This window comes from Trachypithecus francoisi, unplaced genomic scaffold, assembly GCF_009764315.1.
Source record: "Trachypithecus francoisi isolate TF-2019V2 unplaced genomic scaffold, Tfra_2.0 Lachesis_group8, whole genome shotgun sequence".
Taxonomy (NCBI): Eukaryota; Metazoa; Chordata; class Mammalia; order Primates; family Cercopithecidae; genus Trachypithecus; species Trachypithecus francoisi.
This window is the reverse complement of record NW_022681473.1, coordinates 107482944-107543891: the sequence shown is the minus strand read 5'-3', so window position 1 is coordinate 107543891 and position 60948 is coordinate 107482944. Positions and strand designations below refer to the sequence as shown.

At 52.0% G+C, this 60948-nt stretch overlaps 4 protein-coding genes across 17 annotated transcripts; 1 reads left to right on the top strand and 3 right to left on the bottom strand.

Annotated features, from left to right (window-relative positions):
* The first annotated feature begins 952 nt into the window (after positions 1–952).
* CCDC153 (coiled-coil domain containing 153) lies at positions 953–7520 on the top strand. Its single transcript, XM_033208129.1, has 7 exons — positions 953–1023; positions 1327–1402; positions 1831–1902; positions 2973–3092; positions 3932–4024; positions 6338–6468; positions 6721–7520. Exons 1-7 carry the CDS (start codon positions 970–972, stop codon positions 6847–6849), a joined length of 675 nt encoding a protein of 224 aa, XP_033064020.1. The 5' UTR covers positions 953–969; the 3' UTR covers positions 6850–7520.
* On the bottom strand, positions 6919–11928 carry PDZD3 (PDZ domain containing 3). 6 transcript variants are annotated; one of them, XM_033208122.1, is made up of 11 exons: positions 11545–11928; positions 11221–11251; positions 11008–11081; positions 10482–10693; positions 9708–9897; positions 9470–9606; positions 9026–9230; positions 8619–8815; positions 8303–8530; positions 7965–8165; positions 6919–7696 (listed from the first exon to the last, which is right to left on the bottom strand). In XM_033208122.1, exons 1-11 carry the CDS (start codon positions 11891–11893, stop codon positions 7667–7669), a joined length of 1854 nt encoding a protein of 617 aa, XP_033064013.1. In that variant the 5' UTR covers positions 11894–11928; the 3' UTR covers positions 6919–7666. The 6 variants fall into 6 exon arrangements, with proteins under 6 accessions (XP_033064013.1, XP_033064016.1, XP_033064015.1 ...); XM_033208125.1 differs by having other exon boundaries at positions 9512–9606; XM_033208124.1 differs by having other exon boundaries at positions 11221–11248.
* A 391-nt stretch (positions 11929–12319) lies between these two features.
* On the bottom strand, positions 12320–28607 carry NLRX1 (NLR family member X1). Of its 5 annotated transcripts, none has more exons than XM_033204293.1 (10): positions 28352–28607; positions 26074–26191; positions 24809–24878; positions 24243–24331; positions 23118–23737; positions 21951–22763; positions 16007–16602; positions 15045–15131; positions 13958–14209; positions 12320–13207 (listed from the first exon to the last, which is right to left on the bottom strand). In XM_033204293.1, exons 2-10 carry the CDS (start codon positions 26141–26143, stop codon positions 12886–12888), a joined length of 2919 nt encoding a protein of 972 aa, XP_033060184.1. In that variant the 5' UTR covers positions 26144–26191; positions 28352–28607; the 3' UTR covers positions 12320–12885. The 5 variants fall into 5 exon arrangements, with proteins under 5 accessions (XP_033060184.1, XP_033060185.1, XP_033060186.1 ...); XM_033204294.1 differs by lacking the exon at positions 26074–26191 and adding an exon at positions 25982–26024 and having other exon boundaries at positions 28352–28478; XM_033204295.1 differs by lacking the exon at positions 12320–13207 and having other exon boundaries at positions 14187–14897; positions 26074–26190; positions 28352–28483.
* Positions 28608–36341: 7734 nt separating this feature from the next.
* On the bottom strand, positions 36342–50075 carry ABCG4 (ATP binding cassette subfamily G member 4). 5 transcript variants are annotated; one of them, XM_033205858.1, is made up of 15 exons: positions 49729–50046; positions 48891–49140; positions 44950–45067; positions 44703–44835; positions 44522–44572; positions 44182–44327; positions 42647–42770; positions 42421–42535; positions 42091–42233; positions 40791–40889; positions 40405–40573; positions 40208–40308; positions 38604–38762; positions 38334–38452; positions 36342–38109 (listed from the first exon to the last, which is right to left on the bottom strand). In XM_033205858.1, exons 2-15 carry the CDS (start codon positions 49126–49128, stop codon positions 37884–37886), a joined length of 1941 nt encoding a protein of 646 aa, XP_033061749.1. In that variant the 5' UTR covers positions 49129–49140; positions 49729–50046; the 3' UTR covers positions 36342–37883. The 5 variants fall into 5 exon arrangements, with proteins under 5 accessions (XP_033061749.1, XP_033061750.1, XP_033061747.1 ...); XM_033205859.1 differs by having other exon boundaries at positions 49812–50034; XM_033205856.1 differs by having other exon boundaries at positions 36355–38109; positions 40208–40573; positions 49729–50075.
* Positions 50076–60948: the final 10873 nt, after the last annotated feature.

The window sequence follows — 60948 nt, the reverse complement described above, 5'->3', positions numbered from 1 at the left end:
ACAGGTGTGCACCACCATGCCAGGCTAATTTTTTAATTTTTTATAGAAATGAGGTGTCACTGTGTTGTCCAGGCTGGTCTTGAACTCCTGGCCTCAAGTAATCCTCCTGCCTCAGCTTCTGAAAATGTTGGGATTATAGGCATGAGCCACCGCCCCCACCTTAGATCTTCAGTTTTAAACCTACTAATGTCATTTTGCTGATGGGACCTCGGGATGTCAATTGTCCAACATGGCTACTGTCAGTCCTTTTCCTCTGTATCAGCACAACATATTATCTCAGATGTGTACATCTGAATTTGGAAGTCTCCAAACTGCAGGCCATGTCTACATGGCAATGAATCATAACTAATCGGCCTCCAAAGCCCTTTCTTTTCTTTTCTTTTTTTTTCTTTTTTTTTTTTTTTTTTTGAGACGGAGTCTCGCTCTATCGCCAAGGCTGGAGTGCAGTGGCCGGATCTCAGCTCACTGCAAGCTCCGCCTCCCGGGTTTATGCCATTCTCCTGCCTCAGCCTCCCGAGTAGCTGGGACTGCAGGCGCCCGCCACCTCGCCTGGCTAGTTTTTTGTATTTTTTAGTAGAGACGGGGTTTCACGGTGTTAGCCAGGATGGTCTCGATCTCCTGACCTCGTGATCCACCCGTCTCGGCCTCCCAAAGTGCTGAGATTACAGGCTTGAGCCACCGCGCCCGGCCAGCCCTTTCTTTTCAAACTATACTTAGGATTTTGGGATAAGGAAAGAACTGACCCTTTGAGACCTTGATATTTTAAGCTTTGTGAGCTGATTTAGCCCATTCCACCTTCCTACGAACTCCATGTTTCCCAGTTGCCTGGACAACATACAGCCTCCCGAAACCCAACCTTCCAGCCCTCAGTCCTGCCCTCAAGAGAAATTTGCCACCAAGGATTGGCTCCCAGGACCCAGGCCCCGCCTCAGGCTCCTCGCTAGTTGGGCCTTTTCTCTGCCACTCCCCATGGGTGGGTCACTCCACAGGGAGCCCCAACACTGGCAGGAGAGTATCCTACAGGTAGGAAGAGAGGGTTGAGGATGATGGGAAGAGGGAGGGGAGCAGGTACAGGGATTTAGTTTATCTAAAAGAGAGTTGCGAGGAGTGACTTCTGTACAGTCAGCCTGGTTGAGAGAAAAAACTTCATCCTCCCCATTGACCCCAACCCTGCCTGAAGTTCCAAAGAGACTGTGAACTGACTTTTCTGAAGAGTATGAGAGACAAATTTGGAGTAGAACCAGGAGACTCCCCTGAGACTCCTGATTCAGTCAGGAAAGCATTCCTGTGTCCAGACCTAAACATAAGGTCCCCTCCTTCTCCCAGGACAGCAAGGAGATGCCACCTAAAAACAAAGAAAAAGGGAAGAAATCTGGGGCACAGAAGAAGAAAAATAACTGGGGTGAGTCATGGTGGATGGAGGTGCCCCCTGCTTCTCCATGTTCTGGCATGAAGACCATGCAGTGCTCCTCCAGAGAGAATTCAGCCTTCTGCATGACAAGATGGAACTCTCTTGACCTTCCTCTTTCATGTCCTTGAAGTCAGATGCAGGGAGCTGAGGAAGTGGGGAAATTGTCACTCACGCTCTCCTTTAAGCACCATCTAGCTCTGTGCCTGCCTAATATATTTGTCATGTGTATTTTGCATATCTGTTATGTGCTAGTCGGTAAGGACACAGTGCTGACTTCAGTAGACTCTGCCACCATGGATACCTCATTTAGCGGTCCTCAGGTCTCCTGTGGCAAAAGTGCAGGGTGTGGGTGAGAACGCAAGGAGAGTGAGGAATGCTGAGATCATGAAGAGCTGAGGCTCTGCCACTTGCCAAGGCAGGTGCAGATGTGGAGGCTGAGTCCAGGCACAGGCTGGTGGTGCTGGAGAAGGAGCTGCTCCGAGACCACTTGGGTAAGGAGGGTAGAAGCTGGCATGGGGGTGGGCAACAGGGCAAGTGAAATGGGGCATTTCTGTATCCTGGGAGATTGGAGAGTTGGAGATACAGTGGGGGGCTAAGTTGAACCCTAACCATCCCCTAGTGGAAAAAGACAATGAGAGAGGGGTGGGCAGTGAGAGTTGATAAAGGAAGCTTTTTTTTTTTTTTTAGACAGAATCTTGCTCTATTGCCCAGGCTGGACTGCAGTGGTGTCAGTGGTGTGATCATAGTTCACTGTAATCTCAAACTCCTGGACCCCAACAATCTTCCCACCTCAGCTTCATGAGTAGCTGGTGCATACCACCCTACCTGGCTACTTTATTTATTTATTTTTCTTTTTTTTAATTTTTTAATATTATTTTATTATTTTATTTTATTTTACTATCTTTTTTTTAAGACAGAATCTTGTGCTCTGTTGCCCAGGCTGGAGTGCAGTGGTGCGATCTCAGCTCACTGCAACCTCTGCCTCCCAGGCTCAAGTGATTCCCCTGCCTCGGCCTCCCAAGTAGCTGGGATTACAGGTACATGGCCACCACGCCCGACTAATTTTTGTATTCTTATTAGAGACGGGTTTTCACCATGTTGGCCAAGCTGGTCTTGAACTCTTGACCTCATGATCCTCCCACCTTGGCCTCCCAAAGTGCTGGGATTACAGGCATGAGCCACTGCGCCTGGCCCTATTTATTTTTCTTATAGAGACAAGGTCTCACTCTGTTGCCCAGGCAGGTCTCAAACTCCTGGCCTCAAGCGATTCTCCCACCTAAGCCTCCCAAAATATTGGGATTACAGGCATGAGCCACCATGCCGGGCTATCCGGAAAGCTATTTTGTACAGGCAGAACATGGAGAAAGTCTTTACTTCTTAATAATGAGGAGCCTGTGAGACTCTAGGGATAAAAAACAAAAACAACAAAACCCAGAGAGAGAATAAGAGGCTGGACGCCCCGCCACCAGATTTCTAGAGATGGGCAAAATTCATCAAGTTTATGGGGGCTGATTTAGTGGGCCCCAGCCAGTCCTGACTGTGGCTCTGGGACTGCTCACAGCTCTACGGAGGGATGAAGGCCATCGAGCCAAGGCTTCCGAAGACCAGCTGAAGCAGAGGCTGCAAAGGGTGGAGGCTGAGCTGGAAGGGTCCCGAAGTGAAGGGAAGGCCATATATGCAGGTGTGTGGTCTGTTGAGCAGGTGGGCAGGAGACAGGGGCCTGGAGGAAGACAACCAGCAGGGTCAGATGATGGCAAGGAAGGGAAACGAGGGCTTCCGACTGCCAGGCCTGGTCTTGGTCTTCCCCAAACAGTACAAATCAGGCAGGATCCTGCAGGAATCAAAGGCAGGTAGGTTCCTGGGATCCCAGGCAGGGGCCTTCCAGGATGCCTGGTGCCATGTGCTTGATGCTGTGTAGGATACACATGCAGTCATAGCCATCACCTCAACCATCCCATGGGAGGGGAGAAGGACTAGCGTCCCCATCCAAAGCTGGACTAGGGGAGGTGGGTTGGGCTTCCTTTCCCTTCCTCAGGTTTTCATGGTCTCCAGCTTCTCAGAATCACAAAAAGAACCAAGAAGACCATGGGCTGGGAGTGGTGGCTCACGCCTGTAATCCCAGCACTTTGGGAGGCCGAGGCGGGTGGATCACGAGGTCAGGAGATCGAGACCATCCTGGCTAACACGGTGAAACCCCCGTCTCTACTAAAAATGCAAAAAATTAGCCAGGTGTGGTGGTGGGCGCCTGTAGTCCCAGCTACTCGGGAGACTGAGGCAGGAGAATGGGGTGAACCCGGGAGGCGGAGCTTGCAGTGAGCCGAGATCACACCACTGCACTCCAGCCTGGATGACAGAGCGAGACCCCGTCTCAAAAAAAAAAAAAAGAAGAAGAACAAAGAAGGCCTTTGTGCTCCTGTTCCACTAGATCAAGTAGAGTCTTCCCCACCCACAACTTCATTTCCTTTCTCCATCGCTCCATCTCCGACCTGGGTCACTGGCGGCCCACTGCCCCCACCCCAGAGATGAGTCGCCAGTGCCATGCCCTGCAGGAGGATATGCAATCCCGCAGCAAGCAGCTGGAGGAGGAAGTCAAGGGCCTTCGGGGGCAGCTAGGTAGGTTTCCCCACCCCCCAAGCCCCTTGTCTCCAAGAGTTGCAGCAAGGGCCAGCATAAAGGGGCAGACTTCAAAGTCTCTGCTCCAGAAAGCTGCCACCTGGGCTCTGGGATCACTTTCCCCACTTTCACTGACCTCCACCACCGAGGACTGAAGCAGAGGGTTCAGGATGCCCAGAATCTCTGTTGTAAGTAAAGAAGAGGTGCCAGGCGCAGTGGCTCAGGCCTGTAATCGCAGCACTATGGGAGGCCAAGGTGGGCAGATCACCTGAGGTCAGGAGTTCGAGAACAGCCTGGCCAAATGGCGAAACCCCGTCTCTACTAAAAATATAAAAATTAGCCGGATGTGGTGGTGCACACCTGTAATCCCAGCTACTCGGGAGGCTGAGGCAGGAGAATCGCTTGAATCCGGGAGGCAGAGGTTGCAGTGAGCCGAGATCACACCATTGCACTCCAGCCTGGGCGACAGAGCAAGACTCTGTCTCAAAAAAATAAATAAAAATAAAAAAGAAGAGGTAGGCCTCACACCCCATTTCCTCCTCTCCAAGTCCAGCCCTACCTAACTCCCCACCACCGCCATGTCTCTTGTGAGCAAAACATATTCCCTTTTAGTTTAGCTGATTTCTACAATGAAACTAAGGGAAAATGTTTGACTTATTTACTTCTATATCTTCAAGACCTAGCACCCGGTAGGTCCTAAATAAGCGTTCACCAAATAAATGAATAAACACTCCCAATAAGCAAAAATATTTTTAAAAACTAGGAAGCCTTTGCTTCTCTTCTCTTGCCTCCTACTTACAAAATAATGTTGAAATATCTCAGCATGACACATGAGCTCTTGCACAATTTTGGTCTCAAAGTTTTCATACCTTAAAAATGCCTTCAGCCGGGCTCGGTGGCTCACCCCTGTAATCCCAGCACTTTGGGAGGCCAAGGCGAAAGGATTGCTTGAGGCCAGGAGTTCGAGACCAGCCTGGCCAATATGGTGAAATGCCGTCTCTACTAAAATTACAAAAATTAGCCGGGCATGGTGGCGTGTGCCTGTAATCTCAGATACTTGGGAGGCTGAATCAGAAGAATCACTTGAATCCAGGAGGCGGAGGCTGCAGTGAGCCGAGATCGCACCACTGCACTCCAGCCTGGGTGACAGAGTAAGACTCCAACCAAAAAAAAAAAAAAAAGCCTTTGGTTTAGCTATAGATGGCCAGGAGCTGCTTATCTACCATTCAGACCCTGGGTTCCTTTCCTAATCTTTGCTTTACCTCAAATTCCAAGTCAATCAATAACTCAATTGTTTTTGGTTTTGTTGTTGTTGTTTTTTGGGTTTTTTTTTTTTTTGAGACGCAGTTTAGTTCTAGTTGCTCAGGCTGGAGTGCAATGGCGCAGTCTCGGCTCACAGCAACCTCTGCCTCCCAGGTTCAAGCAATTCTCCTGCCTCAGCCTCCCGAGTAGCTGGGATTACAGGTGTGTGCCACCATGCCTGGCTAATTTTTGTATTTTTAGTAGAGATGGAGTTTCACCATGTTGGCCAGGACTCCTAACCTCAGGTAATCCACCCTCCCCGGCCTCCCATAGTGCTAGGATTACAGGTGTGAGCCACCACACCCGGCCAATGAATCAATGTTTACTGAGTACTTCCTGTATACTAGCTAGGTGCTTTGTCATCCATTAGCGTGTTTAAAGGTCACAGCATACTCCTGAGAGATGTGTCATTCTCTCTTTAAAGATGAAGACACCAGCTAGCCGCGGTGACTCACGCCTGTAATCCCAGCACTTCGGGAGGCCGAGACGGGCGGATCACGAGGTCAAGAGATAGGGACCATCCTGGCCAACATGGTGAAACCCCATCTCTACTAAAAATTAAAAAATTAGCTGGGCGTGGTGGCATGTGCCTGTAGTCCCAGCTACTCAGGAGGCTGAGGCAGGAGAATTGCTTGAACCCAGGAGGCGGCGGTTGCAGTGAGCCGAGATCATGCCACTGCACTCCAGCCTGACGACAGAGTGAGACTCCATCTAAATAAATAAATAAATAAATAAATAAATAAATAAATAAAAAGATGAAGACACTGAGGCTCAGAAAGAGACATGTCTGTGGTCACCTAGGTAGTAATCCGACTTTGGAGCCTTCTGTCTCCAGCCCACCATTCTCTGCTATACCTCAGTGGAGCTTCAGCTTTTACAGGGACTGCAGGAAAGTTGGTGATGCTGGGGGAGTCTGGAATGACATTCAAGGTCTCCTTTCCAGATACCTTTGGAGACTGGTCAAGGATAGAGTGTCACCATCCTGCTGTCTTTCATCCTGCCTGCCCCCAGAGGCATGCCAAAGGGAAGCTGCGGCTGCCCGGGAAGAGGCTGGACAAGCTCTAAGAGAGCGGGACCAGGCCCTGTCTCAGCTTCAGACCCACGTGGCAGACATGGAGGCAAAGTATGAGGAAATCTTACAGGTAAGCACCACCTCCTGGATCCCAGCCATCCCAGTACCCAGGACTCCCCCATGCCCACAAACCCCAGCTAGTATGATGACTGACAACCCAGGGGTAAGGAGAAGAAGTATCTTCAAGGGAGCCCTGCTCTATCCTGCGGGCAGAGAGGGGATACAGCCATGTGTACTGGGTAAGGAAAGCTTACGAACCAACCTGGGGCAGCCCTCACCCTTCCCTCTCTCTTCCTGGGAGCTGAAATATTGATGTCTGCAGGACAGTCTGGACAGGCTCTTGGCCAAGCTGAGAGCCATCAAGTCGCAGTGGGATGGGACGGCATTGAGACTCCATGCCAGGCACAAGGAGCAGCTACGCCAGTTTGGACTAACCCCCCTGGATCTTTGAGGCCACCAGCCTCTAGTCTCTAGTGTTCTCTGAGGCGCCAGCAATAAAGTGTCTTGATGTAGAACTCAGTAGAGCTGTGGGCTCTGGCCTTTTGGCAGAGAGGAGTGGATCTTTTTTATTTTTATTTTTATTTAGTTTTCTTATTTTTTTGTTTTGTTTATTTTTAGGAGTGGCTCTCATGCAGACATCTCAGTTCTGGGTTGACCCATTATCCCTGAGACTCAGTGATAGGAAAGAAATTTGACCAGGTCTCACCTTCTCTCCTGCAGAAGCCGCATCCCACCCCTTAAGCCTGAGGCCCTTTTGGTCCCTTCACACCACTGCCCCTTACCCCCACCAACACAAACACAGGCAGTCAGATTTATGGGGAACAGCCACTTCTATAACAAATGCAACGGTAACCAAGCACCACCCTCTGGCAATGCTAAGGCACCCACAGAGGGCAGGCATAGCTGGTCTCCAAATTTTTGCATTACACTCAAGGGTCCTGGAGTCATATCTAGAAAAGGTCCAGATGGCTTCAGTCCCAGCCAGACCCACAGCCACACGTTCATCCCTGGGATACAGCTCTCCAAACTCCCATATGACATCCTCTGGAGCCTCAGACTCCTTCAGGAACCTGCCTGAGGCCTCCAACCACACCCTCTGCTGGAAGGTGGGCCTGCAGGAAGGGAGGGAGCACCTGGGCCAGCCTGTGATCGGTGGTGCCTGAGTTCCTCCGGTCTGGCTTAGAGAGAGCAATCCTGCCTCCACCACCTCGGGCTGGAGAGTGAAGACACAGTAGCCCCTGAGTGTGTCTGTACCAAGCAGAGGTGCTCTACAGCAGATCCGAGGCCAGAGCCCAGTCCTATGCAGAGAGAGGAGGTAGAAGGTCATTCCAGGTGGCACCCAGAAGAGTTCCTTTTTCTTGCTCACCCCTGCCCTGCAATGCCCAGGAATGGGGCTTATTTCACAGGTCCTTCTGTCCCCACCTACCACAACCTGAAGTCCCAACCTGTATATCCCACACTGCTTCACCTTGTACCTCGCCCACTCTGCCCTTCTTTCTCACTCCTCCCTGCCCATCTGTAACTACTCACAGTCCCATCCGCTTCTTCTTGCTTCTTCTTCCTCACCTCTGCAGCCCCAGTGGGAATCCAGGCTTCCAAGCCCCGCAGAGACCTGGCTGCTAGCTTCAGGCAGAGGGGTGGCTCAGCCTCAGGCAGCTGCTGAAGCCGCTCCAGGTCATTCTGTCCCCCAACAGGATACCCGTTCACTTCCAGAATCACATCTCCCACTTGCAGCCCAGCCCGGGCAGCTGAGCCTCCGGGAGTCACCTGGTGGTGTGGGGGCATGCAGAACAGGGGACACCAGGGGAAAGTTTGCTGGCTTAAGGCTCTGGGAGGGAAGAAGAGGAAGACTGACCAGGCAGCAAAGGATTGAAGGGATCCAAGATGCATGGGGCATCAGTCACCTGGGAGATGAAGAGGCGAGGCCCACTGGCCACACAGCTGAGTCGGAAGCCATAGCCGCCACCAGGCCCAGGGTACAGGAAGCACTGTCGGGAGCCCAGAGGGACAGAAGGCACGCCTGTGTCTTCAAGCGAAGGGACCTCTGTCTCAACCAGTGAGGCTGAGCTGCTGCCCTGGGGAGAGGCGGGAGCCTCTGTGTTCTCCAAGAAGAGGAGTGGGGATAGGCGAACCTGGAAGGTGGCAGGTAGAGCAAAGCTGTTGGACCCAAGCCGTGCTCCACTCCTGCCCCAACCCTAGCCCCTGCCCCTCAGCACGCACCATGCTGAAGAAGCGGTCAGCCTCAGGGTCGACGACAATGAGGGAGACACAGGAGCCCTGCGCCTGGATCCTGGACACTGTCTCCTCATGGCCCAGCCCCTCCACGCTCTCCCCAGCCACAGCCACCAGCCGGTCCCCAGCCTGCATCCCAGCCTTCTTGGCTGGCAGTCCTGGGTCCACCTCCCACAGGAACTGTCCTGGGGCATACACATCCTCACTGCTCCTCTCCAGCTATCCTAGGCCACTGTGTGCACACCAGGGGACTGACCCCGGAGTGAACAGGAAGAGGCGACCCAGGGCCAGAGCTCAGTCAGGGTCACCTCTTCTGCGCACTGAAAGGTGTATATACACTTGTGTGCCCACCCCAAGGCCCACCTTCCCCCACCACCCCCAGGGCTCCCACTCACCAGGGTGACCGTCAGGGCCCTTTTCCTCCCGGAGCAGGAACCCAAAACCCTGGGGCCCTTTCTCTAGGTGCAGACAGCGGGGCTTGGTAGGCAGTGCCCAGCCCTCTGCCAGGGGTGCAGCCAGAGGCAATCCCAGCTGGCGACACTGTTCCTCCACCTCTGGCCCTGCCACCAGCAAGGTCACCTGCTGTCCACTCTGCCAAAGCTGTGGGGACCCAGCAGGGCATCAGCATAATACCTGGGCAGGGAGAGAAGAGGCATGCTCCCCCCACAGCCCCTCCTCCCAGGCACTAAGTGGAGCCTGGCACAAACTGTAGAGGGGCAGGATGGTGATAAAGGTAGGAGACCAGATAAGGAGGTGAGGTGCATAGGGGAGGAGGTGTCTTCCCGAAGTGGGGCCCAGGCCCAGACTGGGGGAGGAGAGTGGGAGACAGGCAGCCACACCTTCCTGGTGAGTTGGTTGTAAGTGAACTTCTCCACACTGACCCCATTCACTTCCAGCAGTCGGGCCCCAGGGGGCACCCCTGACCGCTCAGCTGCTCCTCCAGTACTTAGCACCAACCAAAAAGGACCCTGATTGCCTAGAAAAAAAAAAAAGCAAGTTCCAGTCTGTTGCCTGCCTGCCCTGAACAGGGACTGAAATCTCTCATCCTTGCCGCCCCCTCGCACCCTCTGGGCTCACCATGGGTGACACCGAAGCCAAAACCACCCTCATCTTTCACTATGTGGCACAGCCGGGGCCGGACCCCTGGGCCTAGGGTGGGACAGAGGTGGGCATCTTCTCCCAGCTGAGCTCGGGCCACGTCATGTGCATGCCGTGCCAAGACTGTCAGCAACACCCGAGGACCGCTGGCCCGGATGCGGCGTACCACCTGGACAGAGGGCACATGGGCGTGGGTTTGGTCTAGACCCTCTTGCCAACCCTCAGGACCTCCCTGGAATCCACATTTTTTTGCCATGGGAATAGGCTTTTTTGCTTTTTTTCTTTTCTTTTCTTTTTTTTTTTTGAGATGGAGTTTCACTCTTGTTGCCCAGGCTGGAGTGCAATGGCACCATCTCGGCTCACTGCAACCTCCGCCTCCCAGGTTCAAGTGATTCTCCTGCCTCAGCCTCTCGAGTAGCTGCGAGTACAGGCGCCACCACCACGCTCAGCTAATTGCTGTATTTTTAGTAGAGACAAGGTCTTGCCATGTTGCCCAGGCTGGCCTTGAACTCTTGACCTTGGGTGATCCACCTGCCTTGGCCTCCCAAAGTGCTGGGATTATAGGCATGAGCCACTGCGCCCAGCGGGAATCAGCTTTCTAGATGCCTTCCCCAACCTCTCTGACTTGGGCACTCCTAAATCCTGGGGTGTGGGGGAGTGAGGCTTGTGCCCTGCTGCCATAGTGCCCAGGGGACTGAGCAACCTGCTTCTCTATCTGAGGTGCTAGCATGCTCTCCCGGACCACAGCCTTACCACCGCGTAGTCTTCGTGTTCCACAACATCGTTGTTCACAGCCAGGATCCTGTCTCCTTCCTGAAGACCCTGGCGCTGGGCAGAGGTGCCTGGGTCCACCCTGCACACCACATGCCCAGCCCTGCCCAGCTCCTGCTGCAGGTGGAAGCCAAAACTCTTGCCCTTCTCTTTGCTCAGCAAGCAGAAGCGAGGCCGCTCCAGGCTCCAGGGATCTGGAGGGTGAGGTAGGCAGCAGAAAAGGGGGAGGAGAGGGCACAGCCCAAGTACAGGTTTGCCATGTGCCTGGCAGACCCTGTGTCCTGATACAAACAGTTTCTGCCTGGTTGGGTGTTGGGTGGTGGGGTGAACACCTCGTGGGCAGAGGGACTGGGACAGGAGAAGACGCCTGGCCCCTCCTATCTCTGCTCCCAACCAAGGCTGTTATCAGAGGGAGACCAAGTGAGTGGTTACCAAGGAGATGGGAGGCTGTGTGGAGTTGTGGTGCCTCCAGGGAAAGGGAATGGTTGCCAGTGGGTGAGGGAGTTACCAGAGGGGTCGTGGTCTTCGGCCAGTGAGAGAACAGGATTATCAACGCCCAGCTTTGGGTTAAACTTAAACTTCCTGCAAGGAGGCAGGGGAAGCAGGTACAAGCTGGCAGCTGGACTTGGGTCCCAGGATCTCCTTTAGGTGCTAATGGCAGTGAACCACTTCCCTGCCTCCGATTCTTTCTTCCCCTTGCCCCAACCTTCATGGCACTTACAGAGTTAATGAGGCTGTGTCCTGAAGATCTACTGGGCAAAGAAGTGGGTGAGAGGAGGAGAGTCACATTCTTTTCCCCAGATGTGCCTCTTCCATTGGCATAAACTAAAAGGACTCAGGGAAACCCCCAAACTCAGGGCATGCCCCCTCCATTCTGCTCCAAAAGGGTCTTCTCTTCTCACTGCCATACACACAGGAATACTGTGCGGTCCTCTCCCTTCCCCTCCCCCCAAGTCCTTGGCACATAAATCTGAGTATATCAGTACAGGGTGTGGACCAGGAAGACAGACATATCAACTCACTACTTTTCTCCTGACTTGTTTACCTGCCTCAGGGCTCCAAGCCCCAAAATCAAGTGTGCCCTGGTCCCAAAGCTTCAGCCTCCAAGTCGGCCCCCTGCCTGGCCCAAAGTCCCCTGCAGAGGATTTCTCCTGGCCTCCTACCTGCAGCTTTCTCCATAGCTGGATCAGCAACCCAGTGCTGGGGTAGGGACAAGGTTCATCACAGCCACTGACCCTCCCACCCATCCCCTCCCAGGTCCCGCCTCCTTGAAGACGCTGTGGAAGCAGTGGGGTAATGGTTAACAGGAGTGAGAGTCTTTTTTTTTTTTTTTTTGAGATGGAGATTAGCTCTTGTTGCCCAGGCTGGAGTGCAATGGCACAATCTTGGCTCATCACAACCTCCGCCTCCCAGGTTCAAGCAATTCTCCTGCCTCAGCCTCCCCAGTAGCTGGGATTACAGACATGTGCCACCACACCCTGCTAATTTTGTATTTTTAATAGAGATGGGGTTTCTCCGTATTGGTCAGGCTGGTCTCAAACTCCCAACCTCAGGTGATCTGCCCACCTCAGCCTCCCAAAGGCCGAGTCTTGGGTATGTCTTGGGTATGTCTTCATTAGCAGCGTGAGTTCGGAATAATACAGTCCAGCATGGCCAAACCCCATGCCAGTATCTTGTTCATGGGCCCCTCCAGCCTCCACTGCCTCGGAACCTAGTGCCCAAGAACCACGTGCAATAGATCATGGTTGGTAGTTTAACCAGAAAGACCAAGAAGAATGCCCTTCCTGGAAGCACCAGGCAATAAAGAAGAGGTCACAATCGGTGGAAGGCACACAGCTTTTTAATAGCAGCAAGTCAGGTGCATCTGCCTCGGGGGGCCACCAAGCCATCATACCACTGTGGCAGAGAGGGCATGAGGATGAGGAGAACGCACCAATGCGAGGGCATCCTCAGTGTCCACAGGTGAGCATAAGTCATGACGGGAAGTTTCCAACACATCTGGATGGCAACACCCCTGGCATGGCATGGCAGACATAAGATGTGAGCCCCTTGGTGGCACAATCAGAGGCTCCTTGAGAGGAGGGGGAGGCAAGTTTGGTGGTGGTGCTTCAGGGCACGCTGGCCATCCAAATGCCACATGCTTTGGTCCTTCTCGATGAATGGAGAGGAGGCATGTTCCATCTCCAAGCCCGAAGCATCGATTCACCATCTTTAACTTGGAGATTCCAGACTCGGTCCTGGTCGAGCATGCCCTAGGAGGGCAGCTGGCACAGCTGTGCCCATTCCTGAAGGAATCTTTCTAGGGGGAGCAGTGCAAGCCAGGAGGCCACAGAGGGAAGAGGTTTAGGGCCAGTGGTCACATATTTAGGTGCCTGCCACCAGTGTCTCAGCTTCCAGAGCCTCCCAGCTGCTCTAGGAGGCCCCTCACCTCGCCCTCCACTCGCAGCAGCTGGGCCTTGCGCCAAGGATTAAGGGTGGCACCCCGGCTGTCTTCCAGATCCCGCAGTAGGAGCTCAAGGTGTCGCTGGACCCGGGCCCGGTCCCAGCTGTTGAGGTTCCGCTGGACTTCACTGAGGATCACTGACCAGTATTCCGACACCGCCGTCCCCTCTGTCAGTGACACCACCACCCGGGCACCACCTTCAGCAGCAGCCCCCAAGTCTCGCAAGACCTGGCGGCCCTCTGAGCTCAGCTCATTGAAGTAGAGGCTGGCAGGAGAGAGAAAGTCGATGCCATTCAGTAGAGCTCCAAGAAGGAGGGCCCGAGGGTAGACAGATGGAAAGTCAGGGGGCCTCACATCTCATCTCCTGGCTGCAGAGTGCAATCAGGTAAGTATCTGCAATGAGCCAGAGATGGAGGGTGCTGGCCAGTGGGAGGCAGGGACTAATATTAAAATTCTCTCTTTTTTTTTTTTTTTGAGACGGAGTCTCGCTCTGTCACCCAGATTGGAGTGCAGTGACATGATCTCGGCTTACCACAACCTCCACCTCCCGGGTTCAAGCGATTCTCCTGCCTCAGCCTCCCAAGCAGCTGGGATTACAGGTGTGCACCAACACGCCCAGATAATTTTTGTATGTTTAGTAGAGACAGGGTTTCACCATGTTGACCAGGCTGGTCTTGAACTCCTGACCTCAGGTGATGCGCCCGCCTCGGCCTCCCTAAGTGCTGGGATTACAGACATGAGCCACCGCACCCGATCCTGATACTAGAATTCAATGGGACCAGGGACAGTAGGCCTTTAGGAGAAATGGTGGTAGGGAACTGGGGCAGTTTAAGGGCCAGTCACAGAGTGGGTGGGTTGACTCAGAGCTAGGTTGACAAGGATCAGTCAGAAACCAGGAATAGAGGATAGGCAACAGGCCCAGGCCCAGAAGCACTCCCTAGGATTGGAAGAGCACAGTTGAGAGATGGAAGTAGTCTGAAGGGCTGGGGGCAATGGGACCAGGGACAGGACTCACTGCAGCAGCTCCAGGGAAGGGTGCTCCCGGGCAGCTCTGGCCAGGGCCAGGGCCGCTGTGTCACCAGCACCATTGTAAGCCACGTTCAGCTCCTGCAGCTGCCGGTTGCGATCCAGTTGGGCAGCCAGCAGCTCCAGACCGTTGTCCCCAAGGCCGGTGTGCAGCAGGGACAGGTGTGTCACTGAGGTGTTTCCTGCCAGCCCCTCCATCAGCAGGGCAACACCTGCCGCCATCAGCGGGTTGTTGGACAGCCTACAGCCACGTGCAACCCAAGGTTATGAGGGCCCATTGAGAGGAGGGGGAGGCAAGGTTGCTGGTGGTGCTGGCAGCCTTGATGGAGCAGCGCTGTGCTGGGTGTCAGAACGTGGGCCAAAGAGGGCCCTGCTTGGGGCAAAAGGAGCCTGGACATAGAAATGCAGGCCCAGGAGAAAGGGTAGAGCAATAGGGGGTGTGATGCCTGGCAGAGGAGGGAGAGTAGGGGAGCTGGCCTTTCCTTCCCTCTTCCCCCGACTCCCTTCTTATCTATTCCCTTCCTCTTCACCATTTCTGTTTCCCTTCTTCTGCCTGTTTCACCCCCTCCACAGCCTCTGCTTCTCCCTTCCCTCTGACTCCCGTATCCTTCTCCCTGCTCTTCCTTTTTCTCTCCTCATTTGCCTCCCCTTACACCAACCAGAAACTCGGAAACCAGGTGCTCGGGTTCCCCACATATCAGTCAACACTTCAGGGGTGTCTACTGAGTGCCCAGCATTAGGGTCATCCTCAGGAAGCTGCAGGAAAAATCCTGGAAGGGGATCAGTGGCACTGTTACCAGGCAACTGGCCTAGGTATTATTCCACCCTCTCTCCCTGCCTCCCCCAGGCTGATTTTAGCCACGTGAGAGGTTTCTTAGCACCCATTACAGGTGGCATCTTTTCCTGCTGCCCTGCTGCTTGCAGTGGACCTGGGGGAAGTAGAGGGGACCAGTCAGGGCCTAGACTCACCTCCATTTACTATCCCTTGGGTGGGCCTGTGCCAAGTATGCCAGGAGGCAGGGAGCTCACCCTTGACCTTAGCTGGCCACCAGGATGCCCCACTCCCAGTCACTCACCGCAGTGTGGTAATTTGGCACTGGTCATGTAGCAGCAGGTCTCGGAGGTCCTTGCAGGCCTCAGGGCCCAGGCTGTTGAGCTGCAAGCTGGAGCAGAAGGTGGCCAGAGGGGAGGTGAAAGACCAGGGAGGGAATTCAGCAAGCAGTCTGTCCATCTACCATGACCTTTTTTGATCAGCCTGCCTCTGGGAATCCATACCTGCCTCCCCTTTTTTGAGAGACAGGGTCTCACTCTGTCACCCAGGTTGGAGCACAATGGCATGATCACAACTCACTGCAGCCTCAGACACCTGGGCTCAAGCAATCCTCCCACCTCAGCCTCCTGAGTAGCTAGGACGATAGCCACATGCCACCACACCTAATTTTTTTTTTTTTTTTTTTAGACGGAGTCTCGCTCTGTCGCCCGGGCTGGAGTGCAGCGGCCGGATCTCGGCTCACTGCAAGCTCCGCCTCCCGGGTTCAGGCCATTCTCCTGCCTCAGCCTCCCGAGTAGCTGGGACTACAGGCGCCCGCCTCCTCGCCCGGCTAGTTTTTTGTATTTTTTAGTAGAGACGGGGTTTCACCGTGTTCGCCAGGATGGTCTCGATCTCCTGACCTCGTGATCCGCCCGTCTCGGCCTCCCAAAGTGCTGGGATTACAGGCTTGAGCCACCCTGCCCGGCCTCACCTGACTAATTTTTAAATTCTTTTGTAGAGACAGGGTCTTGCTATGTTGCCCAGGATGGTCTCAAACTACTAGGCTCAAGTGATGTTTCCGCCTTGTCCTCCCAGAGCAGTGGGATTACAGGCAGGAGCCACCATGGCTGGCTCCTCCCTTCTGCTGCTCCTGTCTCCTCCGCCCAAACTAGATTTCTTCATCTGGTCACTCGTCAGTACCTCTGGTTTCCCTGGCTTCCCTGGTTTCTCTTCCCACTGCTTCACCTCCAACCCTCTTCATGCCTGTGCATGAGGATAGGTCCTCACCCCAGTTTCCGGGCACGCAGGAAGACAGGCATGAGTGTGCGCAGCCCAGCAGGGTCTAGCTGGCAGGAGGCCAAATTCACCTCATCCAGGGCATGCCTTCCGCTGCCCAGCACAGATGCCACCACTGTGCACTTGACGGGTGTCATACGCACACTTGCCAAGTTGAGCTGACGAAGGGAGCTGAGCACCTCGGCAGAGAAGCGCTGGTTCTGGAACTCGTAGTGGAAGAAGAGGTGGTCAAGGAGCTCCGATGGGGGCAGCACCTGCCGGCCCAGCTTGCCCAGCTTCTTCTTGATGGCCTGGGCATTCTCCAGGGCATCCATGTTCTTGATGGGGCAGCCAAGCTGAGCTAGCACAGCTCGGTTGTGGGCAGAGAGAAGCCCGCCCATGAACATGGGGAAGAGCTCGAAGACTTCATCCTCAGGAGGCTCATCTGGGTGGCGCCGGGGGCCCTCCACGCCTAGGATACTGGCGCCCATCTGGTCCAGAACATCATCATTGTAATAGTCCTCCTCTCGGAACATCTCCAGCACCATGGCCTGGGCCACCGCCTCCCGGCTTTTACCCACTATGCGCCCAAACACTCGTGGAACCACCTGAAAAAGAAGCAGGGGAGGGTCACTGTGGCCTTCCACGTGCCTGTTCAGCCTTCAAGGCTCAGCTTAAGGTACACCCCCGTGACTGCTCCAGCCCTGTGATCTCCCCATGAACTTAGCATAATTTGTCTGATCATGCTACTCCCCTGCTGCGACACCTTCCACTGCCTATGTGGCAAACTCCAAACATTTAGCCTGGAATATGAAATGTTTTTTAAAACTAGAGATGGGGTCTTGCTGTGTCACCAAAGCTGGTCTTGAACTCCTGGGCTCCCTCGCCTAGGCCCCCAAAGTGCTAGGATTATAGGCATAAGCCACTGCACCCGGCCCAAAACTTTTAATAATTTGGCCCTAATTTGACTTTCCCAGGGTCATATCTCAACACCTGTCTCATGTGCTCCAGACATTAGGAACTTCTTTCTCTTTCCCAAACACCCTGATACATTTTCAAACCCAGGAGGTGGTGAGAAGGAATTAGCATGTATTATACACTTAGTTTGGGACCGGGCTAGGTGTCACAAATACATCACCATCTTCAACGTCATTGTTGTCTCAGCAACTACGATTGATGCAGCTCCTACTGCTTTAAGGTCTTGTGTGATCTGGGCCCTGCCGACTACGATGCCTTCATCACAAGCCTCTTGGCCCCACTCACTATGCTCCTGCCTTTTCGGCTTTTTTCATCTTGACAGTGCCAAGGTCTTCCCTCCTTCAAAGCCTCTACAGGCCTGGTGCAGTGGCTCATGCCTGTAATCCCAGCACTTAGGGAGGTCGAGGCAGGAGGATCACTTGAGCCCGGGAGTTCTAGACCAGCCTGGCCAATGTAGCAAGATGCTGTCTCTATTGAAAAAAAAAATTTTTTTTTTTTTTGAGACAGAGATTCGCTCTGTCACCCAGGCTGGAGTGCAGAGGTGCAATCTCTGCTCACTGCAAGCTCCACCTCCTGGGTTCACGCCATTCTAACTCAGCCTCCTGAGCAGCTGGGACTACAGGCGCCCACCACCATGCCCAGCTAATTTTTTGTATTTTTAGTAGAGATGGGGTTTCACCGTGTTAGCCAGGATGGTCTCGACCTCCTGACCTCGTGATCTACCCACCTCGGCCTCCCAAAGTGCTGGGATTATAGGCGTGAGCCACCGCACCCGGCAAAAAAATTTTTTTAATTAAAAAAAAAATTAGCCAGGCATAGTGGCATGTGCCTGTAGTCCCATGAGCACTGGAGGTGGGGGATGCAGTGAGCTGAGATCACACCACTGAACTCCAGCCTGGGCAACAGAGCAAGACCCTGTCTCAAGAGAAAAATTTAAAAAACCTCCAGGGTGCTGCCCCTTCCTGGGGCATTTCCCCCCCACTTCTTCCCTTGGCTAATGCTACAAGGGTCAGATGACATGCCCTTCCACAAAGAGACTCTCCTGACCCCTCAAACCAGTTCCCCCACTAACACTTTCATGGCATCTGGGGCTCCTTTCCAGGCATTTGCCGTAATTTTTCCTTATATGGTTACATTGATATTTTTGTGCTGAAACTGTGCAGGAAGCAGCAGTTTCCTTCTGGGAGAGGAGCTCCGACTAGATCAGAAAGGGCAGAAGCCTGTAGTTTCCTCAGATTCTAACACACTGCCTGGCACACAGCAGGTACTCAAATATCTGACAAAGAAATAAATGTTGGGGGTTTGTGATATCTTCCCCCATCCCTGCAATGGTTCTGAAAGGGAAGAAGGGTCATTCCTCTGGCAACAAACCATGACATTGTTTTGTGGCACCTCCTTTAACGTCTGGGTTTTTTTCACTTTTTGATTTTTTATTTGTTTAGAGACAGGGTCTTGCTATGTCACCCAGGCTGGAGTGCAGTGGTGTGATCCTAGCTCACTGCAGTCTTTAACTCTTGGGCTCAAGCGATTCTCCTGCCTTGGCCTCCTGAGAGCTGTGACTACAGGTGTGCACCACTGCACCTGGCTAAGTTTCATGTTTACATGTGAGGCTCCTTTCATAGAGGTGATAGTGCCCCTTCTCCAACACTAACCTGTGACAGCATATGTCACCCTGTGAAGCTGAATCCACAGGACTGTGAATAAACAGATGGGCTCAGTGCTCTGCCAGGGCAGCCCTCCCTCCAAGAGGGCTTGGAGGTGTGGGGCTGACAATTCTTGTGGGTTTTCAATAACTGAGGGCTTTCTGAATCCCCTCGCGAGACTGCAGCCTCTCGTTGCAACTCAGGTTCAGCAGGCACATCCTCAAGGCGGGGGTGGCCTCAGCAGCAGCTGTGACCTCCTATCAGAGGTGATAGTGTGAGAAGGGGTGGGCTGCATGAGCCTGTTTCTTTTCTTTTTTTTTTTTTTTTTTTTTTTTTGAGACAGAGTATCGCTCTGTCGCCTAGACTGGAGTACAGTGGTGCGATCTCGGCTCACTGCAATCTCCACTTCCTGGACTCAAGAGATTCTCCTGCCTCAGCCTCCCAAGTAGCTGGGATTACAGACACGTGCCACCACACCCGGCTAATTTTTGTATTTTTAGTAGAAATGGGGTTTCACCATGTTGTCCAGGCTAGTCTCAAACTAAATTTGTTTCTATGTGTGACAAACAATTAAACAGCCTAAGCCGGGTGTGGTGGCTCACTCCTGTAATCCCACAATTTGGGAGTCTGAGGTGGGTGGATCACCTGAGGTCAGGAGTTCAAGACCAGCCTGGCCAACATGGTGAAACCCTGTCTCTACTAAAAATACAAAAATTAGCCAGGTATGGTGGCAGGCGCCTGTAATCCCAGCTACTCGGGAGACTGAGCCGGGAGAATCACTTAGACCCAGGAGGCAGAGGTTGCAGTGAGCAGAGATGGTGCCACTGCACTCTCGCCTGGGCGACAGAGCGAGACTCCATCTCAAAAAAACAAAAACAGGCCAGGCGCGGTGGCTCAAGCCTGTAATCCCAGCACTTTGGGAGGCCGAGACGGGCGGATCACAAGGTCAGGAGATCGAGACCATCCTGGCTAACATGGTGAAACCCCGTCTCTACTAAAAATACAAAAACTAGCCGGGCGAGATGGCGGGCGCCTGTAGTCCCAGCTACTCGGGAGGCTGAGGCAGGAGAATGGCGTAAACCCGGGAGGCGGAGCTTGCAGTGAGCTGAGATCTGGCCACTGCACTCCAGTCCGGCGACAGAGCGAGACTCCGCCTCAAAAAAAAAAAAAAAAAAAAAAAAAACAAAAACAAAAACAAAAGCAATTAAACAGCACTTACCATGTGCCAGACCCTGAGGATGAGTTCCTTTAATCTTCATGTTAGGCCAGTGATATAAGTTCTAGTATTATCTCCATTTCACAGATGAGGAATCTGAGGCACAGAGTTAAGTAACCTGTCCAAGGTCTCACAGCTAATAAGTAGCAGAGCCTGGATTTGAACTCAAATAGCTGAGTTACCAAATCCCTGTGCTTAGCCCTTATGCTTTGGTGCCTATAAAAAGAAAAAGTTGGCTGGGCACACTGGTTCACACCTGTAGCCCAGCACTTTGGGAGGCCAAAGTGAGAGGATCACTAATGAGACCCCATCTCTACAAAATTAAACATTTTTTATTTTTAAATTAAATTAAATTAAATTTTTTTTAATTTTATTTTTGAGAAGGAGTCTCGCTCTGTTACTCAGGCTGGAGTGCAGTGGCGCAATCTTGGCTCACTGCAACCTCCACCTCCCAGGTTCAAGCAATTCTTCTGCCTCAGCCTCCCAAGTGGCTGGAATTACAGGCACCCAGCACCACACTTGGCTAACTATGTTGTCCAGGCTGGTCTCAAACTCCTGATCTCAGGTGATCCACCTGCCTCACCTCCCAAAGTGCTAGGATTATAGGCGTGAGCCACTGCACCCAGCTACAAAATTAAAATTTTTAAAAATTAGCCAGGGATGGTGGCACATGCCTGAGGTGCCAGCTACTCAGTGAAGTTGAAGTGGGAGGATTGTTTGAGCCCAGGAGGTTGAAACTGCAGTGAGCTATGATTGCACCACTGCACTCTAGCCTGGGCAACAGAGTAAGACTCTGTCTCAAAAAATAAAAATAAAAATACATTTAAATTTTTTTTAAAAAGTGTTGAAATTCTGCCGGCACTAATCAGCACTCTGCCTCCTCAAAATCGGTTGCTGAAACATTCCTAGAGAAAACAAAGGTTACCTAGCAAGGTCCCACAGCTTGACAGAAATATCCACAATGCACCAGTATAGTTTGGCAGAAAGAGCACAGGATTCAGAATCACAAAGCCCTGAGTTCCTGTCCCAGCTTTTTAAACTTACTATTTGAGTGATCTTGGACAAGTTACTTTACCTCTCTGAGACTCAGTTTATTCGTCTGTAAAAGGGATCATAATAAAATTTCCAGGCCGGGCACAGTGGCTCACACCTGTAATCCCAGCACTTTGGGAGGCCGAGGCAGGCAAATCACCTGAAGTCAGGAGTTCAAGACCAGCCCGACCAACATGATGAAACCCTGTCTCTACTAAAAATAAAAAAGTTAGCCGGGTGTGGTGGCGCATATCTGTAATCCCAGCTACTCAGGAGGCTGAGACAGGAGAATCGCTTGAACCTGGGAGGCGGAGGTTGCAGTGAGCCGACATCGTGCCATTGCACTCCAGCCTGGGCAACAAGAGTGAAACTCCTTCTCAAAAAAAAAAAAAAAAAAATAGTCTTTCCTTTCCAGGAGTGATGTGAAAAACAAAAGGAAGAACACTGATTAACACTGATAAAGCGCCTGACACACATCACACAGTGGCTCCTTCCAGCCCTCAAAGACCTCGCTCAGCTATGCCGCTCACAGCACAGTCCTCAAGTCTGTAATTTGGTTTCTGGAGTGGACCTGCCCTCAGGATGACTCCCCTAAGCCAATTACCAATGCCATTCATCTTCCTAGTATAAATGAATAAAATGGCATCTGCTTTATAAACCTGTCTCTGGTGATTTAGTTAGGATGAGTCATCACTCTCAGAGCCTAATCACCTCTGGAGGAACAGACACAATTGAGTTTCTGGACCTGCAAAGTAGAGGACAGGCCTGCCTCCTAGGAGGAAAGACACAAAAAAGAAACCATTTTTAGGAATCCATGTAGGATTGTTATTAAAGTCCCCATGTCCCCAGATTCCCCTCCCTAGCCACCAAGCCTTCCCCAGCCTTGTGGCTTCTCTCTAAGCAATCCCACCAAAAGCCAAAATGCCCAGAGCTGAAACCAGATCCAGGAAGAAGATTCATACCTGTGCAGGAAGCAGCAGTTTCCTGCTGGGAAAGGAGCAAGGGGTGAACAGGGAACCATGTGGGGGCATGGGCAGCTTGGGGTGCTGGGGAGGGAAGAAGCAGGTGGGGGTCTCAGGGATGTTACCTTGATCAGGTTGAAGAGCAGAGGCAGAGCCCGCAGAGGCAGCAGCTTGGCCATGATGCCCAGTACCAGGCTGACGTCCTCCCCTACACGGCCCACGAGCTCAGCCACTTCCTTGCCCACCTTTTGCAGGGTCGTCTTGCGCAAACCCAGCACAATGTAGAGGGCAGCCAGGTATTCCTGCATGGCAGGCACAGTGAACACGAAGGTTCCCGGACGCCCCGGCTCCACACATGGGGCCAGGAAAAACCTCAGGGCATCCCGGCGGAAGATGTGCAGCAGCTGAAACTCCTCCTCCGTCTTGATGCCAGCCTCCAGGCAGCCACAGACATCCTCTTCAGAGAAGTAGGTCTTGCGGGAGGACACCCCCTCATAGGCCAGCTTGCCCATGGTTCGGGCTGCATAGGCCATCAGGGACAAATTGGAGGGGTCAGTGCTGTCCAGGGTTTCCCCGCTGAAGTTGAGGCGCAGGAAGCTGGTATAGATACTTGTAAGAGTCTGCCCAGCAGGCGTGGGGGCATGCAGGAAGTGCAAGGTGGCACAGACGAGCCAGCAATAGGACGGCAGGAAACAGGCAGCGGCGATCTGGTGGTGCCCCTCCAGGTTCCGGGAGAGCATTTGCACCAGGTTGTCACGCTGAGCTGGTGCGGCGGAGACACCTGAACCGCACCCGCAGTCCGGCTGGTTGAGGCGGAGCTGGAAGTAGAGCTTCTGCAAGTTGGTATCAGAGAAACCACAGATCTCACCATAGCGGCCCACGTACTTGCTGGGGATACGGCCAATGGCAGAGGGCCGAGTGGTCACTAGAATGCTGGCCTGGGAAGATCATGGTTGAAAGTTAAGAAAGACCTTAGTGTCCTGTTGACTGCCTCTATTCCCAGGGGACCCCTGAAGACTGAGTGTCCAAGGAGGAAGACATTGATGAGGATAACAGTTATAACTAGCAATTACTGAACTCCTGCTGTGATCCAGGCTGCTGTGCTAATGTTATGTGCAGTATCCCATTTGATCTGAGCAACTCAAGAAGAAAGGAACAGAAGCCTGCGGAAGTCACTGACTTGTTCTGGGTCGCACCGCTGGGAAGTGAAGGGCCCAGGAGTTAAAGTAACCCAGGACCTACGGGGCGAGTCAAGGGGCAGCAGTGATAGCCTGGGGTGAGGGGCCACCCACCTCAGGCAGCATGTATTTGCGCAGCAAGTTGACGATAATAGCAGCTGGTTCCTCTGGTTGCTCCGGGTCACTGCAAAGTCCCGTGCCTGCCAGTCGGAAGTCGAGGTTGAGACGCTCTAAGCCATGGAGCACAAAGAGGAGGTGGGACCCAGCGGCAGCCATCAGGGGCAGAACCTCCTTCAGGGACGTGTAGCGCTGGGCCACAAGTTGGCACAAGGAGGCTGGGGCAGGGCCCAGGGATGACAGGTCCTCGCAGGAGAAGGGGATGAGCAGCTCGAAGGCCGGCAGCCGCCCGTAACACCAGTCCAGAACCATCTTGCGCACCAGCGTGCTCTTGCCTGTGCCCACTGTCCCATAAAGCACCACTGTCTGCACCCGGCGCCCAGAGGCATCCGGGTTAAAGAGCTGAGACAGGGCCAGTGGGGGGAGCCCAGCCTGGGGTGGCTGATGCTCCAGGGCCAGCTCCGCGAGTGGTCGAAGTAGCTCATCGGGGGTGCTCTCGCGGATCACGGGATCAACATGGACCGTGTCTAGGGCAAAAGTCGGGCCAAACTGGCGCTCCTCCCTGGGCAGCCTGCTGAACCACTCAGCCAGGTTCCGGCGGTACCGCTGTATGGCTTCTGAGTGGGAAGACAAGGGAAATGGGTCAGAGAAAGGAGCCTGGAGATGTAGCTTAGGGCCAATCAGGGCAGTGGTGAGGTCAGGCTGGGACATCAAGGCATAGATGCTGGGGCCCACAATGGTGGGCACACAAGACTCCCTGAGAAAATACAGACTGTCCAGAAAGTCTGGAACCCCTGTGTCAGAAAGTGGGGAGCCACTGGACATGTAATGCTGAGCCTGGACCAACTGGTTTCACAGTGACCTATGTGTCGTCTTAACCCGCTTGACCCAACTTGGTTGAGGATAGGGATGGTATGGCTCTCCTAGTGCTTTGTACATATAAGTGTGCATTGCAAGAGCATTGCAGGAAGGGATACACACACAGATGGGAGGGAGGGAGAGGAGGAGGGAACACCAATGGAAGATGGCAGTGGATCCTCTATGCTTTCCTCACCCTGCTTCTCCTTCCAGCCCCATCTCCCCACCACACCTCCCGACCAGGGTCCCAGCCAGTCCCTTTACCAGTTGCAGAGGCGCTGGGGAACAGCCGTCCATGCCTCCCGGACCGGGGAGCACTGTCTGCCAAGCTTCCATGGTGGCGTCTAAAGGCCCTGGGAACAAGGAGAAGGGATGAGCTGGGACTTGGATCTTGGATCAGCCCCTTCGCAAGCTCTGGATCCAAGCCCGTCTGCACTGCTAGATTTCTGGTTTCCTGAGATATAGGCCCCACACTGGACCCCCAAGTTTAGAGGCTTGTCTGACTCTCACACCCTTCCCAGGTGCTGAGGCCTTAACCCTAGCCCTCCAGCCCCCACTGCTGACTGCCTGCCTGGAACTCAGGCTGGTCATGCCAGGCTCCACCCACTTCCCACAGGGTCCTCCCTCCACTGACTACTATGCCTTCTACCACAGATGATCGAAGCCAACTTCCTCTCAGGCCTTGGAGCTGCCACTGTATCCTCCCTCCCCCAGAGGACCAAGCCCCTCCCCAAGGTCCCCAGGAGATCAAGCTAGCCCCAAGTCTTGACCCTTCCCAGTCTGCTCTGTTGTGCCCAGATTAGTCCTAAGGTATGACACCCAGGCCTCACCTAGGGGGCCCAAGGGGACGCTCCCCTTGAAGGGGCCAACTCCAGTGGATCAGGAAGGGGATACGTTCATCTACAGAGAGAAGGAAGAAATAGCATCTGCAGAGCCATCCAATACACAGAACCCACGTCTACATCAAACCCCCCAGTGTCTGCTCTCATTGCAGCAGGTACTGTCCCTTTGCAGCAGTTATTTTGCAACTTTTTTTTTTTTTTTTGAGACGGAGTCTCGCTCTGTCGCCCAGGCTGGAGTGCAGTGGCCGGATCTCAGCTCACTGCAAGCTCCGCTTCCTGGGTTTACGCCATTCTCCTGCCTCAGCCTCCCAAGTAGCTGGGACTACAGGCGCCTGCCACCTCGCCCGGCTAGTTTTTTGTATATTTTAGTAGAGACGGGGTTTCACCGTGTTAGCCAGGATGGTCTCGATCTCCTGACCTCGTGATCCGCCCGTCTCGGCCTCCCAAAGTGCTGGGATTACAGGCTTGAGCCACCGCGCCCGGCCACGTTATTTTGCAACTTTATATTTCGTTGTGTAATTATTTGATTAACATTCATTCCTCTCTCCTCCATGAGAAGGATCACATTTGGGTGTTTCAAAATTTTTTTGTCCCCCTTAACGTCTGTTTTTGTTCACAATTTCTTACTTAGAACTTAACACCAGGTCTGCAGTACAGCAGACACTCAGTAAATCTCTGTTGTATGTAAAGTCAAGTCAGACAAGTTCCTAGACTTATGTAGCTACAAGAGACTCTCGAAGACGATCTAGTCCAACTCCTTTTTTTTTTTTTTTGAGACAGAGTCTTACTCTATTGTCCAGGCTGGAGTGCAATGGTGCAATCTCGGCTCACTGCAACTTCTGCCTCCCAGGTTCAAATGATTCTCCTGCCTCAGCCTCCCAACTAGCTGGGATTACAGGTGTGCACCACTATGCCCGGCTAATTTTTTTTTGTAGTTTTAATAGAGACAGGGTTTCACCATGTTGCCAGGCTGGTCTTGAACTCCTGACTTCATGATCCGACCGCCTTGGTCTCCCAAAGTACTAGAATTACAGGAATGAGCCACTGCACCTGGCCAAGTCCAACTCCCTTATTTTAGGATGGGAAAAAGGCAGCTGAGGAAGGTGAGGTGACATGCTGCAGATCAACAGCTAGAGAATCACAGAGCTGAGACTAGTGTACCTGGTATCTGGATCCCTGCTGTCTTGGAGGCATCATGTGGACCCTGGAAAGCAAGAAAGAGATAAAAACAGAAACCCCTGCTTCCTACTCACCTGGTGGCTGGAGTGCTCTTCCAAAACCAGAGCCCCAAGAGGCCCTGGGCAAATGGTGGCCCCACCTCATTCTGGGAGAGAAGGCCAGAGCCTGGGGGGCCTAGGACTGACTTCTAGCCTGCAAGAAGAATGGTATGAATGGATCACTGCCACCACTCCTCCCCTGCACCCCTAACCCCATTCCAGCGAAGGAGGGACCTTCCTCCCAAGAGAGGATCAGCCCTTCCTCAAATGTTGGCCCTGCTGAAGCCCTGGCCTGGCTTTCAGCTCTCATCCCTCTCCCAAACTCTCCAACTTGAGGGATCCCATTCTCCTGCCTCAGCCTCCCAAGTAGCTGGGATTACAGGTGCCCACCACCACACTGGGATAATTTTTGTAGTTTTAGTAGAGATGGGGTTTACCATGTTGGTCAAGCTGGTCTCGAACTTCTGACCAAGGCAGGTAATCCACCTGCCTTGGCTTTGCAAAGTGCTGGGATTACGAGCATGAGCCATCACACCCAGGCTTCCTACCACATCTTGCCTCTCCCCTGAAGTTTCACGAACACCTTTCCCTGAGTTCCACCCTGGGAAACTGCTTTATTTAGATGTCCTTTTTCCTTCTTGGTTGCCAGCAAGCTCAGATAGGAGTCCTGTGTTCATTTTCAGTGGCTTTTCTGTGCCTAGATTTTCCAGTAATAATTATCCATCCCACTCTGCCTTTCTTCCCCAGATATCAGGTCCTTTTAGCTGAGTTTTAACGGCATTATCATTTTATGTTCTCTGTGACTTTTATGTAAGCAGCTTTTGAAGCTGACATAAATAATAAATAAATGAATGAACTTCTCACTTGACATCTCCAGATGGACAACCTGCCACTGCTTCAAACTTCTCCCATGTAAAACTGAACTCATCATTCCCTCCTCTTGTCATTTACCTTGCTGTAAATCTTCCCACCTATGCCTTACACTAGAAACCTGACCTCTGTCTTCAAATCTTTCTTCCCCTGCTCCTTCAGGCAGTGTGAAGAGTACCAGCAATTCCTCCCCACTGCTTTGCCAGCCAGTTGCTGTCCTGACCAGCATTTATTGGACCCGATCTCCTCACCAGCCTTTCTGCCTTCAGTCTCATCCCATTCTAATCCCTCACCCCAGGCACCAAGCACCTCCCGAAAGTCCGAGGTTACTTATAGAGTCCAAACACCAGGCTCTCACAAGCTGTTTTTCTGAGTTTGTCCCAGCCCGTACCTTATTCCCCAGGCTCACCGGATTCTTGCTCTTGCTGTCCTAAATTTGTTCATACACTCTTCTCAGTTTGGAATGACCTTTCTCCTCTGTTAGAGTCCCAACCAATCTATTTTTTTTTTTTTTTTCTGAGACAGGGTCTCTCGCTCGGTTGCCCAGGCTGGAGTGCAGTGGTGCGATCTCAGCTCACAGCAACCTCTACCTCCTGGGCTCAAGCAGTCCTCCTGCTTCAGCCTCCTGAGTAGCTAGGACTACAGTGATGTGCCACCACACCTGGCTAATTTTTGTTCTTTGTTTTTGTAGAGACAGGGTTTTCACCATTGTTGCCCAGGGTGGTCTCGAACTCCCAGGCTAAAGTGATCCGCCCGCCTTGGCCTCCCAAAGTGCAGGGACTGCAGGCTTGGGCCCCAATCAATCTTTTAAGATCCTACTCAAAAGTCTCCGTCCCTGGAAAGTCTTTTCTGAGGCCTCTGAACTCACTTAAATGGAATGTGTCCCTATTTAGCACCTGGTCTCTTCCACCGAGATCGGGGCTTCTTGGGTAGGGCACGCTTAGGGAGAACTGGCTGCATTAGGCCACCAGCAGAGGAGCTGGCTGGCTGCTGGCCCGTCCCATGGGCTGGGGAAGGGTTAAGAGAGGGCTCCGGAAGCCTGACAAAGCCTAGGTTCCGGGTTAACCTCGGATCTAGGGCCACTGAGTCAAGATGGGACTCGCAGGGCCGAGGGCAGTTCTCTGGGTGATCACCCAGGTCTCCACAGCAGTGAGAAAAGGAGGGGGCACTGCAGGAAACGTACAGGGGCGGTGTTCCCACAAGTCCAGAGCTCCTCCACCAAACTGGGTCCCAAACAGCTCTCCTACTTTCAGGTTGCCTCGGGGACCCAGGGGGAGACTTGCCAGAACGCCCGCCATTCAGCGCCCAGCTCCGTCCCTCTCGTTCCCGGCCGGGATCTCCCCGCGGCCCTTGCACAGCCTCCTCCCCCCGCCCGCCCTGCCCCCCGCTCATCACGGCCTCCCAGCCAGGGGCGCAGTGGCGATCAAGCCCGCCAGGCCTTTACCCCGCGGCTGCACAGTTCAGGAGACGTCGGCCGCTGCCCGGAGGGGTCGGCTGAGAGGACGCCGGCGTCTCCCGCTGACTCCCAGAGTCCCCGGCTCCTCGGCGAGGCGCTTCCTGCCCGCCTCCGCCCGCCTGCGCGGCCCTGGCAGCGGGAGTGAAAGAGGATGAACCCAGGCACTCGGATCTGCGGGGTCTGAGAGGGTCAGCGAGAGGGGCCCGGTGCTCCGGAGCAGGCGCAGGGCTGGCACTCCGGCGCCACCCGTCCCGCCATCGCCCCCGCCCCCGCCCCCGCCCCTCGCTGCCTCCATCCCCGCGGGCATTGCCGCTAGTACTGCCCTCTGCAGGTTTCCAAGCGCCATTGACACCCAGTGACCTCACTAACCACCTCCCAGGCTGGGCTGCTTATTAGGCCCATTTTACAGATGAAGAAACTGATGCTCAGAAGGGTGAAACGACTTGTGCAGGTTGATTGAGTTAGGAAGTGGATAAGCCAGAACAAAATCCCCGATCTGAGTCTTCCTACCTTACCCGGGGGCCTCCCTGAGGCGCTGGTGTCGGGGGGGATTCTTCCCTCTGTCCCTCTCCACCTCCCCAGCCTACCTTCAGGCAGAGACCTGAGCCTAAGGCTTCCTTGGGTTCTCCCTTAGGTATCTGTTCCTCTTCAGACCCCAGACCTATAAGTGTGTGGCCTCTGGTAACCTTGGTTAAGAAAGGAGGAAGAATGGGGGCTGAAGGACAGCTTGCACCCCAACCTGCTCTTCGGGTCTGACACTCATTCATGACCTAGCCCTGGGGCTTCCCAGTTCCCGAAGCTCCCACCCTTATCCCTGCACTTCCACACACTTCCACACCCTGGGCTCACGTAGCCCAGAAAGGGGAGCCACCTACCACCCACAGCCGCGGCACGCCTTTGTATGCAAGCATGAGTGTACAATATTCACACAACAGAGCTGTGCACTAGGGCACCAACAGGCTCTCCAGGGCAGGGCTGGGAATAGGACTTACTGAAAACAATGTGAATGTTTCATTTAGACATTTGTTCATTCATTGTAGTGTGGTATTGGGTAGTACTGAGCACCTCGCCCCCTTGAGCCAGGTTCAGCACTAGGCCCTGGGCTGCCAACCAGAACAAGGGATGCACCTCATTTTAATGGAACCAACTACCACATTTACAGATGATGTACTTCCAGGCCGAGGCAGGAGGATCATTTGAGACCAGGAGTTCAAGACCAGCCTGGGCAATACAGTGAGACCCTGTCTCTACTTAAAATGAAAATAGAAAATAAGGATGGGCACGGTGGCTCACACCTGTAATCCCAGCACTTTGGGAGGCCGACACGGACGGGTCATGAGGTCAGGAGATCTAGACCATCCTTGCTAACACGATGAAACCCCGTCTCTACTAAAAATACAAAAAATTAGCCGGGCGTGGTGGTGGGTGCCTGTAGTCCCAGCTACACGGGAGGCTTAGGCAGGAGAATGGCCTGAACCTGGGAGGCAGAGCTTGCAGTGAGCGGAGATTGCACCCCTGCACTCCAGCCTGGGCAACAGAGTGAGACTCCATCTCAAAAAAAAAAAGAAAGAAAGAAAAAGAAAAGAAAATAGAAAATAAAAATATAAAAAACAGACAAACAAATGATGTTCGTCAGTGGCAGAGGCAAAGCATTAGGAGAGTCTGGAAAAGGGAGTGCAGAGGAGGTAATATTTGTTCTGGATCTGAAAAAATAAATCAGAGGGCCACGCGCAGTGGCTCATGCCTGTAATCTCAGCACTTTGGAAGGCTGGGGGTGATGGCAGATCTCCTGAGGCCAGGAGTTTGAGACCAGCTGAAACTGGTCACCATGGCCAACATGGTGAAACCCCGTCTCTACTAAAAATACAAAAAATTGGCCAGGCATGGTGGCTTATACCTGTAATCCTAGCACTTTGGGAGGCCAAGGCAGGTGGATTGCCTGCGCCCAGAAGTTCACGACCAGCCTGGGCAACATGGTAAAACCTCATCTCTACTAAAAATACAAAAATTAGCCAGGCTGGGTGGTGCATGCCTGCAGTCCCAGCTACACAGGAGGCTGAGGCAGGAGAATCGCTTGAATCCAGGAGGCGGAGGTTGCTGTGAGCCGAGATCACACTACTGCACTCCAGCCTGGGAGGCAAGCAAGACTCTGTATCCAAAAAAAAAAAAAATCAACCAGGAGTGGTGGCATGGGCCTGTAGTTCCAGCTACTCAGGAGGCTGAGGCACAAGAATTGCTTGAACTTGGGAGGTAGAGGTTGCAGTGAGTCAAGATTATGCCACTGCACTGTAGCCTGGGAGATAACGCAAAACTCTATCTCAAAAATAAAAATAAAAAAAGCACAAAAAATTATCTGGGCATGGTGGCACATGCCTATAATCACAGCTACTCAGGAGACTGAAGCAGGAGAATTGCTTGAACCTGGGAGGCGGAGGTCACAGTGAACCGAGATTGCGCCACTGCACTCCAACCTGGGCAATAAAGAGAGACCCTGTCTCAATAAATAAATAAATCAGAGAAAGGAAGGGCAGGGCATCCCAGCAGCAGGGTGAACAACACATTTGCATTTTAAAAGAGGTTCTTCAAGGAGAGTAGAATGGAATGTGGGAGGGGAAGTATAGGAACCCCGTGAATGTAGTCTCAGGGGTGACAGTTTGGGCCTGATAAACTCTAGCTTAATTCCACTTATCTAGCCATGCAAGGCAGTCACCTGGTGGCAGTTCCTGGACACAGTTCAGAGCAATCTGTTTCCCCCCCCCATCACCTTCCCCATGGATACGACAGCCATGTAGGTTTTATTAATAACATATACTTTGGCTTCTTGCAGACAGAAGTACTGTGAGTCATGCCGTGGGCATGTCCTCTGTTGTGTGACCTCAGGATGGGGCACAGTGGCTCACGCCTAGAATCCCAGCACTTTGGGAGGCCAAGGTGGGTGGATCACCTGAGGTCAGTAGTTCGAGACCAGCCTGACCAACATGGTGAAACCCCATCTCTACTAAAAATACAAAAAAATTAGCCAGGCGTGGTGGCAGGCACCTGTAGTCCCAGCTACTCAGGAGACTAAGGCAGGAGAATAATTGGAACGCAGAAGGCAGAGGTTGCAGTGAGCCAAGATCATGCCATTGCACACTCCAGCCTTGGATAGAGTGAGACTCCATCTAAAAAAAAAAAAAAAAAAACTTATAGCCTGAGGCTGGGGTGTGGTCGCTCACACCTGCAATCCCAGCACTTTAGGAGGCTGAGGCAGAAGGATCACTTGAGCCCAGGAGTTTGAGACCAGCTTGGGCAACATAATAAAACCCTGACTCCACAAAAAATAATTAAAAAAAAAAAAATTAGCCAGGCATGGCGGCATGCACCTGCAGTCCCAGCTACTCTAGAGGCTTAGATGGGAGGATCGGTTGAGCCCAGGAGGTTGAGGCTGCAGTAAGCCATGACTGCACCCTGTACTCTAGCATGGGTGACAGAACGAGACCCTGTCTCGAAAAAAAAAGAATTATTGCATGGACAACTGTCTTGGTCAACTCTGGTCTTCAGCACTTTGCACAGGTCTGGACAGAGAAGGTGATTGTGTGAAAGAAGATTATATCGGCCGGGCGTAGTGCTCATGCCTGTAATCCCAGCACTTTGGGAGGCCAATGTGGGTGGATTGCCTGAGCTCAGGAGTTCGAGACCATCAGGGCTACATGGTGAAACCCCGTCTCTACTAAAAATACAAAAAAATCAACCAAGTGTGGTGGCACACACCTCTAATCCCAGCTACTTGGGAGGCTGAGGCAGGAGAATTGCTTAAGCCCCAGAGGCGAAGATTGCAGTGAGCTGAGATAGTGACACTGCACTCCAGCTTGGGCTACAGAGTGAGACTCCGTCTCAAAAAAAAAAAAAAAAAAAAAGATGATCTGTAAGCCAAGGTACTTAGGTATTTTGGCACTTAGGGAGAGACGGCCTATTTCAAAACATACTTAGATGGGCAGGGAGCATTTATGCTCTAACTCAGCGGGTTACTGGGACTGGTGGGAGGAACACGGGATAGGGCGCCGTGGCAAGAGTACAGTATCTCACCGGGCACCGTGGTTCACGCCTGTAATCCCAGCACTTTGGGAGGCTGAGGCGGGCGGATCATGAGGTCAGGAGATCGAGACCATCCTGGCTAACATGGTGAGACCCCGTCTCTACTAAAAATACAAAAAATTAGCCGGGTGTGTTGGCGGGTGAATGGCGTGAACCCAGGAGGCAGAGCTTGCAGTGAGCTGAGATGGCGCCACTACACTCCAGCCTGGGCAACAGAGAGAGACTCCCTTTCAAAAAAAAAAAACAAAAGAATACAGTATCTCAAGAGCTTGCTCCAGTCATTTCTTCAAGCCTAGGTTTCCTTTTCTATTTTGTTTACTTATTTTTATTTATTCATTTATTTTGAGACAGAGTTTCACTCTTGTTGTGCAGGCTGGAGTGCAATGGTGCAATCTCGGCTCACTGCAACCTCCGTCTCCCAGGTTCAAGAGATTCTCCTGCTTCAGCCTCCCGAGTAGCTGGGATTACAGGCATGCGCCACCATGCCTGACTAATTTTTGTATTTTTAGTAGAGACAGGGTTTCTCCATGTTGATCAGGCTGATTTCAAACTCCGACCTCAGGTGATCTGCCCGCCTTGGCCTCCCAGAGTGCTGGGATTACAGGCGTGAGCTACCGCACCCGGACTCATTTTCTATAAAAGGAGGAAATGATAGTGCTCTTCCTAGCAGTCTCATGGGGTTGCTGTGGGAATCAAAAGAGCTCTCAGCAAATATGTGAGCCACTCTACAAATGTTATCTGTGCCTGCATGGCCTTTGCTGGCTCTGGAAGGCCAATGGCCTTCATTAGCTCCCACAGGAACTTGTAAATGTGTGAATCTATAAGTGTTTAACCCTTTCAGAAGTATTTACTGTTGTTTTGTTTTGTTTTGTTTTGTTTTTAACAGGGTGTCACTCTGTCACCTAGGCTAGGGTGCAGTGGCACAATCATAGCTCACTGTAATCTCAAACTCCTGGGCTCAAGTGATCCTCTCACCTCAGCCTCCCAAGTAACTAGGACTACAAGCACTGCCACCTTGCCCAGCTAATTGTTTGTTTGTTTGTTTTGATAGAGAGTTGTAGTGATGGGGCCTCACTGTGTTGCCTAGGCTGGCCTCCCAAAGTCCTGGAATTACAGGTGTGAGCTACCATGCCATGCCCTAGTATTTACATTTTAAAAAGAGAAAGAGGGCCGGGCATGGTGGCTTATGCCTGTAATCCTAACACTTTCGGAGGCTGAGCTGCGAGGAATGTTTCAGCCGGGAGTTGGAGACCAGCCTGGGCAACATGATGAGACCCCATCTCTACATTTAAAAAATTTTAAAAATTAGGCCTGAGGTTAGGAGTTGGAGACCAGCCTGACCAACATGGAGAAACCCCATGTTTACTAAAAATACAAAATTAGCTTTTTGTATGTTTACATGTTTACATGTTTACAAAAAATACATGTTTACAAAAAATACAAAAATACAAAAAATACAAAATTAGAAACCCCATCTCTACTAAAAATACAAAATTAGCTGGACGTGGTGGTGCATGCCTGTAACCCCAGCTACTCGGGAGGCTGAAGTAGGAGAATCGCTTGAACCTGGGAGGCGGAGGCTGTGGTGAGCCGAGATCACGCCATTGCACACAAGCCTGGGCAACGAGAGTGAAACTCTGTCTCAAAAAAAAGAAAATTTTAAATTATCTGGGAATAGTGGCATACACCTATGGTCCCAGCTACTCAGGAGGCTGAGGGAGGAGGATCCCTTGAGCCCAGGAGTTCAAGGCTGCAATGAGCTATGTTTGTACCACTGCACTGCAGCCTAGGTGACAGAGTGAGACCCTGTCTTTAAATAAAAAAGAAAAATGGAGAGAGTACAATAAGAATCTTAAAAAAGATTATTTAGTGGTGGGATTTCATGCCCTTTGATATATCAAAAGCCATCTCTTGGCATCACTCCAGGGAGAAGGTGGCACCCAGAATGCCCTCTAAATCTAACTAGAATTCCAGCAGCTTGAACTCAGACTTCTTCATGCTTTCCACTCCCATCACAAACCTCCATAAGAAAAAAAAAAAAGTCATTCATCTCCAGGTGAGCACCCAACCACTCATAAATTGGACTCTAGTTTAGTTTGGGTCACTTAAGTCTACGTGTGGCACTAGGGTGTTCCAGGCAGCTGGCAGGTTGATACTAGTCATTTCCTTCAGTCCCCAAGCAGCAGGCCCAGGAGAGAAGAGGGTGAGTCAGTGTGCTGCTTCTTGGGTCGTCCTGCCCCCAGCCCTCAAGAACTTCTGGACAGTTGCCTGATTCAAACCCCCAGTCAGCAAACCCATTTGTATTCCTGGTGGCTGACAGTTCAGCCCCGGCAAGGGTGGCTGGGTGGACAGAAGAGGAGAAGCAAAGGGGAAAGGCGAGTAAGCCCAGTGAGGTCCCCACCACGCCCATCCTAGCGATGGGGCTCCAGGGTCTTTCCTGCTTCTCACTGCCCTCCAGAACCATTAACACATGCCACCCCTGCAGGCACACCCAGGGCTCAGTGAGTCCTGAACACAGAGCCAGGCATCATTTGGGCAAGAACTCGCCCATGCAACAGACACACAGCTCCCCACACAGCATGTGGGTCCACCATGAACGAATGTCATTGACCAATGCCAAGAACGAGGACTACGGAGGCAGAAGATCTGGTCTCCAGGCCTTACTCCTCCTCCATTCGTTGAGGGCCCGTGGGTAGGTTCCTTAACTCAAGTCTCAGTTCTCTCACCTACAAACAAGGATGGTGCAGGGGCAGCATGGGACTCCCTTGAGATAATGAAAGTGAAGCCTCTGTGAAATGGAAAGCATGACACAAATATTTTTATCTTTTTTTTTTTTTTCTTTTTTTTGAGATGGAGTCTCACTCTGTTGCTCAGGCTGGAGTGCAGTGGTGCAATCTCAGCTCACTGCAACCTCTGCCTCCCAGGTTCATGCCATTCTCCTGCCTCAACCTCCCGAGTAGCTGGGACTACAGGCGCCCACCACCATGCCCGGCTATTTTTTTGTATTTTTGGTAGAGACGGGGTTTCACTGTGTTAGCCAAGATGGTCTCCATCTCCTGACCTCGTGATCCGCCCGTCTCGGCCTCCCAAAGTGCTGGGATTACAGGCATGAGCCACCGCGCCCAGCAACACAAATATTTTTTTTTTTTTTGAGACGGAGTCTCGCTCTGTCGCCCCGGCTGGAGTGCGGTGGCCGGTTCTCAGCTCACTGCAAGCTCCGCCTCCTGGGTTTAGGCCATTCTCCTGCCTCAGCCTCCTGAGTAGCTGGGACTACAGGCGCCCGCCACCTCGCCCGGCTAGTTTTTTGTACTTTTTAGTAGAGACAGGGTTTCACCGTGTTAGCCAGGATGGTCTCGATCTCCTGACCTCGTGATCCGCCCGTCTCGGCCTCCCAAAGTGCTGGGATTACAGGCTTGAGCCACCGCGCCCGGCACAAATATATATATATATATATTTTTTTTTTTTTTTAAGACGGAGTCTCGCTCTGTCGCCCAGGCTGGAGTGCAGTGGCCGGATCTCAGCTCATTGCAAGCTCCGCCTCCCGGGTTTACGCCATTCTCCTGCCTCAGCCTCCCGAGTAGCTGGGACTACAGGCGCCCACCACCTCACCCGGCTAGTTTTTTGTATTTTTCAGTAGAGACGGGGTTTCACTGTGTTAGCCAGGATGGTTTCGATGTTCTGACCTCGTGATCCGCCCGTCTCGGCCTCCCAAAGTGCTGGGATTACAGGCTTGAGCCACCGCGCCCGGCCTACAAATATTTCTTAAGCTACATGTTCACTAGCTTGACATGTACCTAGGACCTACTATCCCCTGCCACAGACTCCCTACGGCCGACAAGCATCTTGCCAAATGCTTTGAAGATCCCCTTGCAGCGCACAGTGCCAGGAGGCAGATCCACACACATTTACACATTACATACTGTATAAATATAGGTTTTATTAATAATGGGTGAAATCCCACGAATACAACTGGCATCTCTGTGTGATAGGAAGAATCTGTGGCAGGGTGAGAGGAGGTAGACATGGATGTATACAGGAAAAAGGAGGGAAATGAGCCCTGGGGGAGGGGAAACAAGAAACAGAATGAACCTGGACCCACCAGGAAAGCCAGACATGCTCTGTGTCTGCCACCTGGTGCCCAAGGCAGGCTGTTCTGATGCCCAGGGGCCACCTGCTGATAGGAACGGTGGAGGGACACGGACAGGGGTTTGAATGTACAGCAGTGACTGGGGAAGGGGTAGGGGAGTGAAGATGCCAGCATGGAGCACAAAAGGAGGGCCATGGGTGGCAGTGGCCAAGGCCAACTTATGCCCGTGCTTGTGCTTGTGTTGGGTCCTGAACTCCAGGGATCTAGTGCCCTGTGCCACCCCTGGCTCGGGAGGAGGGAAGACTTGGGGGTAGACACCTGCAGGTCCTGTAGACACCCTGGGCAGCACCAGCCTTATCCTTAGAGTCTCCACCATGGGATCCCCAGGAGGAGGTTGGCACTGTCCTCCCGCCACCACCAGCATGCCACCATCACTCTTCCTCTGCACTGTAGAGGATGGCAAGTGTGTAGGGCTGAGATGGCCTGTTCGCATGTATGTGCCTGTCACTCCGGAGAGGGAGGGAGCATCACGAGACCGTGCATGTATCAGGGGCAGCGAGAAAGGAGGGTTGGGTCTTCCCCCACTCACCCCCCAGAATAAAGTGCATTCTCCAGTTCCAGTGGCAGGTGGGAGAGAAACACAGACATTATTGCACAGGTGCCACCAGGCCCTACTCCCACCAAAGGTGATGGGGAGGAGGACGGGGCATCCCGCAGCCCCAGGCCTCTCCAATCCCCAGGATTGGGAGTAGTGACCTAGACAGAAAATCCAGCTTCTGTCCTAGCAGATTGTCCAAGTCAGCCAGGGTCTAGGGGTAGGGAGAAGGGGAGGAGGAGGAAGAGACTTCCAGAGTCCTTCCCTGTCCATTTCAACGTCCATAATGGGACTTCCAGGGGACCCCACCAGGGCCCAGCCCTGGAACTCCAACCTTATAGCAGCCCAGTTTATAAACACTTGTGTGGTGGGGACCCCCAGAGGGGGCCACTTTGGTCAGTTGTAAGTGGGTGCCTGGAGAGCCTGGGGCTCCCAGGCAGACAGCAGAGGAGGGTGCCATGGGCAGGAAGGAAGGAGCAGCCTCCCAGTGGTCTTTGCATGCAGGTGTTGGAGAGAGTAGGGAGGAAGCTACAAACTGCATCAACTTGGGAAGACTCCTGGGCATGGTGGGGAGGGCTGGAGCCCCCACTCCCAGAGCCCAGGCTGGGAGTGCTGTCCGACAGCCAACCTGTGGAGGAGCCAAGGGAGGAGAGGGTAGCCCCGCCAGGAACCAGTGCCCAAGTCTATAAGGTTAAAACAGTCCCAAAGGGCTGGGGCTGGGGCCTTCCTGCTGCGGGGGTTGGGGTATAGGCTGGGGCAAGCCTCTATCTCTCTGATTTGACCCGGTAACGGAGCACAAGGTAGGCCAGCAGCCGCAGGGCTAGGAAGAAGATGCCCAAGACCAGGAAGTCCATGTAGAGCTTGGCATCCTCCACATCCAGCGCTCGGAGGATGCTCTGTGGCTCGCGGAATGGACAGCGTTCCTCTAAACATGTCAGGTCTCCTCGCTCCATGCCATAGATCGTCAGGATCACACCCTCAAAGCCATACCTAGGCAGGCAAGGATATCAGACAGGACACAGCACACAGGGTCCCTGCTCTCTGAGAAAACTGCCAGAGCCCAGCTGCAATGCTCTCATCCCTGGGGTGCAGCCAGGATGCCCGTGCCCAAAGGATAATGGGACAGGCAGCAGACTTGGCACAACCCAGGAAGTCCTGGGTATGGACTCCTCCAGGGAGAAGCAGAGGCGAATGAGGAGGGCAGGGGTACTGACCTGACATAGGAGAGATAGGAGCTCCACTGCAGGTAAGTGGGGATGGTCTTGAAGCTAACAAAGAAGCCGGAGAACAAGAGGACAGGGATAGCGGTAACTGGGCCCACAAAGGTGGCCACCTAGAGGGGACGAGAGGGGGCCAGGCCATCATAGGGGTGACCAGGACAAACCCAGGTTTCCTAGAGCTCCACCCTACCCCTTGCACCAGGCCCTGCTTCCTCCCACAAGACCTCCTCCCACCTTGGGAATCCCCAGCTGCCGGCCTCCCACCTGTAGGGAGTTGGAAGCAGCTCCGATCAGCAGCCCCAAAGATTGGGCCACCAAGGCAGTGGCGGTGGCCAGGGCTGAGAAGAGCAGGAAGCGGCTGGTCTCAGCAGGCTGGCCCGTCATCCAGTACACAATGCTGCAGTACACCACCGGACACACCACCTGGGGAGTGGGCACGGACTGGGCAGTGGACTTCAAGCCAGGGGTGCAGCAGCCAAGATCTCCACTCCACCCAAGCCTGGGCCTCTAGAATACCTATTCCCAGGTGCCCATCCTGCCTCCACACTCTTGTTCAAGCTGTCCCCCAGACTGACACACGTCCCCTTCCTCCCTGGCCATATGACCCTCACTTATCTTGTCTCACGTGTTCCGTTGGGTCCACCGTGACTGCTTCAGGCACGGTGATTTTTCCCTTTCCTGAGCGCGTAAAGTCCTTCCCACCTGGACCAACTTATTCATTATATTGTTAATTAATTAACTCTCCATAGGAGAGTCATTTTGTTCCCCCATGACCTACCAACTCCTAGAGGGCAGGGTCTGAGCCTACTAAATACAGTCATCCCCTGCTCAAGGGCATCTAACCAAGAGCCAACCAAAGGCCAAAGGTCCAGCTCGTGCTCTTCTTATTAAGCCAAGCATCCTGTTACGCTGTCCACCCTGAGGAAGTGGCACCTTTTTCTAATTTGCACAAATGCACCCTGTGGATTACTGGTGGCCCTGATGCTTGGAACAGGGTGGTATTGGCAGTAACAACTAGCTAACATTTATTTGGCACTTTGTGTGTGCCAAGCACTATTCTAAGTTCTTTATATACATTAACTCATTCAATTCTAACAATCCTGAGGTAGATACTATTGTCATTCCACTTTATAGATGGGGACACTTTAGCAAAGAGAGTGATTTGCCCAAGATCTTGCAGGTAGCAAGTGGCAGTAAGAGCCAGAGAGTACACCACTGTCGACCGCCCCTAATAAGAGTTACAGAGTCATTTGTAGGGCTATTTCCTCTTTTTTTTTTTTTTTTTTTTTTGAGACAGGGCCTCTCACTAACTCATCCAGGCTAGAGTGCAGTGGCGCAATCTGGAGGCTTACTGCAACCTCTGCCTCCCGGGCTCAAGCAATCCTCCCACCTCAACACCGCCCTCCAACCCCCACTGCCCCCAGTAGCTGGGACTACAGGTGCACAACACCATGCCTCACTAATTTTTGTATTTTCAGTAGAGATGGGATTTCGTCATGTTGCCCAGGCTGGTCTCAGACTCCTGAGCTCAAGTGATCCTCCAGCCTTGGCCTCCCAAAATGCTGGGATTACAGGCGTGAACCACCGCGCCCGGCCCTAGAGGGTTATTTTCATCGTTTTCTGTTCGCTGTCCATTGTTCTCATTAAAACATAAGTTCCACGTGGTCAAGACTACATCAGTCTAGTTCATTGCTATATCCCTGAGACCTGGTACAGAGCCTGGCCTATGATAGGTACTCACCATCTATTTGCTAAGTGAGTAGGACAGCAAAGGAAGGAAAGTGACAAGTTTGAGGGAGGCAAGAAAGCAAGGACAGAAGGAGCAAAACAAGATGGAGGCACTGGGCAGGGGGGAGGAAGAGGCCCACCTGAAAGGGCACGTCAGCCATGGTCTTGGCCAGGTAATACGCTTTGAGGCTGTACCAGTAGTTGAGGTGCTCCCTCATGAAGACTGCCATCTCTAGGGGGACTGAGGACACAGGCTGCTTAGGCACAGCCAGCCAACACCCTGCCCCAAGCCCCAGCACCCACGCCCTTGCCCCATGCCCAGGGCAGCTCAGCTCACAGGTGAGCACAGTTGGCATGAGGGCGGCGAACATGAGGAACAGCATGGAGAAGAAGAGGCAGCCGGTGTTGTTGAAGACCTTGCTGGCATCGTCGCCAATATGCAGGTAGAGGAGGCCGATGAGCACGCCAATAACCACGTGGGACATGAACCGCAGGTGGGTCAGGACCTTGGGAGGGGTCATCACCAGGAGAGGGATGTGTTACAGGCCAGGGCAAGCCACAGAGCAGGGTAGGATCTCGGAGCTGCCCTCACAGGCACAGAGACCCACAGGCACATTGTGGGGCTATGAGGGAGGGTCCCCATTCCCATCTCAGCTGCTAGGATCCTACAGCCCAAAAGGTCAGGCCTGTGCCAGCCTCCTCTCCCCTAGCCTGACGCCTCACCGTGTCCCTGAGGATGGACAGGAAGGTCCTCTTGAAGAGGATGCAGAACTGTGTGAGGGTGCTGGTGGCAAAGGTGTGGCTTTCAATGGGATCCACTTCCTGGGAAGAAGAAATTGGATCGGGATCAGGTGAGCCTACCCCATTCACCCACAGAACCCCCAGCTCAGTGAATGGAAAACCTCAGAGCTCTTCCCCAGGGCCGGGGTCCTCCAAGTCTACAGAGAATCTTCCACCATTAAGTTGTGTTCCTGAAAGCCAGGCTTGGGGTGTGAATCAGAGTGAGATTCAGACACAAAGACGGGGCAAAAACTTGGGAGGGAGGAGATGGAAAGAAAGTAATGGACACCATGGTGGCTAATAACAGATGGATTACTTCTTTTTTTTTTTTTTTTTTTTTTTGAGACGGAGTCTCGCTCTGTCGCCCAGGCTGGAGTGCAGTGGCGCGATCTCGGCTCACTGCAAGCTCCGCCTCCTGGGTTTACGCCATTCTCCTGCCTCAGCCTCCCGAGTAGCTGGGACTACAGGCGCCCGCCATCTCGCCCGGCTAGTTTTTTGTATTTTTTAGTAGAGACGGGGTTTCACCGTGTAGACCAGGATGGTCTCGATCTCCTGACCTCGTGATCCACCCGTCTCGGCCTCCCAAAGTGCTGGGATTACAGGCTTGAGCCACCGCGCCCGGCCTGGATTACTTCTTTAATCCGTCACAACATATTCACTCTAAGGGTATAATCCCTTTATGCCACTCATTTTATAGTAATATTATTTAATAATGATGATAATGACAACAATAACAACAAAAACTAACCAATCTGGTTTTCAGGGGTTATAGTGTCTCATTTAAGGAAAACAACTAGCACCGGGCAGATGCCTGCTGTACCAGCTACAGTGCTAAGAGCTTTATGTGATTATGTGATTAGTCCTCCCAATCACCCTGTGAGGTAAGTATCATCATCTCTAAGTTAGAGAGAACAGTAAGTCACACTGGCCACAAGGCTGGGGACCATGTTGATCTTGCTTACCAGATGAACACTATGCCAGGACCAAGGACAGCACACTGTAGCTGCTCAACAAGAACTTGCCAAATGAATACGTGAATGAGGAAACTGGAGCTCAAGGAGGTTAAATAAGGTGCCTAAGGTCACGGTGCTGTTCACAGTAGGTCGATTCCAAGTCCTAGGTTCTTCCTAGTACCCAATGGTTGCAATGCCTCCAGGGAACAGCCTCTTTGACAGGGCCACTGTCCATGGCCCAGTCTCCCCTCCCCAACTATGCCCTCTCTGCCCTCTCCACCCCTACTTACCGGAGGACAAGGGGGGCAGGGGGCAGGGACCTCGTTCTTCTCAGGGCTGCTCTTCTTCTCAGCCATGGCACACAGCCCATTCTGCACAGCCCTGAACAACATGGGGTTCAGGTCTCCATACTCGCCAGAGGCCACCTCGATGACTGGGGACACAGAGTGGAGAGCTCAGTTTAGATTCATCCTCACTTCCCAAGGGCAAGTCAGTCCCGCCTTGGGTGTGTGGGGAAGGTAGGCAACGGTGAGGTCCCTATCCCTAGAAGGCCTGAGTGCAGAGCCTCCAGGTTTGGCCCGCTGCTGTTTCCCAGCCCCTACCAAAAGACCCCCACTCACTGAAGTCAGCCGGGTTGTGGTAAGTGGGGCAGTGCAAGCCGAGTCCCTTTAGATAGGGGATCAGGTTGGTGACCACACCTTTGAAGATGCACTGACCCTGGCTCAGGATGTAGAGCTGCAGCAGAAAGAGAAGGGTAAGGAAGGAGCAGTGGGCCAGGCACCCCTACTGACCCCCTTCCACCCCTCCATCTCAAGCCAATCCTCCTTGAGGCCTGGAGACACTCACCTTGTCAAACATCTCAAAGAGCTTGGCACTGGGCTGGTGGATGGTGCAGATGATGGTACGGCCCCCCTGTGCCAGGGACTTCATGAGGGACACCACTTGGAAACAAGAGGCGCTATCCAGACCACTGTCCAGAGAGAGGCCACCAGGGGGCCACGTGAGGTGGGTGAGGCCAAAAGAAGGGAGTGTCTGGGGTGGGGCAGCTGCTGTGAAGGGGATGAAGCTGGCAGGAAGAGGGCACTCTGGCCACATCTGTATCCTTTACTGTTCAGGCACTTGGAGGTATACCCAGAAGCCCAGAGCACGGTTCAGTTTAATAAGCATATATTGAGGATCTGTTGTATGCCAGGCACTGGGATTACAATGATACATAAATAATACATAGACTCTGGTCTGGAAGGAGAGAGAGACAAGCACACAGATGATTTTGGGTAATGTGGAAAGTGCTGTAGCAACACTGGGTGAAAGAGGGGGAGGATTCAGCTCAGCTGTATCAGGTGTTGGAGGGTAGTCAGAGAAGATTCCTGAGCGAGCCCTGGAGTAAGAGCTAAGCAGGTGAAGGGAAGAGGGGAGGCACAGTGGTGAAGGGCATTCCAGCAGAAGACACAGCATGAGCAAAGCTTAGAGGCATGGAACACGTGGCTTGACCAGGGAATTATAAGCAACTCAGTATTATTAGAGCATAAAGTACATGACATGAGGCTGGAGAAGTAGGTTCAGACCAGGCCCTTGTAAGTCACCTGACTTTATTTTGAGGACAAGTGGGACAGGAAACACTGCATGTTTTAAGCAGGGGAGTGAGCACTGCAGACTTGTGTTTAGAAAGTTCACTCTGGTCAGGCGTGGTGGCTCACGCCTGTAATCCCAGCACTTTGGGAGGCCAAGGCGGGTGGATCACGAGGTCGGAAGTTCAAGACCAGCCTCACCAACATGGTGAAACCCCGTCTCTACTAAAAATACAAAAATTAGCCGGGCATAGTGGTATGTGCCTGTAATCCCAGCTACTCAAGAGACTGAGGCAGGAGAATCGCTTGAACCCAGGAGGCAGAGGTTGCAGTGAGCTGAGATTGCACCACTGCACTCCAGCCTGGTTGACAGAGCAAGACTCCGTCTTAAAAAAGTAAAAGAAAGTTCACTCTAGCTGCAGTTTGGAGGAAGGACTGACTGGGAGACACTGGAGACAAGGAGATAAGAATCTGTTGCTGTCCTGAATTTAACATCAACATTAGAGATGGGGCAGGGCAAATCTGAGAGATATCAAAAGGAGGTGGAATCAATAGGACTTGGTGACTGATGGCCGAGGGTGACTGGAGAGGGAGGTGTCAATCAGGGAGGACATCTGGATCTCTGCCCGAATGAAGGATGGGGCCACTCACAGCAACAGATTTGGCAAGGATGGAGATGAGGAAGAAGCCCTTATCTTGGCCCCAGGAGGATGTGAACAGAAGCTCTGGATCATGGAGAAGATACAGCCTCCAGCCCTGGCTCAGGGCCGAGAGGAGAGGGGTATCCTGGTGGGAAAGGGTGAAGAGAACTACCTGGTGGGCTCATCAAAGAACATGACAGGCGGGTTATTGACCAGCTCCAGGGCGATGGCCAGACGCTTCCTCTGCCCGCCGGAGAGCAGGGCTGTCCTCGTGTGGGAGCACGACATCAGGCCCAGTGCCGTCAGGATCTCTGTCACCTGGCCCCGCCCCACCCATGCCAGGTCAGCTTCGGAGTCTCTGCTTCCCCCAGGCACCACCCCAGTTTCAAAAAGCATCTCCCTTAAGTCCATTGTCTCGGCCTAGGCCACCACTCTCCCACCCCCAGCTCGGGGCCTTGAGCTCAGCAGCACCACAAAAGGGAGTGGTGCCGCTGCCTCCCTTCTCCACTCACCAGCTCCTTCTTCACCTCCTGCTTCTCACTCAGCTTCAGGTTAGCAGAGACCTGGGGTCCAGAGAGTAAGCGAGAGAAGTATGTGTGGGAGGGAGCTCTGCCTTGACCTCTCCGCCAATGGGGAAGGTGGGGACAGCAGACAGAGGGGGTTGCTGGGAGGAGGGGACTATTCAGCCCTCACCATCATGGCTTCCAACACCGTGAGGTGCGGCAGCAGCATGTCATCTTGCATGATGTAGCAGGACATCTTGCGGAAAGTCCTCAGCTCCCGCGGCCTCCCATTAACCAGGATCTGCCCCTTCATTCCAGACTCCCTGCAGGGATGTGGGTTGAGGATGGGGGTCAAAGCCACTTCAGAATACCTTCTGTGTTCCCCAAGGGATACTTCTTCCTGAGTCCTGCCCCCATTCCACCCATCTCATTCTTACCTGTATCCTGCCAAGATGTTCATGAACGTGGACTTGCCAGCCCCTGAGGGGCCCATGATGCCAATCAGTTCCCGGCGGCAGAATTTACCTGAGAGGCACTTGAGAAGGGTCTTATAACCTGCAGTGAGGAGAGGAGGAAGTTTTGGTCAGGCTGCAGTGAACAGAGGTACCCCCAGAATTCTTAGGAGCAGCCACGGCTATCAATGAAATAGGTAGTCCCTATTCAGTATGATTGGGTTAGGACGGAGGAACAACCCTCACAGCCCTGGCAGGAACCCGTCCCTCTCATCCCGTCCCCCTAGAAACCACCACTGCTAATATCAAAGTACCAGAGGCAACAATCCTCTTCTGAAGGGCGTGGGAAAATCCACATATCTCATAGATGGGTGTGGAGAGGGGATCAAAGCTGTAGAAGACCCTGGTCCTCTTCTGTGATCACAGCGGCCACTGTCTCGCCCCCTCCAGGAAAACTTTCCCACTACTACAGCCCGAGCTGGCTGCCTATCCCCTGTGTTTCCATAGCACCTCTCCTATCCTAGCATGTTTGTTACTTGATGTGCCTGTCACTTGCCCCACTCTCCCAGCCTCTTAGTCAGTGAGCTCCTTGGGAGCAGTGTCTCACTCATCTTGGTAATCTCAGTAGACTGTCTGGCCTGTAGTAGATGTTCAGTAAGTGTCTGTTCCATGAGCGCGAGTTCTCAGAGCTTTTCTCTAATTCAGAAAAAGCCTTCTTCTTTGCACTCTCTCTGCCCACCAGGCTTGTCTCTCTAGCCCCTACATGGCCCAGTAAAATCTCACCTTTCATTCATTCATTGGAAGGCAGCATATGCATTTAGAGCACGGTTTGGAGTCAGGTGGATCTGGGTTCAAATTCTGGCTCCACACTTACCAGCTGTGTGACCTCGGGCAAGTTGCTTAACCTCTCTGAGCTCCAGGTCCCTCATCTGTAAAATGAGGATGATAGTACCTATCTCATAGGGTTGTTGTAAAGATTCAATGAGATAATATATGTAAAACATATGACACAGTGCTTGGCACATAGAATGCATTAAAAAGTGACATTTTACTATTAATTCTACTTGACAAATGCTTATTGATATCTACTATATACCAAGCTCTGTACCAAACACTGGACAAAAATTGAGGAAGACATAGTTTTTGTATTCAAGAAGGTCATAATCTAAGTAAGATAGACACAAAAAAATCTATGAAGAAAAATAAAATTAGAGTTATAACAGAAGTACAAAAAATGTGCTGTGAGAATGCAAAACAATGGAATTGACGTGAGTCGGCGGGGGCAAAGGGAAAATCAAGACTGGCCTTATGGAAGAGGTGGCATTTGAGCTAAGCCTTGGAGGATGAGCAGGATTCTAAAAGGCAAAGGGAAAGCAGAGGCCCTCCAGGCTTTGGGAGGAAAAGCTCTGTGATATAAAAGGATGTGTATATACACTCACAATCCAAGGAACAGAGGGCAGAACCTACATGGAGTGACCTGGTGAGACATGGAAGTGGAGGAGAAGGATAAAACCATCAAGGAGGGCCTCGCTTGCGATGCTGGCAGACCTGCCTCATAGGTGAGGACATGCCGATCCCTTACCTAGCACCTTGCTCATTGCCGCCCCCTCTGACCTCCACAGAGCCCAAGTCCCTCCCCATTTCACCTCCTTAGTGTTCTTAGTGGAGACGGTGAAGGGAAGGCATATTTAACCCTCCTCCACAACACCCAAGACTGTGTTCTGGGCCCGGCTGTCCCTCCGGATGCTTCCCGTCAGAAGGGGGAGCAGCTCCTGCCCACTGTCAGGTCCTGATCACAGCAACTGCCTGGATGGTACCCATGGTTTACAAAGCTTCCACTGTTTCTCTAACAACATGGGTGAGGCAACTGGGGACCAGAGACATCTAGTGACTCACCCAGGGTCACACAGCAAGTTCTTTCCTGGGAGAGGGAAGCCGTAGGCTCTAGCCCTCTGCCTCAGTCCTCCTCACCATCAGTCAGAGACATTTGGTGGTGCACTCCAGCATCTGCCTTCAGAGCCACTCACAGGAAGTGATCTCTTGCAGGAGAAGAAACTGGTAACAACGAACCTTCCCCTTAATTAATTACAGTAGCTGGTTGAACACTGATGCCTAACACAAAAATCATCTTACATTTGCCTCTCACAGATACCGTCTCAGCTGAGCTTCACACGTCTGTGTATTCTTATCATCCCTGTTTACAGATGAGAAAAGCAAGGCCAAGAACGGGTAAGCAGCCTGCCCAAGGTCACACAGCTTATAAGTGACTAGGAACCCATGTCCCACAACTGCTCAGCACAGAAGAGGCCAGCCAGGACCTTGGGCTGGAGAGACACTGGTATTCTAGTTCTGCCACCGTCAGTAGCTCTCTTTGCAATTGTGTCAAGTCACTTAATCTTTAAGGCCTCTGACTCCTCATCTATAAAGGAAGGATAATAATATATATTCCCAAGGACTTAATAAGGTTATTATTAATGTTAAGTGAGATTATTAATAATAATTAAAAGGAAGCTGTTTTGAAAAAATAAGAAATGCCATATATATTTAGGGGAAATAACAAACCCTTACTTGGGAAAGGCAGAACTCTCTCTCTCTCCATCCCCCTTGCTTTCTCTCCTTTCTGCCTACCCCTAACTGCTTTCTGTCCTCTAAAGAAGGGGAGAGGGATTCAATGGAAAAGAGAAGTCATCGAGGGGAGGGCAGGGGCCAGAGAAAGGGATGACGGATGAAAGAAATGGCAAAATGGCCAGTAGAGCAGAATGAGGCTGGCAAGGTCAACAGGAGGGGAGGGCCAGGTGAGGGTACCAATCTGTGGCTGGCACGTGGAAGCAACTGCAGAGCTGGCCCGTCTAGACACATTTTTAAAACAATCTTAGTTTCTTCTTAAAATTATGAGGAAATGAGAGAGCTAAGGAAATAACAACTGCCTCATCACCTTGCCCAGAGCTGGTCTCAGGACTCAAAGAGGCTGCTTAGGGACAGGGCACACTGGGCAGGAAGCCTAGATGCCTCAGTTTCCATTGGCTCAGTCATGTGACCTTTTGGTCACTCTTGGGAGTGAGGGTTTGGAGAGTGCAGAGAAGATCATGCTCAGCCCTACTCTGAAGCACCCCAAACCTATTTGTCAAACCTCAGAGAACAATGTCCCAGCCCCACCCCTGGCCCACACCCAGGCTCTGGGAAACAGCCTCAGCTTCCCTATTATCAGCTAAAGCTGCTCAGGGTAGGGGCTGCAGGGGCTGCTCAGGGTTCAGGGGAACCTGTCCTCATGGGTGGGAAGGTGGAGGTGATGGGATTGCTGTACAGGAAAGAGACAGAAAAGAACAATGCTTCTGAATGAAGCCTGAATGAAACCCGGCTTCTGGTCCCAGCTCTGCCACTTCCTAGCTGTGTGACATTGGTCAAGTTACTCAACTTCCCTGGGCCTCAGTTTCCTTATTAGTAACAAAGAGATGACATCTATCCTGCCAAACCGCCACCCTCCCTGCTTCTGAGCACGGTGGTAAGAATGGAATAAGATGACAGGAATGAGAACGTCTTTATAATTAGGTCCAAGGGTATTGCTCAACCCTGCAGACACAGCCCCTTGCTTTTTCATACTAGTCCTCACAGTTAGGAATCTTCCGTAAACAAAAGAAGGAAAACTCATCAAGGACCACTCAAGGACCAGAGGTCACGGGATCCTTTAGAAGATAAAGCTTCCGTAACCAATTGCACCCAGTATCCCATGGTGCTCACAGGTGTGGGGGAGAGTAGATCCTGACACCCCAACAGTGCAGTGAGCAACGGGCTGGGACCCAGATTTTAGTGTTTCCACAGAGCCCACTGGTGCAGGACTTGCCGAACATGGGACACCCAGGCCTCATGCTTCTGGAGAGGCAACTCAGAGAGGGCCCACGGACTCCCCCTACCAGGCTGTTCCCTACCCCTTTTGCGCCAGCAGGGCCCCTCCCGCACGGAATAGGACAGCTCCACGAACTCGATGTCCACGGCTGAGCGCTTGGGTAGGTGGGAGAAGCGCTGGGCTTCAGTGATGTGGTTCTCCACCTTCTTCAGGTGCGTGGTCAGCACAGGGGGTTCCGCCCCGTCCTCCAGCGTCACTGCCATGGCCACAGCCCCCGGACCTAGTCCACAGCCCACAGCCTCCAGCGCCTTCTCCGCCATCACGCCGCCGGCCTGCGGGGAGAGGGCCTGCTCAGTTTGGGGCAGACTACCGAGCCCCGCTCAAAGCTCCCTGGCGTTCTAATGCTTCCCCCGCCCCCACTCCCCACCTCCTTCTCGGGGCAGATCCGCGACTGTTAGCCCCGCACTCTGCCCCCGCCCCCCACTCCCCGCACGGAGACGCTCAGTCCCGGGCAGCCCAGCTCCAACCTGGCTCCAGCCCGTCCCCCTGAAGCCCTCAATCGCTCCTTCCTCCCCGCGGCTTCTCTAATCTCCTTACCCCGCAGGCCAGCAGCCCCTGGGGACTGAAGGGAAAGGGGGCGGGGGAGAAGGGGCAGCCGGTGGAGGCTGCCGGCTGGGAGGTCGGGGTATCAGGATGAGTGCAGGGCGGACCAGGGGAAGGCGGAGAGGAGGAGGCTTCAGGCCTCCAGCTGTGTCCCACTCCCCATCCCTTGGCGCGATGCCCAGGCCGGGCCCTCCCGCTGGCACCCCCGGGCCCGCGTGCCCCGGGCTGTCCCCAAAGCCAGGCGCACCACCCGGACTCAAAACTAAGCACCCCACGGCGGCTCAAGCCCCCGCCCCATCTCCCGCATGCCTAGTCACCTTGACGCGCCCCCGGGCCAGTGCGGGGCAGGGATGCTCAGCGCTGCCACGGACCAGGGACGGAGAGCCGGGGATCCCCTTACCTGCCTCGGGCTGCGGCACTCGCGTCCCGGCTCCCGGTCCCCGCGGCCCGGGCCGGGGCGGGGCCGGGGCGGGGCAGGCGAGGCAGGAGGGCCGGCCCTCGGCTCGGAGGAGATGGCAAGGATGGTGAGAGGCGGTTGGGGTCGCGCCCCGACTCCGCTGGGCTGTGCACACCCGCTTCCCAGAGCCTGGACCCGGACGCTGTGTCCTCCGAGCCCGCGGGGCGACTGCGCTCTCCTCCCAGCTACTGCTCGCCGGTCCCGCCGTTCTTAAAGGGCCCGCGCCGCCTGGCAGCCCGCGGTGGGCGAGGACGGCAAAGGAGAGAGCAGCGCTTGCGGCGCGTGGGCCGGAGCGGGTGCAGGGGTGAACTCAGGAGTGGGGATTGATGGCAAAGGGCCGACTTGGAGGCAGTGAGGAAAGGAGAGCTAGAGTCATTCCGTGGGGACAAGTCTCGGGAAGACAGATTAGGCAACGGTGTTGGGGGTGGGGAGAAGTGGAGGGATTGTAAAGGTGTCAGTCTGTCTTCACACACGATGCCAGCCCCCCAACAATTTCCCTCAGTTCCAGCCCGTGAGCGCAGGCCTCCCTCCAGGAATCCCCAAACTAGGTACAAAGGCTTTCAAAAAAGCAGGAGCCTTGGGACATTGGAACATACTCCCCTTTCCCCATTCACACTTTCTCTGGGTTAGGACACTAATAAAGAAGTGGAAATGGCAGCAGCTTTGGGAGAGCCTGCAGCAGCTCCAGAGTTAAACTGGAACCCAGTGCTCAGTCTGCTCCGACTGCAGTCAAATAGCCAGATACAGGCCTTCAAGACAGGCACATGCCATATCCTGGAGGGACCTGTGTGCCAGGGCATGCACAGGGCTCGCAGACAGTGCTCCGGGAATCTCATGCACCTGCACATTCTCCCTTGCCCCCAAAGACTTCAAATGTAGGTCCCCAGAACATACTTGGGGCTTTCCCTTGCTCTGCCCCTTTCTCAGCCAATTCCTCTTGGCCCTTGCCTATCCCAGCCACTATGTCTTCAAGGGGTAAGTAGGTTAGCTAGCCAAGACACGTGACCTGAGCTTTTAAGTTCCCACCTGTCACACAGCAGAGACGATGGGAGGGAAGGCTCTGAGGCTGCTGGTGCGACTGCCACCGCTGAGGCTTCTCCTTACTGCAGCAGTTGAGAGGTTACTAGCAGTCAAACCTCTCCACTGCCAACCACCTCTCCACAGCCCTAAAAGCTGGTGGTCCCTGGAGGATTTCTCTAGGCCCCGCCCTGTAACAGTGAGGTTTATGTGGGGTTTGGATCCAGTCTTTCCTGTCTTCTCCCAACTCCATGCCCCACCATCACCACCATTCCTCAGGACCAACCTCCTACTCTCCAGATGGACCCTCCATTCTCCAAGTCAACCTCCCATCAGCTACTATAGACCTCCCCATCCCCCAAAAGTTGCATTTATTAACTACTTTGTACTAGGCATTATCTCATTTAATCTTCACAATATCCCTATGAGACAGGTTTAACAACCCCCCTTTAGAGATGAAAAACTGAGGCATAGGGAGGTTAAGCAATAGTTGGTGGCAGAGCAGGGCTTGAACCCCAAAGTCCCAGCTTTTACCCACCCTGCTAATTGGGCCTCTCAGAACCTTATTCCCAAATGGACTGTCTCCCTCTGTTTTCTAGACAGGCTCTTCATCCTCCTGATATAACCTCCATGTCTTAATACCACCCAGCTTTATTCTTTGGCACACAACTTTCTTTTCCCTTCCTTCCTTCCTTCCATCCTTCTTTTCTTTCTTTTCCTTCTTTTCTTCTTTCCTTCTTTCCTTATTTCCTTCCTTTTTTCCTTCCTTCTTTTCTCTCTCTCTGTCTTTCTTTCTTTCGTAGTCTGGTTCTGGCACCCAGGCTGGAGAGCAGTGGCGAGATCTCAGCTCACTGCAGCCTCTATCTCCTGGGTTGAAGTGATTCTCCTGCCTCAGCCTCCTGAATAGCTGGGACTACTGGCACACACCAGCACGCCCGACTACTTTTTGTATTTTTTGTAGAGATGGGGTTTCACCATGTTGACCAGGCTGGTCTCAAACTCCTGACCTCAAGCGATCCACCGGCCTCAGCCTCCCAAAGTGCTGGGATTACAGGCATGAGCCACCACACTCAGCAGATTACAATTTTTCATTCTCAAGAATAGACTATAGGCCAGGAATGGTGTCTCATGCCTGTAATCCCAGCACTTTGGGAGGCCAAGGCGGGTGGATAACTTGAGGTCGGGAGTTTGAGACTAGCCTGGCCAACATGGCGAGATTCCCATCTCTACTAATATTAGAAAAATTAGCCGGGCATGGTGGCTCATGCCTATAATACTTTGGAGGCTACGGCACAAGAATGGCTTGAACCCGGGAGGCAGAGGTTGTAGTGAGCCAAGATCACGCCACTGCACTCCAGCCTGGAAGACACAGCAAGACTCTGTCTCAAAAAATAAAATTAAATGAATAAGTAAATAAATAAATAAATAAGCCAGACATAGTAGCACATGCCTGTAGTCCCAGCTACTTGGGAGGCCGAGGCAGGAGAATCACTTGAGCCTGGGATGTTAAGGCTGCAGTGAGCCATGATCATGCCACTGCATAGACCATACATTCTTACTTCCCAGGTCACACCATGGTTCAGGCTCATTTCCTTCCCCCAGATGAATCTTCCTTTCCTTAGCAAAGGAGGGGAAACTACATTTATTGGATGCCTACTACCTGCTAGGCACATAGCATAGAGCTATGGTTGATATCTGAGTAAAGGGCTGGGCCAGTCTCTTTCTCCACTATGTTCCTAGAACTTGGACACAGAAATTGCACTCCAAACCGGGTGTGGTGGCTCATACCTGTAATCCCAGCACTTTGGGAGGCTCAGGCAGGAGGACTGTTTGAGCCCAGGATTTTGAGACCAGCGTGGGCAATATAAGGAGACCCCATCTCTACCAAAAAAAAAAAAAATTAAAAATTAAAAATTAAAAAAAGAAAATGCACTCCATAAATACCCATTAAACGAACCGTCTAACCAGTCCTTGTAACAATGTTCTGAAGTCAGTATTATTCTTCCATGTTTTAGATAAGGAACTGAAGCTCAGAAATGTTAAGTACAAGTATGAAGTACGTAGTTAGTGTGATGGATGTAGGGATTCAGATCCAGGTCTCAGTGATCCTAAACCGTGGCTTTATGTACGATGTCAGACTTCCTCATCACCTGTTGTCACCTTCCCACTTTATAAAGCAGATTTTGTCAGTTCCCCTGAACAGACCTTTCTCATTCTAGGATACAGAACCTTTCCAGCCTTCCAGAGGTCCACTAGCACAGACCCTCTCCATCCTAGAGATACTCCCCACTCCCACCACGTATCCCCCAGGATGGACCTTTGATTCCTGAGAACACACAGTTCCAACTCCTAGAGTAGACCTTGTAACTCAAGAGCAGTGGTCCTCAAATTTGAGCGCACATCCACATCATCTAGAGAGCTTGTTAAAACACAGATTAGATTACTGGGCTCCACTCCCAGAGTTTCTGATTCAGTATCTGGGGTGGAGCCAGAGAATTTACATCTCTAATAAGTTCTCAAGTAATGCTGATGCTGCTAGTCCAGGGACCACCTTTTGAGAACCATTGCTTAAAAGAACCTTCTTTCCTTAGTCTAGATCTCCCATCCCCAGAACAAACACCCTATTTCCCACCACAGACTTTCTCCAATGTCCAGGTGGATCCTCCCCTATTCCTCCAAACAGAACTCCTCCCAGATGGATTCTCCCCCTTCTCTAGGATTCTCCCAGCTCCCACCCCAGACCTCCTCACCCCCACCACCAGGACAGAGCCTCCATCCAGGGCCTGTTTCCCTAGGCCCAGACATGACATGTAAGGGTTGATGATAATTGGCTTAAGAGGAGCAAGGCAGAAGCAGAAAATTCCCATCTCAGCTTAGTGCCAGGAGCTAATCTAACAGACACATGCTGCTCTGGGCAGGGATTTGTGGGAGAAGCAGTTGGTAAGCAGCTTTGTGGGCCTATGGAAAAAAGGAGGGTTACCAGGGTCCTATGGGAGCTGGAAAGGAATTCGACTGGGGGGATATTGGAACTGACCAGTTCTGCTTCCACCATCCCAGGTCCCTCTTCCACTGTGCCTCCCTTGCGCACCATGACAGTCTGTCACCTCTGGACAGAATGGTTTTGAAGTGTATTTGTTAATGAAGGCCCCTCTGCCGGTCACTTGGAGAGATGCAGCCCAGGACCAGGAAGGAGGGGTGGATAAAGAGGAGACTGAGGGCAAACCCCCACCCTGCCCCACCCAATCAGCTGGCTTCAGGGGTCCTGCTGGTATGTAGCAGCAAAGCTCTCCAGTCCTCCTGTGGCTCCTCCAGGCAGGAAGGAAAAATGTGCATAGGCGCTGCATGGAGGCCGTGGAGGGGTAACTATTGATTGCCTCTCCTGACCCCTTAGAGACTAGGCAGAGTCTCTGCTGTTGCTGTTGCTTTTTAAAAAAAAATTATAGGCTGGGCGCAGTGGCTCACGCCTGTAATCCCAGCACTTTGGGAGGCTGAGGCGCGTGGATCACCTGAAGTTAGGAGTTCGAGACCCGCCTGGTCAACATGGTGAAACCCTGTCTCTACTAAAAATACAAAAATTAGCTGGGCGTGGTGGCACATTCCTGTAATTCCAGCTACTTGGGAGGCTGAGGCAGGAGAATCACTTGAACCTGGGAGGCAGAGGTTGCAGTGAGCAGAGATCGTGCCATTGTACTCCAGTTTGGGTGACAAGAGTGAAACTCCATCTCAAAAAAAAAAAAAAAAAAATTATAAAAACAACGAAACAAAATCAAGCAATTTTGAAGTGAATTTTTTTTTTTTTTTTTTTTTTTTTTGAGACGGAGTCTTGCTCTGTCGCCCAGGCTGGAGTGCAGTGGCCGGATCTCAGCTCACTGCAAGCTCCGCCCCCCGGGTTTACGCCATTCTCCTGCCTCAGCCTCCCAAGTAGCTGGGACCACAGGCGCCCGCCACCTCGCCCGGCTAGTTTTTTGTATTTTTTAGTAGAGACGGGGTTTCACCGTGTTAGCCAGGATGGTCTCGATCTCCTGACCTCGTGATCCGCCCGTCTCGGCCTCCCAAAGTGCTGGGATTACAGGCTTGAGCCACCGCGCCCGGCCTGAAGTGAATTTTTAAAGTGCAGTGTTTGTCTCTCCCTCTCTCTCCTGCTATGTACCACCATTTCCTTTGATAAGAAGAAAGTGGGGTTCTCCAAAGCTGCCGAATGCCAAGGGTCTCTGCCCAAGTCTCTTATCTCTTTTTCTTCCTTCTCTTAAAACTTGAACTCGCACCACACCTCTTGGTTGTATCTTTTGGGTGGAACCAGCTTTACAGATCAGGTGTCTCCCCAGCTTTTCTCTGGGCCCTGTTCTCCTACCCTTAATACTGGGTTGAGAATATACAGAAATAAACAAACTCAGTTTCTCTTACTATATTCTCACAACACACTTCTGACGCCAGATGTGTGGGTGTTTTACCCTACACTTTAAGCAAGCAATCAATTCTGCAGTGGACGCCAGCTGCTTGTCCTCTAATTCAATTCAATTCCAACACTACCCGCCTGGAGATAGTGTCAGATGCCACAGGTTGAGGGCTCAGTCCCACAGACTACCCCCCACTTCCAATGCCAATCACAAGCCGCAGGTTGTTTCTGTTCATGCTTCTGACCAACTGGCTATAAATCACGGTTCCCTCAACCCTCTCGTTTGGTTTGATTACTTTGCTAGAGTGGCTAATAGAACTTGGAGAAACACTTTACTTACACTTATCAGCTTATTATAAAGGATATTACACAGAATACAGAAAAAGAGAGGCAATAGGTGAGGCATGTGGGAAGAGGGTGGAGAACTTCTTTTTTTTTTTTTTTTTGAGACAAAGTCTCGCTCTGTTGCCCAGGCTAGAGTGCAGTGGCGCGATCTCGGCTCACTGCAACCTCCGCCTCCCAGGTTCAAATGATTCTCCTGTCTCAGCCTCATGAGTAGCTGGGATTACAGGTGTATGTTGCCACACCCGGCTGATTTTTGTATTTAGTGGAGACGGGGTTTCACCGTGTTGCTCACACTGGTCTTAAACTCCTGAGCTCAGGCAATCCGCCCACCTCAGCCTCCCAAAGTGCTAGGATTACATGGGTGAGCCACCGTGCCCGGCCAGAGGGTGGAGAACTTCTATGCACTCTCCAGGAACTCTCTAGGAACTTTCACATGTTCAGCTATCCAGAAGCTCTCTGAACCTCCTTTGAGTTTTTATGGAGGCTTCATTACATAGGCATGATTGATTAAATCATTGGTCATTGGTGATTAACTCAACCTTCAGCCCCTCTCCCCTTCCTGGTGGTTGTGGGGTGGGGCTGAAAATCTCAACCCTCTAATCCTGCCTTGTTCTTTCCAGTGATCAGCCCCCATCCTGAAGCTACCTAGGTGCTGCCAGCCCTCAGTCAACTCACTGGGTCACAAAAAGACACTTACACTGTGAAGAGTCCAAGGATTTTAGAAGTTGTATGCCAGGAAATGAGGGAAAGACCAAATATTGTACATTTGTACAGTCGTCCCTCAGTATCTGTGGGAGATTGGTTCTGGGACTCCCTTTGGATATCGAAGTCCACAGATGTTCAAGTCCCAATATAAAATGGTTTAGTATTTCCATATAACCTATGCACAGCCTCCCATATACTTTTTTTTTCTTTTTCTTTTATTTATTTATTTATTTATTTTTTTTTTTGAGACGGAGTCTCGCTCTGTCGCCCGGGCTGGAGTGCAGTGGCAGGATCTCAGCTCACTGCAAGCTCCGCCTCCTGGGTTCCCGCCATTCTCCTGCCTCAGCCTCCCGAGTAGCTGGGACTACAGGCGCCCGCCACCTCGCCCGGCTAGTTTTTTGTTTTTTTTTTTTTTTTTTTTTTTTTTTTTTTTTTGAGGCAGAGTCTCGCTCTGTCGCCCGGACTGGAGTGCAGTGGCCGGATCTCAGCTCACTGCAAGCTCCGCCTCCCGGGTTTACGCCATTCTCCTGCCTCAGCCTCCCGAGTAGCTGGGACTACAGGCGCCTGCCACCTCACCCGGCTAGTTTTTGTATTTTTAGTAGAGACGGGGTTTCACCGTGTGAGTCAGGATGGTCTCGATCTCCTGACCTCGTGATCCGCCCGTCTCGGCCTCCCAAAGTGCTGGGATTACAGGCTTGAGCCACCGCGCCCGGCCAGTTTTTTGTATTTTTTAGTAGAGACGGGGTTTCACCGTGTTAGCCAGGATGGTCTCGATCTCCTGACCTCGTGATCCGCCCGCCTCGGCCTCCCAAAGTGCTGGGATTACAGGCTTGAGCCACCGCGCCCGGCCTATTTATTTATTTTTTGAGACAGAGTCTCGCTCTGTCACCCAGGCTGGAGTGCAGTGGCTGGATCTCAGCTCACTGCAAGCTCCGCCTCCCGGGTTTTACACCATTCTCCTGCCTCAGCCTCCCGAGTAGCTGGGACTACAGGCACCCGCCACCTCGCCCTGCTAGTTTTTTGTATTTTTTTAGTACAGGTGGGGTTTCACTGTGTTAGCCAGTATGGTCTCGATCTCCTGACCTTGTGATCCGCCCGTCTAGGCCTCCCAGAGTGCTGGGATTACAGGCATGAGCCACCGCGCCTGGCCTCTTTTTCTTTTTTTTGAGACGGAGTCTCCCTCTGTCACCCAGGCTGGAGTGCAGTGGTGCCATCTCAGCTCACTGCAAGCTCCGCCTCCCGGGTTCATGCCATTCTCCTGCCTCAGCTTCCCGAGTAGCTGGGACTACAGGTGCCCACCACCAGGCCCAGTTAATTTTTTGTATGTTTTTAGTAAAGACGGGGTTTCACTGTGTTAGCCAGGATGGTCTCGATCTCCTGACCTCGTGATCCGCCTGTCTCAGCCTCCCAAAGTGCTGGGATTACAGGCGTTAGCCACCATGCCCAGCCTATACTTTATTTTTTTTAATTTCATGTATTAAAGCAGACTTTGCAGTAGTTTTGATCTGATCTTTGAAAGCTGGCTTTGAATTCCCTACACACTTACATAAATATTATATATAATATATATGCTTATATAAAAATATATACTTATATATTTTATATATACTTATACATATGTAAATGTATACTTACATATTTATATATACTTAAATATATACTTATATATAATATATATTTATACATTATATATGCTTTTATATATGTGTGTGTGTGTATATATATATTTTTTGAGACAGTCTTGCTGTGTCACCTGGGCTGGAATGCAGTGGTGTGATCTTAGCTCACTGTGATCTCAGCTCACTGTGATCTCTACCTCCTGGGCTCAAGCAATCCTCCTGTCTCAGCCTCCCAAGTAGCTGGGATCACAGGCATGTGCCACCATGCCCAGCTAAGTTTTGAATTTTTAGTAAAGACGGGGGTTCTGCCATAATGGCCAGGCTGGTCTTGAACTCCTGGCCTCAAGTGATCTGCCTGCTTCAGCCTTCCAAAGTGCTAGGATTACAGGCATAAGCCACTGCGCCCAGCCCTTCCCATATACTTTCAATCATCTCTAGGTTAGTTAGAATATCTAATATTATGTAAATGCTATGTGAACAGTTGTTATACTATTCTGTATATTTTCAGGGAATAATGACAAGGAAAAAAGTCTGTACACGTTCAGTACGGATGCAACCACCATTTTTTTTTCTGAATATTTTCAGTCTGAAGTTGGTTGAATCCATGGATGTGGAACCCACGGATATGGAGGGCCAACTGATGTGTTTCACAATATCATAAAGATCCACCCCACTGATGGGTGGGTCAGAAAGGTCACTCCTAGTAGGCATTCAAAATGCTTTATTTCTCTTGGTCTATTCTACACCAATGACCTGTCTCCATTCAGCAGCCTACTTCCCTGCAGACGTACTCTGGACTCTGAATAGCTCCATTTAAAAATGTCCCCTTTCTGGGAACGCTAGTACACTGTTAGAAATGTGAATTACTACAGCCACTATAAAAAACAGTATGGGCCGGGCACGGTGGCTCACGCCTGTGTTCCCAGCACTTTGGGATGCCGAGGCGGGCAGATCACTTGAGGTCAGGAGTTTAAGACCAGCCTGGCCAACATGGTGAAAGTCCTCTTCTACTAAAAATACAAAAAATTAGCCAGGCGTGGCGACACATGCATGTAATCCCAGCTACTTGGGAGGCTGAGGCAAGAGAATTGCTTGAGCCCAGGAGATGGAGGTTGCAGTGAGCCAAGATTTGTGCCACTGCACTCTAGCCTGGAGGACAGTGAGAATCTGTCTCAAAAATCAGTATGAAAGTTTCTCAAAAAACTAAAAATAGACCTACCATATGATCCAGCAATCCCACCGCTGGGTATATATCCAAAATAAAGGAAATCAGTATATCGGGGAGATATCTGCACTCCCATGTTCATTGCAGTACTATTCACAATAGCCAAGAAATGGAATCAACCTCAGTGTCCATCAGTGGATGAATGGATAAAGAAAATGTAGTACATACACACGGTGGAATATTATTCAGCTATAAAAAAGAATGAAATTCGGCCAGGCACGGCAGCTCATGCCTGTAACCCCAGCACTTGGGGAGGCCGAGGCAGGTGGATCAACTGAGGTCAGGAATTTGAGACCAGCCTTGCCAACATGGTGAAACCCTGTCTCTACTAAAATACAACAATTAGCTGGGCGTGGTGGTGCACGCTTATAATCCCAGCTCCCTGGGAGGCTGAGGCAGGAGAATTACTTGAACCTGGGAGGTGGAGGTTTCTGTGAGCTGAGATCATGCCACTTTGCCACTGTACTCTATCCTGGGGGACAGAGCCAGACTCTGTCTCAAAAATAAAAATAAAAATAAAAATAGGTCGGGCGCAGTGGTTCATGCCTGTAATCCCAGTACTTTGGGAGGCCGAGGCAGGTGGATCACCTGAGGTCAGGAGTTTGAGACCAGCCTGGCCAACATGGTGAAACTCCATCTCTATTAAAAATACAAAAAATTAGCTGGGCGTGGTAGCAGGTGCCTATAATCCCAGCTACTTGGGAGGCTGAAGCAGGAGAACTGCTTGAATCTGGGAGATGGAGGTTGCAGTGAGCAGAGATCACGCCATTGCACTCCAGCCTGGGCTACAGAGTGAGACTCTGTCAAAAAAAATAAATAAAATAAATAAATAGATAAATAAATTAAATAAAAATAAAAATAATGAAATTCTGTCATTTGCGGCAACATAGATGGAACTGGAGGACATTGTGTTAAGTGAAATAAGCCAGGCACAGAAAGACAAATGTCTCATGTTCTTACTCATATATGGGAACTAAAAAAAGTTGATCTCATGAAGGCGGAGAGTAGAATGATGGTTCCCAGAGGCTAGGAAGGAAGGGTAGTGAAGTGAAGGGTAGGGAATGAAGAGATTGGTTAATGTCTACAAAAATATAGTTAGATGGAAGGAATATGTTCTAGCATTCCACAGCACAGGAGGGTGATTCTAGTTAACAGCAGCTTATTGTATATTTCTTTTTTTTTTTTTTTTTTTTGAGATGGAGTCTCGCTCTGTCGTCCAGACTAGAGTGCAATGGCGCGATCTCGGCTCACTGCAACCTCCGCCTCCTGGGTTCAAGCGATTCTCCTGCCTCAGCCTCCTGAGTAGCTGGAATTACAGGCACGCACCACCACGCCTGGCTAATTTTTTGTATCTTTACAAAAAAGATACAAAAAGATGAGATGGGGTTTCAGCGTGTTGGCCAGGCTAGTCTCGAACCCCTGACCTCGTGATTGCCTGCCTAGATCTCCCAAAGTGCTGGGATTACAAGAGTGAGCCACTCTGCCTGGCCACTTATTGTATATTTTAAAACATCCAGAAAAGGATTTGATATGTTCCCAACACGAAGAAATGATAAATGTTTGAGATGATGGATATCCTAATTACCTTGATTACACATTGTATGCAAAGTATCAAAATATCACATATTACCCATAAATATGCATACTTATTATGCATCAATTAAACAGAAGTTCCCTTCTTGACCACAACCTTTCCTTTCTGCCCACTAATCTTCAGAAGCCTCACTGGAATCTCCAGTGGTGTGACTAACTGCTGTACTACCTTCAGCTTCC

Excerpts from the sequence above, each read along its gene's own strand:
- CCDC153 (XM_033208129.1), top strand. The coding sequence starts at position 970 with ATGGGTGGGTCACTCCACAGGGAGCCCCAACACTGGCAGGAGAGTATC. Across the intron at positions 1,903-2,972 it reads GCTGCTCCGAGACCACTTGG|CTCTACGGAGGGATGAAGGC; the intron begins GTAAGGAGGGTA and ends GACTGCTCACAG. Across the intron at positions 6,469-6,720 it reads AGTATGAGGAAATCTTACAG|GACAGTCTGGACAGGCTCTT; the intron begins GTAAGCACCACC and ends TGATGTCTGCAG.
- PDZD3 (XM_033208122.1), bottom strand. The coding sequence starts at position 11,893 with ATGAGCCAAGATTGTGCCATTGCACTCCAGCCTGGGCAACAAGAGCTA. Across the intron at positions 10,694-11,007 it reads CGAAGACCACGACCCCTCTG|ATCCCTGGAGCCTGGAGCGG; the intron begins GTAACTCCCTCA and ends CTCACCCTCCAG. Across the intron at positions 9,607-9,707 it reads TGGCTTCGGTGTCACCCATG|GCAATCAGGGTCCTTTTTGG; the intron begins GTGAGCCCAGAG and ends TTTTTTTTCTAG.
- NLRX1 (XM_033204293.1), bottom strand. The coding sequence starts at position 26,143 with ATGAGGTGGGGCCACCATTTGCCCAGGGCCTCTTGGGGCTCTGGTTTT. Across the intron at positions 22,764-23,117 it reads GCAAATACATGCTGCCTGAG|GCCAGCATTCTAGTGACCAC; the intron begins GTGGGTGGCCCC and ends TGATCTTCCCAG. Across the intron at positions 16,603-21,950 it reads TGCTCTTCAACCTGATCAAG|GTGGTTCCACGAGTGTTTGG; the intron begins GTAACATCCCTG and ends CTTCTTTTTCAG.
- ABCG4 (XM_033205856.1), bottom strand. The coding sequence starts at position 49,128 with ATGGCGGAGAAGGCGCTGGAGGCTGTGGGCTGTGGACTAGGTCCGGGG. Across the intron at positions 44,328-44,521 it reads AGGAGGTGAAGAAGGAGCTG|GTGACAGAGATCCTGACGGC; the intron begins GTGAGTGGAGAA and ends GGGCGGGGCCAG. Across the intron at positions 42,771-44,181 it reads TTCTTTGATGAGCCCACCAG|TGGTCTGGATAGCGCCTCTT; the intron begins GTAGTTCTCTTC and ends CTCTCTGGACAG.